The sequence below is a fragment of the Neodiprion lecontei genome, chromosome 4, assembly GCF_021901455.1.
Source record: "Neodiprion lecontei isolate iyNeoLeco1 chromosome 4, iyNeoLeco1.1, whole genome shotgun sequence".
NCBI classification, from domain to species: domain Eukaryota; kingdom Metazoa; phylum Arthropoda; class Insecta; order Hymenoptera; family Diprionidae; genus Neodiprion; species Neodiprion lecontei.
The window spans coordinates 5750459-5820825 of NC_060263.1; the positions used below are offsets into that span (position 1 = coordinate 5750459).

The window sequence follows — 70367 nt, forward strand, 5'->3', positions numbered from 1 at the left end:
CACAGGTTCTCGTTTTTCGGCTGTAACTTTTCATTCGTTGCTTGCAGCGTATTGGGACTGCGCTCAATCGTTTTCTCTGGCAAATTTACGTCGAAATAGTGCCAGATTGAATTTATTCCAGCACTTTTCAAAATCGCGAAAATTTTCGCCAAAAATGCAAAGGGGTTAGCCTTACTTTTTTTTTGGGCAAAAAACTTTTGGTCTCAGATTCGATTCAAAAGTCCCTTACCTGACTAATTGGACACTCAGGAACTCAGAAAACGCAGCGAAAAGGGCGTGCGATCACCAGGAGAAAAGTTACGGAGAAAAAAGCACCTGCTGAAAAATGTCGAAAACACAGGTTCTCGTTTTTTGGCTGTAACTTTTCATTCGTTGCTCGCAGCGTATTAGGACTGCGCTCAATCGTTTTCTCCGGCAAAATTACGTCGAATTAGTGCCAGATAGAATTTATTCCAGCACTTTTTAAAATCGCGAAAATTTTCGCCAAAAATGCAAAGGGGTTAGCCTTACTTTTCCTTTGGGCAAAAAACTTTTGGTCTCAGATTGGATTCAAAAGACCTTTACCTGACTAATTGGAAACTCAGGAACTCAGAAAACGCAGCGAAAAGGGCGTGGGATCACCAGGAGAGAAGTTACGGAGGAAAAAGCACCTGCTGAAAAATGTCGAAAACACAGGTTCTCGTTTTTCGGTTGTAACTTTTCATTCGTTGCTCGCAGCGTATTAGGACTGCGCTCGATCGTTTTCTCCGGCAAAATTACGTCGAATTAGTGCCAGATAGAATTTATTCCAGCACTTTTTAAAATCGCGAAAATTTTCGCCAAAAATGCAAAGGGGTTAGCCTTACTTTTCCTTTGGGCAAAAAACTTTTGGTCTCAGATTGGATTCAAAAGACCTTTACCTGACTAATTGGAAACTCAGGAACTCAGAAAACGCAGCGAAAAGGGCGTGGGATCACCAGGAGAGAAGTTACGGAGGAAAAAGCACCTGCTGAAAAATGTCGAAAACACAGGTTCTCGTTTTTCGGTTGTAACTTTTCATTCGTTGCTCGCAGCGTATTGGGACTGCGCTAAATCGTTTTCTCCAGCAAAATTACGTCGAATTAGTGCCAGATAGAATTCATCCCAGCACTTTTCAAAATCGCGAAAATTTTCGCCTAAAATGCAAAGGGGTTAGCCTTAATTTTTTTTTGGGCAAAAAACTTTTGGTCTCAGATTCGATTCAAAAGACCCTTACCTGACTAATTGGACACTCAGGAACTCAGAAAACGCAGCGAAAAGGGCGTGGGATCACCAGGAGAGAAGATACGGAGGAAAAAGCACCTGCTGAAAAATGTCGAAAACACAGGTTCTCGTTTTTCGGCTGTAACTTTTCATTCGTTGCTCGCAGCGTATTGGGACTGCGCTCAATCGTTTTCTCCGGCAAAATTACGTCGAATTAGTGCCAGATAGAATTTATTCCAGCACTTTTCAAAATCGCGAAAATTTACGCCAAAAATGCAAAGGGGTTAGCCTTACTTTTTTTTTGGGCAAAAAACTTTTGGTCTCAGATTCGATTCAAAAGTCCTTAACCTGACTAATTGGACGCTCAGGAACTCAGAAAACGCAGCGAAAAGGGCGTGGGATCACCAGGAGAGAAGTTACGGAGGAAAAAGCACCTGCTAAAAAATGTCGAAAACACAGGTTCTCGTTTTTCGGCTGTAACTTTTCATTCGTTGCTCGCAGCGTATTGGGACTGCGCTCAATCGTTTTCTCCGGCAAAATTACGTCGAATTAGCGCCAGATGGAATTTATTCCAGCACTTTTCAAAATCGCGAAAATTTTCGCCAAAAATGCAAAGGGGTTAGCCTTACTTTTCCTTTGGGCAAAAAACTTTTGGTCTCAGATTGGATTCAAAAGACCTTTACCTGACTAATTGGAAACTCAGGAACTCAGAAAACGCAGCGAAAAGAGCGTGGGATCACCAGGAGAGGAGTTACGGAGGAAAAAGCACCTGCTGAAAAATGTCGAAAACACAGGTTCTCGTTTTTCGGTTGTAACTTTTCATTCGTTGCTCGCAGCGTATTGGGACTGCGCTAAATCGTTTTCTCCAGCAAAATTACGTCGAATTAGTGCCAGATAGAATTCATCCCAGCACTTTTCAAAATCGCGAAAATTTTCGCCAAAAATGCAAAGGGGTTAGCCTTACTTTTTTTTTGGGCAAAAAACTTTTGGTCTCAGATTCGATTCAAAAGACCCTTACCTGACTAATTGGACACTCAGGAACTCAGAAAACGCAACGAAAAGGGCGTGGGATCACCAGGAGAGAAGATACGGAGGAAAAAGCACCTGCTAAAAAATGTCGAAAACACAGGTTCTCGTTTTTCGGCTGTAACTTTTCATTCGTTGCTCGCAGCGTATTGGGACTGCGCTCAATCGTTTTCTCTGGCAAATTTACGTCGAAATAGTGCCAGATAGAATTTATTCCAGCACTTTTCAAAATCGCGAAAATTTTTGCCAAAAATGCAAAGGGGTTAGCCTTACTTTTTTTTTGGGCAAAAAACTTTTGGTCTCAGATTCGATTCAAAAGTCCCTTACCTGACTAATTGGACACTCAGGAACTCAGAAAACGCAGCGAAAAGGGCGTGCGATCACCAGGAGAAAAGTTACGGAGAAAAAAGCACCTGCTGAAAAATGTCGAACACACATGTTCTCGTTTTTTGGCTGTAACTTTTCATTCGTTGCTCGCAGCGTATTAGGACTGCGCTCAATCGTTTTCTCCGGCAAAATCACGTCGAATTAGTGCCAGATAGAATTCATTCCAGCACTTTTCAAAATCGCGAAAATTTTCGCCAAAAATGCAAAGGGGTTAGCCTTACTTTTTTTTTGGGCAAAAAACTTTTGGTCTCAGATTCCATTCAAAAGACCCTGACCTGACTAATTGGACACTCAGGAACTCAGAAAACGCAGCGAAAAGGGCGTGGGATCACCAGGAGAGAAGTTACAAAGGAAAAAGCACCTGCTGAAAAATGTCGAAAACACAGGTTCTCGTTTTTCGGCTGTAACTTTTCATTCGTTGCTCGCAGCGTATTGGGACTGCGCTAAATCGTTTTCTCCAGCAAAATTACGTCGAATTAGTGCCAGATAGAATTCATCCCAGCACTTTTCAAAATCTCGAAAATTTTCGCCAAAAATGCAAAGGGGTTAGCCTTACTTTTTTTTTGGGCAAAAAACTTTTGGTCTCAGATTCGATTCAAAAGACCCTTACCTTACTAATTGGACACTCAGGAACTCAGAAAACGCAGCGAAAAGGGCGTGGGATCACCAGGAGAGAAGTTACGAAGGAAAAAGCACCTGCTGAAAATTGTCGAAAACACAGGTTCTTGTTTTTCGGCTGTAACTTTTCATTCGTCGCTCGCAGCGTATTGGGACTGCGCTCGATCGTTTTCTCCGGCAAAATTACGTCGAATTAGTGCCAGATAGAATTTATTCCAGCACTTTTTAAAATCGCGAAAATTTTCGACAAAAATGCAAAGGGGTTAGCCTTACTTTTCCTTTGGGCAAAAAACTTTTGGTCTCAGATTGGATTCAAAAGACCTTTACCTGACTAATTGGAAACTCAGGAACTCAGAAAACGCAGCGAAAAAGGGCGTGGGATCACCAGGAGAGAAGTTACGGAGGAAAAAGCACCTGCTGAAAAATGTCGAAAACACAGGTTCTCGTTTTTCGGCTGTAACTTTTCATTCGTTGCTTGCAGCGTATTGGGACTGCGCTCAATCGTTTTCTCTGGCAAATTTACGTCGAAATAGTGCCAGATTGAATTTATTCCAGCACTTTTCAAAATCGCGAAAATTTTCGCCAAAAATGCAAAGGGGTTAGCCTTACTTTTTTTTTGGGCAAAAAACTTTTGGTCTCAGATTCGATTCAAAAGTCCCTTACCTGACTAATTGGACACTCAGGAACTCAGAAAACGCAGCGAAAAGGGCGTGCGATCACCAGGAGAAAAGTTACGGAGAAAAAAGCACCTGCTGAAAAATGTCGAAAACACAGGTTCTCGTTTTTTGGCTGTAACTTTTCATTCGTTGCTCGCAGCGTATTAGGACTGCGCTCAATCGTTTTCTCCGGCAAAATCACGTCGAATTAGTGCCAGATAGAATTCATTCCAGCACTTTTCAAAATCGCGAAAATTTTCGCCAAAAATGCAAAGGGGTTAGCCTTACTTTTTTTTTGGGCAAAAAACTTTTGGTCTCAGATTCGATTCAAAAGACCCTTACCTTACTAATTGGACACTCAGGAACTCAGAAAACGCAGCGAAAAGGGCGTGGGATCACCAGGAGAGAAGTTACGAAGGAAAAAGCACCTGCTGAAAATTGTCGAAAACACAGGTTCTTGTTTTTCGGCTGTAACTTTTCATTCGTCGCTCGCAGCGTAATGGGACTGCGCTCAATCGTTTTCTCCGGCAAAATTACGTCGAATTAGTGCCAGATAGAATTTATTCCAGCACTTTTTAAAATCGCGAAAATTTTCGCCAAAAATGCAAAGGGGTTAGCCTTACTTTTCCTTTGGGCAAAAACCTTTTGTCTCAGATTGGATTCAAAAGACCTTTACCTGACTAATTGGAAACTCAGGAACTCAGAAAACGCAGCGAAAAGGGCGTGGGATCACCAGGAGAGAAGTTACGGAGGAAAAAGCACCTGCTGAAAAATGTCGAAAACACAGGTTCTCGTTTTTCGGCTGTAACTTTTCATTCGTTGCTTGCAGCGTATTGGGACTGCGCTCAATCGTTTTCTCTGGCAAATTTACGTCGAAATAGTGCCAGATAGAATTTATTCCAGCACTTTTCAAAATCGCGAAAATTTTCGCCAAAAATGCAAAGGGGTTAGCCTTACTTTTTTTTTGGGCAAAAAACTTTTGGTCTCAGATTCGATTCAAAAGTCCCTTACCTGACTAATTGGACACTCAGGAACTCAGAAAACGCAGCGAAAAGGGCGTGCGATCACCAGGAGAAAAGTTACGGAGAAAAAAGCACCTGCTGAAAAATGTCGAAAACACAGGTTCTCGTTTTTCGGCTGTAACTTTTCATTCGTTGCTCGCAGCGTATTGGGACTGCGCTCAATCGTTTTCTCTGGCAAATTTACGTCGAAATAGTGCCAGATAGAATTTATTCCAGCACTTTTCAAAATCGCGAAAATTTTCGCCAAAAATGCAAAGGGGTTAGCCTTACTTTTTTTTTGGGCAAAAAACTTTTGGTTTCAGATTCGATTCAAAAGTCCCTTACCTGACTAATTGGACACTCAGGAACTCAGAAAACGCAGCGAAAAGGGCGTGCGATCACCAGGAGAAAAGTTACGGAGAAAAAAGCACCTGCTGAAAAATGTCGAAAACACAGGTTCTCGTTTTTCGGCTGTAACTTTTCATTCGTTGCTCGCAGCGTATTGGGACTGCGCTCAATCGTTTTCTCTGGCAAATTTACGTCGAAATAGTGCCAGATAGAATTTATTCCAGCACTTTTCAAAATCGCGAAAATTTTTGCGAAAAATGCAAAGGGGTTAGCCTGACTTTTTTTTTGGGCAAAAAACTTTTGGTCTCAGATTCGATTCAAAAGACCCTTACCTTACTAATTGGACACTCAGGAACTCAGAAAACGCAGCGAAAAGGGCGTGGGATCACCAGGAGAGAAGTTACAAAGGAAAAAGCACCTGCTGAAAAATGTCGAAAACACAGGTTCTCGTTTTTCGGCTGTAACTTTTCATTCGTTGCTCGCAGCGTATTGGGACTGCGCTCAATCGTTTTCTCCGGCAAAATTACGTCGAATTAGTGCCAGATAGAATTTATTTCAGCACTTTTCAAAATCTCGAAAATTTTCGCCAAAAATGCAAAGGGGTTAGCCTTACTTTTTTTTTGGGCAAAAAACTTTAGGTCTCAGATTCGATTCAAAAGTCCCTCACCTGACTAATTGGACACTCAGGAACTCAGAAAACGCAGCGAAAAGGGCGTGGGATCACCAGGAGAGAAGATACGGAGGAAAAAGCACCTGCTGAAAAATGTCGAAAACACAGGTTCTCGTTTTTCGGCTGTAACTTTTCATTCGTTGCTCGCAGCGTATTGGGACTGCGCTCAATCGTTTCCTCCGGCAAATTTACGTCGAAATAGTGCCAGATAGAATTTATTCCAGCACTTTTCAAAATCGCGAAAATTTTCGCCAAAAATGCAAAGGGGTTAGCCTTACTTTTTTTTTGGGCAAAAAACTTTTGGTCTCAGATTCGATTCAAAAGTCCCTTACCTGACTAATTGGACACTCAGGAACTTAGAAAACGCAGCGAAAAGGGCGTGCGATCACCAGGAGAAAAGTTACGGAGAAAAAAGCACCTGCTGAAAAATGTCGAAAACACAGGTTCTCGTTTTTTGGCTGTAACTTTTCATTCGTTGCTCGCAGCGTATTAGGACTGCGCTCAATCGATTTCTCCGGCAAAATCACGTCGAATTAGTGCCAGATAGAATTCATTCCAGCACTTTTCAAAATCGCGAAAATTTTCGCCAAAAATGCAAAGGGGTTAGCCTTACTTTTTTTTTGGGCAAAAAACTTTTGGTCTCAGATTCGATTCAAAAGACCCTTACCTGACTAATTGGACACTCAGGAACTCAGAAAACGCAGCGAAAAGGGCGTGGGATCACCAGGAGAGAAGTTACAAAGGAAAAAGCACCTGCTGAAAAATGTCGAAAACACAGGTTCTCGTTTTTCGGCTGTAACTTTTCATTCGTTGCTTGCAGCGTATTGGGACTGCGCTCAATCGTTTTCTCTGGCAAATTTACGTCGAAATAGTGCCAGATAGAATTTAATCCAGCACTTTTCAAAATTGCGAAAATTTACGCCAAAAATGCAAAGGGGTTAGCCTTACTTTTTTTTTGGGCAAAAAACTTTTGGTCTCAGATTCGATTCAAAAGTCCCTTACCTGACTAATTGGACACTCAGGAACTCGGAAAACGCAGCGAAAAGGGCGTGCGATCACCAGAAGAGAAGTTACGGAGGAAAAAGCACCTGCTGAAAAATGTCGAAAACACGGGTTCTCGTTTTTTGGCTGTAACTTTTCATTCGTTGCTCGCAGCGTATTAGGACTGCGCTCAATCGTTTTCTCCGGCAAAATTACGTCGAATTAGTGCCAGATAGAATTCATTCCAGCACTTTTCAAAATCGCGAAAATTTTCGCCAAAAATGCAAAGGGGTTAGCCTTACTTTTTTTTTGGGCAAAAAACTTTTGGTCTCAGATTCGATTTCAATGACCCTTACCTGACTAATTGGACACCCAGGACCTCAGAAAGCGCAGCGAAAAGGGCGTGGGATCACCAGGAGAGAAGTTACGAAGGAAAAAGCACCTGCTGAAAAATGTCGAAAACACAGGTTCTCCTTTTTTGGCTGTAACTTTTCATTCGTTGCTCGCAGCGTATTAGGACTGCGCTCAATCGTTTTCTCCGGCAAAATTACGTCGAATTAGTGCCAGATAGAATTCATTCCAGCACTTTTCAAAATCGCGAAAATTTTCGCCAAAAATGCAAAGGGGTTAGCCTTACTTTTTTTTTGGGCAAAAAACTTTTGGTCTCAGATTTGATTCAAAAGACCCTTACCTGACTAATTGGACACTCAGGAACTCAGAAAACGCAGCGAAAAGGGCGTGGGATCACCAGGAGAGAAGATACGGAGGAAAAAGCACCTGCTGAAAAATGTCGAAAACACAGGTTCTCGTTTTTCGGCTGTAACTTTTCATTCGTTGCTCGCAGCGTATTGGGACTGCGCTCAATCGTTTTCTCCGGCAAAATTACGTCGAATTAGTGCCAGATAGAATTTATTTCAGCACTTTTCAAAATCTCGAAAATTTTCGCCAAAAATGCAAAGGGGTTAGCCTTACTTTTTTTTTGGGCAAAAAACTTTTGGTCTCAGATTCGATTCAAAAGACGCTTACCTGACTAATTGGACACTCAGGAACTCAGAAAACGCAGCGAAAAGGGCGTGGGATCACCAGGAGAGAAGTTACGGAGGAAAAAGCACCTGCTGAAAAATGTCGAAAACACAGGTTCTCGTTTTTCGGCTGTAATTTTTCATTCGTTGCTCGCAGCGTATCGGGACTGCGCTCAATCGTTTTCCCCGGCAAAATTACGTCGAATTAGTGCCAGATAGAATTTATTTCAGCACTTTTCAAAATCTCGAAAATTTTCGCCAAAAATGCAAAGGGGTTAGCCTTACTTTTTTTTTGGGCAAAAAACTTTTGGTCTCAGATTCGATTCAAAAGACCCTTACCTTACTAATTGGACACTCAGGAACTCAGAAAACGCAGCGAAAAGGGCGTGGGATCACCAGGAGAGAAGTTACGGAGGAAAAAGCACCTGCTAAAAAATGTCGAAAACACAGGTTCTCGTTTTTCGGCTGTAACTTTTCATTCGTTGCTCGCAGCGTATTGGGACTGCGCTCAATCGTTTTCTCCGGCAAAATTACGTCGAATTGGCGCCAGATGGAATTTATTCCAGCACTTTTCAAAATCGTGAAAATTTTCGCCAAAAATGCAAAGGGGTTAGCCTTACTTTTTTTTTGGGCAAAAAACTTTTGGTCTCAGATTCGATTTCAATGACCCTTACCTGACTAATTGGACACCCAGGACCTCAGAAAGCGCAGCGAAAAGGGCGTGGGATCACCAGGAGAGAAGTTACGAAGGAAAAAGCACCTGCTGAAAAATGTCGAAAACACAGGTTCTTGTTTTTCGGCTGTAACTTTTCATTCGTCGCTCGCAGCGTATTGGGACTGCGCTCAATCGTTTTCTCCGGCCAAATTACGTCGAATTAGTGCCAGATAGAATTTATTCCAGCACTTTTTAAAATCGCGAAAATTTTCGCCAAAAATGCAAAGGGGTTAGCCTTACTTTTTGTTTGGGCAAAAAACTTTTGGTCTCAGATTTGATTCAAAAGACCCTTACCTGACTCATTGGAAACTCAGGAACTCAGAAAACGCAGCGAAAAGGGCGTGGGATCACCAGGAGAGAAGTTACAAAGGAAAAAGCACCTGCTGAAAAATGTCGAAAACACAGGTTCTCGTTTTTCAGCTGTAACTTTTCATTCGTTGCTTGCAGCGTATTGGGACTGCGCTCAATCGTTTTCTCCGGCAAAATTACGTCGAATTAGTGCCAGATAGAATTTATTTCAGCACTTTTCAAAATCTCGAAAATTTTCGCCAAAAATGCAAAGGGGTTAGCCTTACTTTTTTTTTGGGCAAAAAACTTTTGGTCTCAGATTCGATTCAAAAGACGCTTACCTGACTAATTGGACACTCAGGAACTCAGAAAACGCAGCGAAAAGGGCGTGGGATCACCAGGAGAGAAGTTACGGAGGAAAAAGCACCTGCTGAAAAATGTCGAAAACACAGGTTCTCGTTTTTCGGCTGTAACTTTTCATTCGTTGCTCGCAGCGTATCGGGACTGCGCTCAATCGTTTTCCCCGGCAAAATTACGTCGAATTAGTGCCAGATAGAATTTATTTCAGCACTTTTCAAAATCTCGAAAATTTTCGCCAAAAATGCAAAGGGGTTAGCCTTACTTTTTTTTTGGGCAAAAAACTTTTGGTCTCAGATTCGATTCAAAAGACCCTTACCTTACTAATTGGACACTCAGGAACTCAGAAAACGCAGCGAAAAGGGCGTGGGATCACCAGGAGAGAAGTTACGGAGGAAAAAGCACCTGCTAAAAAATGTCGAAAACACAGGTTCTCGTTTTTCGGCTGTAACTTTTCATTCGTTGCTCGCAGCGTATTGGGACTGCGCTCAATCGTTTTCTCCGGCAAAATTACGTCGAATTAGCGCCAGATGGAATTTATTCCAGCACTTTTCAAAATCGCGAAAATTTTCGCCAAAAATGCAAAGGGGTTAGCCTTACTTTTTTTTTGGGCAAAAAACTTTTGGTCTCAGATTCGATTTCAATGACCCTTACCTGACTAATTGGACACCCAGGACCTCAGAAAGCGCAGCGAAAAGGGCGTGGGATCACCAGGAGAGAAGTTACGAAGGAAAAAGCACCTGCTGAAAAATGTCGAAAACACAGGTTCTTGTTTTTCGGCTGTAACTTTTCATTCGTCGCTCGCAGCGTATTGGGACTGCGCTCAATCGTTTTCTCCGGCCAAATTACGTCGAATTAGTGCCAGATAGAATTTATTCCAGCACTTTTCAAAATCGCGAAAATTTTCGCCAAAAATGCAAAGGGGTTAGCCTTACTTTTTTTTTGGGCAAAAAACTTTTGGCCTCAGATTCGATTTCAATGACCCTTACCTGACTAATTGGACACTCAGGAACTCAGAAAACGCAGCGAAAAGGGCGTGGGATCACCAGGAGAGAAGTTACGGAGGAAAAAGCACCTGCTGAAAAATGTCGAAAACACAGGTTCTCGTTTTTCGGCTGTAACTTTTCATTCGTTGCTTGCAGCGTATTGGGACTGCGCTCAATCGTTTTTTCTGGCAAATTTACGTCGAAATAGTGCCAGATAGAATTTATTCCAGCACTTTTCAAAATCGCGAAAATTTTCGCCAAAAATGCAAAGGGGTTAGCCTTACTTTTTTTTTGGGCAAGAAACTTTTGGTCTCAGATTTGATTCAAAAGACCCTTACTTGACTAATTGGACACTCAGGAACTCAGAAAACGCAGCGAAAAGGGCGTGGGATCACCAGGAGAGAAGTTACGGCGGAAAAAGCACCTGCTGAAAAATGTCGAATACACAGGTTCTCGTTTTTCGGCTGTAACTTTTCAATCGTTGCTCGCAGCGTATTGGGACTGCGGTCAATCGTTTTCTCCGGCAAAATTACGTCGAATTAGTGCCAGATAGAATTCATTCCAGCACTTTTCAAAATCGCGAAAATTTTCGCCAAAAATGCAAAGGGGTTAGCCTTACTTTTTTTTTGGGCAAAAAACTTTTGGTCTCAGATTCGATTTCAATGACCCTTACCTGACTAATTGGACACCCAGGAACTCAGATAATGCAGCGAAAAGGGCGTGGGATCACCAGGAGAGAAGTTACGAAGGAAAATGCACCTGCTGAAAAATGTCGAAAACACAGGTTCTCGTTTTTCGGCCGTAATTTTTCATTTGTTGTCCGCAGCGTATTGGGACTACGCTTAATCGTTTTCCCCGGCAAAATTGCGTCGCAACAGTGCCAGATAGAATTTATTCCAGCACTTTTCAAAATCGCGAAAATTTTCGCCAAAAATGCAAAGGGGTTAGCCTTACTTTTTTTTAAGGCAAAAAACTTTTGGTTTCAGATTCGATTTGAATGACCCTTACCTGACTAATTGGACACCCAGGAACTCAGAAAACGCAGCGAAAAGGGCGCGGGATCACCAGGAGAGAAGTTACCAAGGAAAAAGCACCTGCTGAAAAATTTCGAAAACACCGGTTCTCGTTTTTTGGCTGTAACTTTTCATTCGTTGCTCGCAGCGTATTGGGACTGCGCTCAATCGTTTTCTCTGGCAAATGTACGTCGAAATAGTGCCAGATAGAATTTATTCCAGCACTTCTCAAAATCGCGAAAATTATCGCCAAAAATGCAAAGGGGTTAGCCTTACTTTTTTTTTTGGGCAAAAAACTTTTGGTCTCAGATTCGATTTAAATGACCCTCACCTGACTAATTGGACACCCAGGAACTCAGTTAATGCAGCGAAAAGGGCGTGGGATCAACAGGAGAGAAGTTACAAAGGAAAAACCAGCTGCTGAAAAATGTCGAAAACACAGGTTCTCGTTTTCTGGCCGTAACTTTTCATTCGTTGTTCGCAGCGTATTGGGACTACGCTCAATCGTTTTCCCCGGCAAAATTACGTCGCAATAGTGCCAGATAGAATTTATTCCAGCACTTTTCAAAATCGCGAAAATTTTTGCCAAAAATGCAAAGGGGTTAGCCTTACTTTTTTTTTGGGCAAAAAACTTTTGGTCTCGTATTCGATTTGAATGACCCTTACCTGACTAATTGGACCCCCAGGAACTCATAAAACATAGCGAAAGTAGCCCGGGATCAACAGCAAAGAAGTTACGATGGAAAAAGCACCAGCTGAAAAATGCCGAAAATTCAGGTTCTCGTTTTTCGCCTCCAACTCTTTGTACGTTGCTTGCAGCGTATTGGTACTGCGCTTAATCGTTTTTTCTCTCAAAATTACGTCGGAACAGCGCACCAAAGAATTTATTCCCGCACTTTTCAAAATAGCGAAAATTTCCGCCAAAAATGCAAAGGGGTTAGCCTTACTTTTTTGCCAAATGTTTCACTGAAAATGTGTGATTTTAGCTTCGATTTGTACGACTCTTTCCAGACTCATTGTGCCACCAGGAACTCAGAAAACACAGCGATCAGATTGTAGGACCAACAGCAGCGAAATAGCGTAAAAAATCCCTCGCTTTTTGGCTGTATTTCTCGATCCGTTGGCCGTAGTGCATACTGACCGCGGTCAATCTGTCCCTCTTGTACAATCAGGTTCGTATGGTTCATTCTCAAATCATCCTTGCATAGTTCGATGCAGTCAGAAGTTTCACCAAAAACCTCACCATGCCAGCCCTACTCTTTTCAGCACACAATCATTATTTTAGAATCGGTCGACATGATCTGTCACAGACTCACTACGCCCTTCCGAGTGCTAGGAAGAGATTCAACAGAGCATGCGACCCACAGTTGAGGAAATTCAAAAAGAAAATTTTTCTGAATATTCATTCTTTATTTATGTCTGTACATGTCTTCCCCTAATAGCGTTAATACACGACAGGCATATTCAAGACGCATCGTAGCTCGTAGAGGTGTTCTAATCCTGTACGCAAGCCGAAATTCCGGCTTTTCTTACTGGACTATGTGTGTAACTATACGAAAAATTATTGATCTTATCGTGCTCAAAACGTTGTATACCTACTTCACATCTATCTTCACTACTAGTATATAATTACCTAGACTTTTTATTAAATGCTCAACCGAATATCTGTACCCTTTGCCATCCACTCTTATGTTATTTCGTAATTTGTCAAATTACTGCACACTCACACTCAAACACTTGGCCTATAATCGAGTTATATCGTCAAAAATAAAACTGCCGAATTGTAAATTTGTGATTATTTTCCACCTCCTCAAGAATCTGTCCCAAATTTTATGTATTTCAGCCGTACTCTTTGATTATCTAATCGCAGCGTATTCAGACTGAGTGCAATCGATCCTTTTCGCAAAATGATGTCGATACAGAGCATCGGAAATTTTATTCCATCATCTCTCAAAGTCATCGAAATATTGAAAATAATCCAAAGGGGTTCGTCTCTCTTGCTATGTAATTTTGATGCCAATATTTCTTCTGTTCAATATCAAAGCTCAGAGTGTTTGTACTCATCCAATCATGGCACCTCACTCAAGTGAGTTACTAGTTTATGGATGGAGAACTGGGATATTCGAATCGAAGGATTGGTGCGGCTGGGTGTGATCGTTCCAATGTCTCACGTCTTTCATTATTCTGGCTTCATTTTTCTCACATAAGTGAACTGTACCCATAATGGTCCTTGCCATTTCAATTTCTCAGCAATCGCGGTCTTCGCAAACTACACAATAAATTCAACAGGCGGCAGTTTTTCCGGATCACCATACAACTTAAATCCTTTCTACTTTGTATTCGGCCTGATATGCCCATAGTTATGGTAGGATTAAACAAAAATTACGTCGATCCGATCGTCACTTTATTTCATTATATCAAGCTTAATGCAATACACTTTCAATCGCTCCAGTTATATCAATTAATACATAATTTTTATAAATTGCACAAGACAGATTTATTCATTGGTAGCTGTTTTTGCTCGTTTCCGATCAGACCTCAGAGAAAAAAGGGCTATTTCATTTTGTCAACTTCAATCGTCTCCCCATTTCTATGTACTCGTCTATAGGAACGTGTAGAAATTGACATGGTATTTGGAGCACTCAGCCAGGCTCTGACATAAGGATCTTCATTGTTCCGCATGCAACAATCAAACGTTTTTATTTTACAATTAGTCTGAAGAAATTTCCTGCTTCATTTTATTTCTCGATGTACACAACGTGAAATTTTTGTAATTCTGGAAACGATTCTCATTCCATTCTACCATCTTCCAAAGTTAAAATTCAACAGAAGTAATTACTTTAATACCCTCGATTGCAGTGCGAACTGCCAATGTAAATTTCATGGCTAAAGAAAATAGAAAAAAAAATTCCCCTTGACCCCGACGTGATTTGAACACGCAACCTTCTGATCTGGAGTCAGACGCGCTACCGTTGCGCCACGGAGTCTCTTGTGAGGACTGATGTACGTTGATCAAATGAACAAAAGGATTTATTTCAACGGATCGCACATCTGTCCATTTGTTTCAAAATTTGACTATTATCACAGAAATCACGATGCTTCATTGTAATTGATACTGGTCACAGCTACTAAATTTTAATTTTCAACAACGCTGAATGGCTTAACTAATCGAAGCTTCTCGAGAAGATAACGGCCGTTGGACGTTGGCTGATCCTCTGTAGATTGCGGAGTGTCACCGTAGGTAAGATTATTCAACCGACGAAAGCTAGAGAATTGGGCGACATCAGCTGTAAATGAAAAAATAATAATTTAAACCAAAAATATATCGTTTTCATTTTGAAATGAACTCCTCAGCATGAATTTAATGACGGCGTTTCTGTCGTATCTCAGTAACATAATATATGTACCTATACCCCCTATTTATGGTTTTTCCAACAATTACTGCCGTAAGAGCGAACAAATTTTGACATTTCATGTTTATTCTAGCTGGATTACTTGCGGGAACAATTGAATCAACGATATTCATTGAAATTCTGATAGACGTCAATCAATCAATCAATCAATACATGAAATGCGGCGACTCATATCTTTCAGTTTTTTTAATTTTACTAATGATTTGGATTTGTGAACATATTTCATTATAATTAACTCCAAAATTCACTCGGTGCAATTGTTTTCGATTTATTTGAAAGACCGTAATACAGTCTCGGTTACGGACGGTGCGTTACGTTACAGAGAAATATTTGTTCAAAATGGCCACTCTAGACGAAAATGGCCTCTTTTATGAGCAAAGTGGTCCCCTTCACCAAAGCGTGGAAGCACGTGTTACAAGCATAGCCTTCCGTTGCCTAGCAACGCGACGCCATTGGCCAAGATGCCTTGATAGGGATTCAGTTGGTTGTCTAAAACGTTGCTTAACTGTAAGTCCGTTATCGTTGATAACTGACTCGCCGAACAAAGTTTTACAACGCATGGAACTATCTGGCTTCTTCTAAGCTGAAATTGAATTATCATCGAAGAAGATGAAGCCAATCAGCCACTAGGGTTATCCTGCGGTAGCGATAAATCGCAGTAAATCACAAGACAACAAAATTCCAATCACATGCTTCGGCTTAGTACCTTAATTACTGCTCGTATTAAGTCAGCGATACGACCGATCGGCTTAAGGTACTTGTACGGTGTTAATCATGATCCTGGTGTATTCTACGTGAAGCTACACCCAAATGGTATACCTTAGTTTTCAACTAACGAGTGTTCGATTACTGCATTACCAGTTCTCATCTCCAATTAATCATGTTGGTCAGTTGTTTTTTCTTATCAATAAATAACGTACTGCTCACATCACCTTGGATTATAATTTTGTTGGCAGCTACTCGGCACTCAATTCAAATAATCATTCATTAAAAACTCATAACAAAGTATTGCCGACATCAGTAGCTTTCAGCTCAATTTATTTATTCTACTTCATCAGATCGTGCGGTACTTCTTTACAAACAAAATGATCGGGTATTGGACATGTATGCCGTAGAAGTACCAAAAAAACACGAGGGAAAAGGATTGGGAAGGCTATTGGCAGAGGTAATGAAAGATTACCGTGATTACATTCACGAACGATTGAAACGTAATCGCACGACGAACTAAACACGTGAATTAATCATCTTGTTCTTATCTGATTTAATCCTGATTTTGTCCAACGTTTCAGACAGCGTTCATTTACGTAATTGTTCGCAATTATCGCATGCACCTAACTTGTACGTACCTGCAACGCTATTACGAAACAATCAAGACGCAACAACTCAGTGCATATGTGGTTGGACCTCCGCACCTTTTAACTGGTCCTCATCCAGTGGCAATGTTTTCTACTGTAGAGGCCGATAGGCTTGAAGGCATGCCGGATCCTACGGACACGAAGAACAGATTCAATAAGGACTAGTGTCGAATTAAGGACTTGACATTTTTAGAGATGAAATAAGTCAAAAACTTGTTATTAGACCGTTAAAAAAAAAAAAAAAAATGGATGAGACCGAGTATAAAGCACTGATACAGTGGTACTGCCGCAAAAAATATTATAATGGCATGTTAGTCCACGCGAAACAAGCGTGCGATGCTCATCCGGCTAGCGAAAACTTGAAAATTTTACTCGCTTTGGCTTACGCACTGATAGGACAAGGCAGAGACGCTGCTAAGGAAGTTTCAGGATTAATTGGCTATGGAGATACAACGCTGGCTGCTTTATTAGTGCAAAGCTATGCTCACAGATTTGGCAATAGTATTGATAGAGGTGCATTGACTCAGCTAGACGCCCGTATCCGCGAAGATAAAAGAAAAGCTACACCTCAAGCACTAACATTGGCTGGCACCGTGCTGTTTCTACTCGGTAAAGTCGAAAAAGCTAAGGAATATGCTGACCGAGCATATAAGTTAAATCCTACGAATATGGATGCGCTATTGATCAAAGGATGGATTAGTTTGCACCTACCAAAAGAGGGGAGCGCAGGAAAATTCACAGATTACTTCGAGCAGGCTCTGAAACAAGACAGAAAACATCTTAACGCTTTACTTGGCTCTGCAAGCTACAAAGAACAGAATGGAGACCACGAAAGCGCGATATCTATACTTAACTCGATCATAGTTCGATATCCAAAACTGTCCATGCCGTTGATAGAAAAAATGTCCAACCAATTGGCCATGAAAGATTGGGAACAGGGGCTAGAAACTTCTAACAGAATACTATTACTTGATTCAAACAACACAAGCGCCGCAAAACTTAAAGCTATAGCATCGCTGTGCAGGGACGGCGACTACACCGAAGGGTTAAGATACTTGCAAACATTTTTCAGATACTTGTTGCTATCGGAGCCTAAAAATATACACCTTCTCATAGATGGAGTGCAATTATTCTCTCGAGTAACCGGACGGGATCCAGCCATATTAACAGAGCTGACAAAAATCACTGAGAAATGTGTACAGCAAAATCCTCAGAGCGGTGAACTGATGGTTGAATTAGGGAACCTGAATGTATTCATGGGAAAAATCAAGGATGCCGAACACTGGTACCGCAGTACGGTACGAATCGACGAATCTTCGCTGCCAGCATTGATGGGACTGGCGCATTGCCAGCTACTCGACACTTCTTCAGGGGCGACAGATTTGGCCAGACAGCAAATTGACTTTCTCAGAGAGATACAGGTAAATGCCACAAGTCCCAAAATTCTGTACATGTCAGCTAAATTGAGCAATCACGAGCCAAGTATAGCTGTAAATTATCTGGACATGGCAGCCATGATATTGCTGGAAGACTCTAAAGGTATTCCTTACGGATTTGAGTATCTCAAAACTTTGAATCCGGATTTTTGTTTGGAAATTGTAAAAGAGTTCTTGATATATTTACCAAGCACGTCAATTGGCAGTGCTCCGGAAGAGAAGAACTCGTCAAGCGATACGTTGAAAAAGCAGTGCTTGAATATTCTCGAAAAAGTTTGCGACGCTTGTCCTGGCTTAGCGGCAGCTCTGATGTTGTTGGGAAAAGTCAGATTGCAAAATGGGGACTTTGACGGAGCTTTGGAAGCATTGAGAAAACTACTAGATTCGGTTGATCCAACCAGCGCACCAGGTCACTTGTTAATGGCTCAAATTCTAGCTCGCCAAGGAAAGTATCAGCAGGCTTCGCAAAGTTTGGAAGTTGGATTGAGCTACAATTTTAAAGTCAGAGATGATCCCATGTACCATTTGATCATTGGACTGGTCGAGAAAGAAAATGGAGACCTGAATAGCTGTATTCATAGTTTGCGTGTTGCTATGTCGTATGCCGGTCTAATGCCTGGCGAGGGTATATCAACAACCACTTCGATACCCACCGCAGACAAGGCGACGCTTTACCTTGAGCTCATATCTGCTTATAGTAAAGTCAAAAAGTATAATGAAGCAATTTCACTTATGGCGGAGGCTACGGGGGAATTATGTGGCACTGTTGAGGAGAGTCGCATAATAATCGGAAATGCTGAACTCTGTCTGGACATGGGCGATGTAGACCAGGCCATAAGTCATTTATCAAGAGTTCATCCAGGTCAGCCTTACTACTTGCAAGCGCACACAAGACTCGCTGAAATTCACCTCAAGTGGAGAAAGGACAGGAATGCTTTTGCCAAGTGTTTCAGGTGAGATATCGTGCGAACAAAAAACTAATCCGGGGTTGAAGTCGGTAGCGTTAATTTAACGAATGACTGGAAAAAAAAAACACTTTTTTGCAACTTGAGTATTATTCTGAAGTATTCGAGTTTGATAAACATGAGTATACTAATACTGATTGTGAGAAATAATGACATTTCATCAAAATGCATCATTGGATTGGCGTTACTTGCTTCCACTATTAATTTCTCTCATTAATGATACTGTAGTCAGGACGGCTAGGTGGTCTAGTGGAGTAAGTCTCCGGTAAAGCATCTCTAGATACCAGGTTCAATTCCTGGCTTCGTCGTTAATTTTTCAACTCACCTGAAAATTTTCGAAATTGTACTCTTTCTATTATAAATAAACCAGCTTGTACGTAACCCACCATCGTTTTTGCAATCAGAGAACTAGTCGAGCACTCTCCTGGTCCGACAACATACAGCATGCTTGGGGATGCCTATATCGCCATTCAAGAACCGGACCGCGCGATAGAAGCCTATGAACAGTCCCTGAAGAAAAGTCCATCGGACAAAATACTGGCTAGCAAAATGGGAAAGGCACTGGTCAAAACACACCAATACGGAAAGGCAATAAATTACTACAAAGAAGCAACGCGCCAGGAAGGTTGCGGTGATCTGAAATTGGATATGGCAGAATTGTTCATGAAAATGAAACAGTTCGACAAAGCGGAAGCCACTCTTGCTCAAGAGTTGCAAGTTAAGTCCTTTTGACTGAAATGAGTATTGGCTATACACATCAGTTTCTCGTCCAATGCCCAAATTCTCACAGCGATTTGTGATCGTTTACAGATTGTCGCAATGCAAACGACCTACAGAGCTTAGAACTGCGAACAAAACAGCTACTGTTACTGGCCAAGGTTCGCAAAAGAGCAGGCAATACGCAGGCAGCCCTCGCAACTCTGCGTGAAGCCAGAGAAAATCAGAGTAGGGCTGTTCAGAGAGCTGCTGTCACGCCTGGTTCAACAATGCAGAAGGAGTTGCTGGCTCAAATATGCTCGAGTATGGCGGAGCATGCTTCATCTCTGAGAGATTTTGACCAGGCTATCGTCTACTACAAGGAGGCTTTGAGTCACAATTCTAGTGACACTAAGGCTCTGCTTTCGCTCGCCAAGATTTACATGCAGGTATATATGACATGTTCTACTCAAATGCAGCAAGGCTTGCAAAGAAATTTACGCCAGATCACAAGACCATATTTTTTGTAGGTAAACGACCTGGATCGTTGCGCTCAAAACTGTGCAGCCTTACTAACAATGGATCCGAGCAACGAGGCAGCACTGGTGATGATGGCTGATCTGGCCTTTCGCAAAGTGGATTTTGAAACTGCTGCGTTCCATTTTCGTCAGTTATTAATTCGTCAGCCAACTTATTGGACAGCGCTGGCAAGACTGATAGAAGTTTCTCGTCGAACAGGTAGAACAACGAGGATCCAATGTTAATTATTTTTCTGCGAGCGAAGCAAAGTTTTCATTAAATAAACGAAAGTCGTACCCTAGGCAACATGGATGACCTTCACGAGTGGATCTCTAGGGCAGAATCTAGTATGAGTGGTTCAAACCAAGAAGCTGGCTTCTCTTACTGCGCCGGTCTGTTAGATTGGAGACTTGGCAAGCTGAATTCTGCGCTTCGGTACTTTAATGCTGCTCGACGAGATCCGGAGTGGGGTCAGCAGGCCATCTACAACATGATTGATATATGCTTGGACCCTGACGATGACTCTGCGCTAACCAATGATACTTTCAATGACAGTGATTCTGAGTACCAAGATTCAAGATCACTGGCATTGAAAACAGCTCAACGCTTATTGCAGGTACCATATTATCATACATTTGAAAGAGAGTGACGTTTCAAAGAAATTCTATTACATTGGAAAGAAAAGTGCGAGTCATATTCAGGGAGGTGGGAATTAATAAACCTGTAAATATACTGAAAGTTACGGTAACTAGATAGTACCTAATAACTTTTTTAAACTTAGCAGTGTTTTACAGGATAGTGACTATCTATTAATTAGGTAATATCTAGATGAAGATACAAATATGCGTATACAAGTTGTCGATAAAAATGCTTCTAGATAATATACAAGATAGTTTTTCAGGCAATTATCTCCATAAAATGTAAGATTATCTATTTAAGATTAAACTTAAATCTAAAATCATATTTTCGGTACATGATTTGTTATGTATTTTATCTCATAATCTATACTCGCTTTGCTGCACATGATTTGTCATGTGATTTGTTATGTATTAATTCGTATCCAAATGTTAAATTACATGATAAAATACATCGGAATTTCGGTAATAACGCTGTGTGATCCATCACAAAATAATTTTCATTAGGCACATTACCTGATAAATTTCAGGCCTCCAAAAGTAAGTCGAAATAACGTTAATTCCAATAATTTTGTACCCAGGAACTGAACCCAAAGGGAGGCATCCAGGAGATGCTGACCCACCGATTGCTGGGTGATTTCTTCCTCTTGGCGACGAAGCAGAAGGGAAACATTGAGCGTGCCCTACAAGATTGTACAGCTCTGGCGAGCCAGGATGCGCTCAAGGATCACGTCGGTCCAGCGCTGGGCTTGGCTACGGCTCACATCCTGCTTAAGCAAACGCCGCGAGCACGCAACCACCTCAAGAGAGTTTGCAGGAATGTTTGGTCCTTCGAAGATGCCGAGTACTTGGAACGTTGCTGGGTCCTGCTGGCCGACATTTACGTCCAGTCGAGCAAATACGAGCTGGCCAACGAGCTGCTGAAGCGCGTTCTTCAGCACAACGCGACCTGTGTACGAGCTCACGAATTGTCCGGCTACATAGCCGAGAAGGAACAGAATTATCGCGAGGCCGCCGTCCAGTATTCCCAGGCCTGGAAGTACGGAGGAAGGTCGAAACTCTCCGTCGGCTACAAACTCGCCTATTGCCATATGAAGAGTAAGGCTTACGCTGATGCCATTGAAACTTGCAACGAAGTGTTGAAACAAAATCCGGATTATCCACGGATAAAAAAAGACATACTGGAAAAGTCTATGAACAATTTGCGAACTTAGTTTTACAAATATCATTCTACCGAAAGGCAATATTTGCATGCAAATGAGATTGTACCGGGAGAATTCCTGGAAATCGTATGATTTCAAAGACGCTTCGCCGGCAGATAGATCTCCGAAGTTACGTACGAAGTATTTTACTGCGTGTAATATGTAACTACGGCTGCCCATTTGACTCCCAATAACTGCAAAAGAATAGAATTTCTAATATGATCCATTCCGATTTCTTTATCCGAAAATTCGAATAAAAACGAATTTGAAGGAGGACGATCCGAATAGCTGCGAAACGTCCTTCGAAATGTTCGCTTTCAGGGAATCCTCCCGGTATAGTTGATTATTAAATGAATTATTCCGTCCACTGTAATCGTAAGCATTAATCGCTCATAAAACTGAGAAACAAATATTCACTGCAACGACGTTTAAACTTTCACTCCTGACAAATAAAATGCGATCCGATTGAATTTCATTCTTTTTTATTTTCACTCGTCGTTATGAAAATTTCTGCCATTACGAATTTTTATGGAAATTGAAACATTTTGTATTATTTCGTACAAAATTGTAAATATGCATAGTTTTTCGTAAAGAATTTTTAATATTTGTGTTTAAAAATTTTAGTAGCTTGTAGATTTTTTTTTTGTATAAAAATACAAATTTTCATGAAAATCTACAAGTTTTTATGAAAAACTATGCGTATTCACAATTTTGTGAGAGAACAATTTGTTGCACAAAATTGTACGAAGTGTCCCAATTTTCTGAAAAATTCGTAAAAAATCGTAGACATAATTTTCACCACGGATTATACGTCAGCATATTGATGGTTCAAATTTAATCACCACCAGCTGCTGTCACAACAAATTACATGAATCAAAATTATAAAGTATACCTATAAGATAAGGCGAATACTGTCTTGACTATAAATATTTGAGGATACATCTTGATATGACATGTACGATTACACTAGTATCCGCACGTCGGCTGGTGATGAGGAAGCGTGGATAATGCAACAAAATGTATACATGTATAACTAAACGATATATCTACTTATTGAATCGAGCTTGAAGTGTCAATTAGCTGCAAATAGATATGTGAAAGGGCTGCTGCGCAATTCGCGTGATTTTATTCGTTGGGAATTTCGGTGATTGCATTCAATTCGTTTTCCTCCAATATCTATTTACAGTTGAAATATATCAAACTGTTGAATTGCTCCGAGGCATTTTTTTCACACCATATTACCACGGGATTCTTGAAACATTGATTACGATGTTCGTTTAATTTTATTAACTCTATATGCTACTTGATTACAGTAATAAGTAATATTTACACGTTGAAAGTGACAGTTTTACATCATACCTATTACGATTATTACGTTATATTATATACAATGACAATTTTGTTTTAAATAAATCAGATAAGATTAAAATATGTATGTGTATGTATATCATAGATTTAACGCGACGATGTATTTCAATCACTTTACATACCATTATATGTATACACTATTGGCTATTTGTGCATGCTCAAATATTTTGTTTGATTCAAAATTGGTAGTTGACAACTTATTCAGCAAATAGGAGCGAGGAATATTCCCCTTGTATCAATAAAAGTAACTTTTCACTGTGGTTATTACTCTAAAATGACACGATGTAATATGAATAAATGTCCATCAGCTTGCACGAAGTTTCCTGCGCCTTCGATATTAACAAACTTAATATTTAAATCAATCGCAGCTGATGTAATGTTTCCCACATATTTTTTATTTCAATATATAACAACCGAACTTTGAAATTGTCGAAAATTAAACAGACACAAGTCGCTAAGATCGGAAACGAGTTTTTTTCCCGCTTCTGTATCATACCATGATTCAATGCGTTTTCATTTTTCGCACTCCCGAATGTATGGTGTACGTAATTTTTAACACCCAAATTCGCGAATTCGTCAGTGTTGTACGTTGCCTACATAATTTTATCAAAGATAATTATCTTCGATAAATTCACCTCACTTTTCATGTTACATAGAGATAATTTGGATCAAGTTTATCTTTAATTTTCGTTCAGATGAGCCTGCTTTTATCTCACTGATGCGTAACAATCTCCCGTCATTATCGTCATCTTTTCGAATATTCAGAGATAAAAATAAGGATAATCTTGTATCTTTCATGCCGGTTACAGAGACAATTAATTTTTATATGCATAATCTCTTCATATTTTCCTCTAGACAACGAAACTCATTATCTTGCACGACACTGGCAATTGCGTATATCCATCAACCAGTGGCTCTGTGCTCAAATTTGTCTACATAGTACGTGTGCTCTTCAGAGATCCAAGTACATAATTTGGGTAGCTGAAACGGCACCGCAAGCTGCCAGCATGCATGCCACCCATACGACTGCTGTTGTCGTTCCCGAGACGCTGACTATGGTTCCAAGACCACAGGACAGGAGGAATTGCGCCAGGAACACCATCGACGAAACGATCGCAACATCCGTACCCAGGCCTCGGACACCGCCACTTTGAACGGCAATCCCATCTAACCCAACTTCGAACTGTAGAAGATATGAAATGGTGGTTTTATTAGGTTTTTATTTTATTCATTATCTCCACCTAGAGTGGAGAGGATCGATAGAGATCACGGAGTAGTAGGAAATTAGGAAGGAGACAACACTCAGGCAGCTCTCGGCTCAAAAGTTGGTCCAGTTTCTCGGGCAACGGAGGAGGAATTGTCAAGATGCGATTTAAGCGCCTCTTGCGGTCTAAGCCCGCGTAACGCTCTCCCCTCTTCCTTCTATGATCTTACGATTCGGATCTAACGTCGGTTGAGGTTGGAAAAGCAATTGCTCGGTTTTCACTGGTTTTCTCTCACATCAAATGCGTATTTTACGAATATACGGAGTGTACTTGTAGCACGGAGGTTTATAGGTTATGATCGCCGCCCTTCATTTCTTACATTTTATAGCGAAAATTTCAAAATTTTCCGTAAGAGGCGCTTAAATCGCATTCAGACAATTCGTCTCACGTTATCTGAAAACTGGGGTAAAGTTTTAGCGCAGTGCTGTCTCCCTCCTACTACTCCGTGAGCGACGTATTTTTTCCCGATTAATCGAGTATAATCGATTATTTTTCTTCAAAATCGGTTTTTGTTTCCTACTCTCATGAACGCCGCGATACAGTATCAATTTATGTTATTGAAATATCAATTACTATCATTCTCTTATTTACCAAGTACCTATTTGATACAATAAGCGAAAGATGAATGAATATTTTCACCTGAAATTGAAAAATATTTTGAATTAAACTACAAATCATCAACAAACTTTTCCGCCATTCAGTCTACGTATTGAAATAAACGAAATTTTGGTTTTAAGTGCACCGTTTCAAAAAATTACGAAATAATCGTTTACTCGATTAATTTCTATCGATTCAATCGAGTCCTGTTGGATAATTTTTTTTGAATCGATTATTTTTATATTACCAGCCATAGTTACGAGATAGGCTACCGGGGTGAAAATATTCTTTGAAAAATTTTATAAGAATCTTGGTACAAATTTACCAATTACGTCAATCAATAAATTTTCACAATAAAATGTCCCGTATTTATTTTAAAAGTCGGAAAAGGCCTCGCCTTCGATGATAATCATCTCATCGTCAGTCCGCCAAAGAAATATCTTCATTAAATCATCTTTTGCATCTCGCTTTGCAATTCAACACGCTGTAACAGTATGGAATATTTTTTTATAAATCTGTTAACTGACATATCATGTTGAGTAACGTATAGTTCAATTTTCTCTCAAGGTTCACCGATTTCGTTCGATTTACTCCCGAATTCCTCACCGATAAACCGTCGAGCTGTATATTTTGGAGCTTGATTGTCGGAAATTGACTTCTGTTTGATTATTTATTTATTTATTTATTTTTTTTTTGCCCCTTTTTTTCTTTCAGAGAATTATTTTCACCGTAGCTGCGTCTACTGCGTGTGGGCTTATATTACCGTTGACGAAGCGTGATAATGGGCAATCAGCAGATACGGCATTGTGAAGAGTGTCGAATACATAACGCCGGCTGTCCACGAGAAGATAATTACACCCACCGGGTGTTTCGTTAGCGCCATCATCATCATTCCCGTACTGTAGAACAGCAGTCCACATATATACACTTTCTTGGCTCTGTGGATGACCCGAGGAATGAATTAATAATTCTCTTGTTATTTTTTCGAAAATTCTCCTAGAGTAGGAAGATTAGTATGCAGTTAAAAATGAGCTAATAATTTTGGTTTTATACCAATATTCTTTCCTATTCAACTTGCGAAACTCATCAAGCTTATCGGGCAGCCGATCGACTGCTTTACGCTTGACCGAACAGTGAGTTGACAAATTATTTAAAATGATGTGTTCGCTAGATGAAGATTTGGATGTAAGTTATGACACAGATTTAGCAAACGCACGGCCGTGTTTCAGAATGAAAAGCATATCTGCGCTCAATGTAAAGATTGGATTGATTGAATTTAATAACCATTAATCACCTTGTGATGTGGTAAGCGTATATTTGATTCAAACGAATTAGTGTGCCACTTTCCTCACGTCGATACAATACAAATTAGCCGTAACTTGCTGTTATACCAATTAAAACTCACAGGCGTCACACGAACATTGAGCACAGGACACGAAACAAGTAATGATTTAATGACATGGCGAATGACCTCCGTTTCACAATGACGCAGAAAATGTTGAGTACGATAGATTTTATGACTAAGACTAACTTGTAGCGTTTAATGAGTTTCTCAATGACGAGCGAGTAACAGGCACATGATAGGGAGTACATGGACATTCCCCAGCACCCAAATCGAACCCCAGATTCGTAAAGTTGTCGTTCATTAGATCCGTCAGAAGCCTGAAATGAAGATTGCAAAGAATTGGAAAGGAACGGGGTAGAATTCCGGAAACAGCGTCACAAAGCTAAAACTGCTCAAAAAGACGTTCAACGACCCATTTTTTCATCTGGGAAATATGGCTTACGATTATTGTCCAAAATATGTCTTTCGCCACCTTGAGATGCAAAAAATGGGTTATAAAACATCGTTCTGACATCATGTTTCACTCTTGAAAAAGGTAAGGAACTTTGAGTAACTTTGAGTGAAGAAATTAAACTTAGGCAAAACATCAGTTTCGAAAGGTCCGAAACCCGATGCTCAAAGTTAGTTAGGAAGTGCAAAATTTCGAAAGGGCGTAACTCCGAAAAATCAAAGTTCCAAAAGTGCGAAAATGAGAAAATTTAGAATTCCGAATGATCGAAGATTTTCAGTTCTGTGCATTTCTGACTTCGTACAAGTTCACCACTTTGATCGTTCTTCCTTTTGGATTTTCGATATTTTTACGTTCGGAGTCATGTTCATTCCGATTTTCGATTTTTCTGATTTTTTACACCCACTCATTGAATAAACTACGCTGTGTGAGTGTATTTTAATTTTCAGAATTCTACTCTATCGAAACTTAATCTCCCGCAATTTCTCTCTATCGTAACTTTACTTTTCGGAACATTGCTCTATCGTAACTTAAATTTACGAAATCTTGGATTTCGGAACTTTGAGCCGTCGGGTTTCCTGCCATTCAAAACTCTGTCGTTTCCCAAAAGTTTGATTTCTTCCAATCTACTTATTGATTTCCGATTAATCCTGACCTTAGGGTCACCACCGTAAACCGCCTCGCCAACGAAATCGGTGAAGTAGAGAGAGTAGCAGACGTGTGCCATCCAGCAGAATAGATTCGTCAAGCACAGCATCCTCATGCTGTGAGGCATGTAGAGTATCGACAGGAGATACTCTCTCAGAGTTGTTCTGGAATTGGCTTCGGCCCCGTCGTCCAATTCGTTGTTCTCAATCGCCATTGATGCCTCCGGAAGCACGTCGGGAATAATGGGAACAGCGCCAGGTCGCTTCGGACGTTCGTCGTTGGGAAGCTGCCTGAGAATGAACTCCTGAAACCGCGGATACGTTTGATTTTTATGTTTCAACTTTCTCTTTATTTCATCGTCAACTAGCCTCTGCATTGTTTCCAACGTTCGTTGGATCCTCCGTCTGCGTCAGGGTTCCGTAAGACGTGCACTCCTCGGCTGCAATCTTGTCCGACTCTTCCGACTTTCTGCTCTCAGACATCTGCGGAGAGAAGTTTGCGAACGGTTAAAATCAGCGAGAAAATCATCAACGAACAGAATATCATCATTGCGGTACTAGATACTCTTATGACGGAGAAATTATTCGTGTATATACAAATTCATCTAGATAAAATGTATTATCTCCATGATTGACATTAGATTATCCTTATTTCCATCTGTTTAGTGAAAAAAATAAAAATAAAAACGAGAAAAGTGAGAGCGAAAAGAAAGAATTTATTATCGTCGATTCGAAAAAATATTTCTTTCCGATTTGTGTAAAAAAGTATATTATTGCCGTGAATAATTTTTTGCCAAAGCAACGATAGCTCGATTCGGTTATAAGAATAAAGTAAAAACTAGCAAGAAAATGATTTTTTTCGTCAACGTCAAAAGGAAAAAAAAAATGTTTCCTAGTCTCATGGTAAAAAATCCTTTTTCTCTCGGAAAGGTTATTTCCATTCAATTAATTTATAAGAAGACAAAAGGCGAATTTACCTATGACAATAAGACACCTAATTGTTCTGGATAAATTTATCTGACAGAGAACGTATAACAGTACCGTCGGAATATCTTGATCGTTACCTTCTGATCGTGGAATCGTTGGTACTGATCCCGCTCGAGAACCTCGAGTGGAATTTCCTTGAAGCTGGTTATGGTGCAAAGTACGCATATTACGAATATTATCGTGATCAACGTGAAGGTCGCGTGAAGGTGGCCCCCCAACATGACCCCGAGGGTTGTTGCGTCCCAGTTGATGCCCCCCAGTCCGTAGCCCATGAAGCCCCCCAATCCGGCCATGATTGTGAAGGTGCTGAGTCCCCGGGCATGATCCTCTGCGTCGTGGGCACGTGTAAGGTATAATCAGGGTTTTAAAATGGTGCGAGGTTTATAATCAAGTTACAATTAAGCGGTAACTGCCCAATGGAGTTAATTAGCGAACCACCTCAATAATTAAGGGGTTGAGAGAGCAAGTGCAGGGCTGATAGCAGTCTCCTTGGTCGGAAAAAGTGAAAATGGTGACCAGGAATATTTGAAAAGTCACCATACAGTGACCAAAAACTGTTTAAAAAGTTAAGTATTTCGAAAAATTTGTAGATCTAATTTCGGATTAGTAATACTTAGGTACTGAGTAAATCACTAACTCAGTTAGTCAGTGATTAAGTGATAGGAATCTGCTAGAAAAATTCTTGAACTAGCGACTATTCGTCGCTCTCTACGAAGCAGAGCATATTTGAGATTCACCAGTTTCTTGGGAAAAAAAGCCTGAAACGAAAAATAATTATTTCTCAATTCTCTGATCCGTACAAATACTTTCTCGGTAGTTCACAAAAATGGCTCTTCTCTTATTAGAGTGAAAAAAGTATCACGTTGAACTAACCAGGAACAAATAAAAATTAGAACAACGTCCAGAACAAAAAATATTTAAAAAAATGAGCATGCTTTTATTTCTAAGTACTGGGTTATGAATGCGTTTTTCTATACGTTTCTCAATAAGATACGATGAACGAGAATAGCATGAATTTGAGTTCATTTGAAAATAATGCTCGTGCATACGTGTATAAGTGCGGAAAAAGTAAGAATTTTTGGATTCATCGGGAAAACCGAATCTTCAAAGCCTTTTCCTTTTGAGACTTTTGGGGTCCGGTAAAGAATTTTCTGTCCTTACACGCGGAGCTGAAGCTTTTAAATTTTTGAATAATTTTGCATTTCCGGTGCACCCTAATAAACAGGATATAGGCATTGAAAAAAAAATCTCGATCATCGAGATACAGTTGGAAAAAGTGACTTATCGCAGAATAGTGACAAATAAGTGTGTTTTATAAAAAAAAGTGACTAAAAGTGATGAACGTGACGCGCTACGAGCCGCACCAGTGGTGTAGGTTTAAAATTCAAGTTCAAGAAGAATATGCATAAGTAAGCATAAGTAAGAATTTGCATTTGCGATTAAACAAGGTAAAAATTTTTTTTATCCTAAAAATTTAGGCCAAACTCATTTGTACCACTTGCGTTTCCAATCCCTCAACTTCGAGTTGGGTGAAAGTAGCTGACGACGGTGCGGTGAAATTGGACTCGAAATTTGTCTTCATCGAAGAGTAAATTCGATGCCTACCTGGAACCGTGACGTCCAGAAGATAGGCTCTTGCTGGGCTTTGACAGGCGTCAGCGTCAAAGTCAAGGAGAACAGTGCCGAGTATTGTGAAGAATATCCCCCAAGAATGGGACGATGTTGGTGACGAGTGCCGGTTTTCGACGGTAGAATTTGTGCCCGAGGTCCGATGCCCCAGAGGAACGGTGTGATTGGCAAACGTCGGGGTGTCGCCGAAGGCGTATCCCATGTTTTCGCCGTTGGGGACGAGGATCAACCCTGGAAATTGAAGCCCCGAGTCTTACATCGATCGCACCTCAGGCCTCACGGATAGTTTCACTCTCTCTCCCTCTCTCTACTTCAATTTACGTATATTTTCACGTGAATTAATATTTATAATAATTATATAATGTCAATCAAGGTCGCGACCGTAATATTTTCAGGTTCTAATTGGTTCATGATTCATGCTATTCTAATTTTGTTAAATTTTGTTCAACCCCTCGAGAACATATTGGGTTATACTGACCTACACCTTTTTGCTTCTGAAACAAGTAATTCTTTTTTCAATTTGTTTATTTATTTTTTTATTCTTCCAATTTATGAATTATATTTATACTATGCTATAACACTCTAAGATAGTAAAAGTATACCGGTGAATTTTTTCAGGTAGATTGGACTAGTAGATTTGAAATGGCAACGCATGAAAAATGGAACAGGGTCATTTTGACCCAGAGTGTTCTCCATCGTCGAAAAAAATAATTCTCTTCTCGGAGGGTTGATTATATATCTATAATTTTCTTCTTCACATCACCGTTACGGTGATTTCTAGATTTTGCATTATTTTTCCTGTATTTATTTATTTATTTATTTTCATTTGCAAAAGGCTTGCCATGGTTAATAAAACTAATCAACAAATCAATCGATCGATATCTCTCTCTCTCTGTCTCACCTATGAATACACCAATGGCCAAGAGGAGGATGAACGGCCTTCTTCGTCCCTGTCGTATTCTGCAACGGTCACTCACGCTGCCGAGGAACGGGGTGACGAAAAAACCGACCAGAGGACTCAGCGCCCAGACCAAGGTCATGTGCTGGTGGTCGACACCGATCTTGAGGAGCGTCGGTGATACGAACGCGGTTTCGGCCGCGTACGAAAACTCGATTCCCATTACGGCGGCCGAGATCCGGACCAGCTCACCCCGCGTTTTTTTCCTAAATTTTTCGATGCTTGTTTCACGTTCTTGTCACACTCAATTACGGGTGCATCAAATACGAGTAAATTCCCGAAGAATTGCAGCACACTTGACAATCAATTATTCAATGCGATCGGAGTTTGTTTTAAGTGGTTAGGGCTGCTCAGAGGTGTGAAAAAATGGTTATTTTGACAAAAAAAAAAAACAAAACAATGTGTTCATTGTAGACCAAGCTATCGCCATATTTGTTGTAACCCGTCTCACAAGTAGTGCTTTCTGGTGACCATCGTAACTTTTTTTCACAGGTCCATCCAAAATCAATCAAACAAGAAAAAATCATCAGTTCAAGCAGTTAATGCAGCCCGATTAGAGCTTTTTTTTCTGCAGATAAAAAAAAAAAAAACAAAATGGCGGCCTCTGATAATTTACTTGCGAATTTTTGGGGAAAAAAGTAATTGTCTATTGCTTGTAAAAATATAAGTTGGGATTAGAAAAAAAAAATAAAAAATATCAAATTATGACACAATTCTACGATCAGGCACTATTTTTTTTTTATGCCCACAATAAACTGCATAAATTTCATTTATATCCATCGAGTGGTTTTTGAACTACAGTGGTCACCGACTTTGAAAACACAGTATTGAAAAGAAACAGGTTTAACGGAAATCGGTCGCTGAAAGCTGCCATCCAGGGTCATCTAGCCCTTCAGTTATTGCATAATATCTCGGAAACTGTTCGTTAAATTTAATTGAAATTTTCAGAGAATATTTTCGAGGCATCATACTTTAAGAAAGCGCAAAAGAAGAAATCGATATTTTTAAAATCCTAAGCTGCTCCAACTCCTTGATAAAAACTATGTTGATCGAACTTCATTCGTATTTCTTTTAATCTTATTTTTTTCATCCGCTATGATCGATAAATAGAAAGCATTATCATTGACAATATTTAACATCTACCATCTTGCGGTCCTTGTGATACCTCAAATACGGTGAAAATCGATTTATCTATTTGAAATTTTGAAATTTAGAAACGGTTTACAACTTTGTTTATCCTCTTTGCCACGACATAGTTTGTTTTGTTTTTTTTTTTTTTCTGTGAAAAAAATTACAACAGTCTCGCGTTGAATTTCGATTTTTAGTCATTAATTGACAACTTCTTCATTCAATTATCACAAGAAAATTACCTTTGCAAGAGAAGTGGGATTGTGGGATAGGGACCCTAAAACTATCCAAGTATACATTGTCTCGAAATTTGAAATAAATCGATCAAGATTGATTCACATACTTTTGAATAAAACGCGTCCTTATCGAATTGAATAATCAAATGTCGAGATGTATAAAGTCCCGAGACTCAGCCCATTCGTACATGGACTCTATCAAAGCGGTTCTAACGCACCTGTATATGTGCGAGTAGTCGTCGAGGGTCTTTTCCAGCTTCGGAGGGCCTCGGATATGGTTCAAAAAACCTTCGATTCCCTGATCCAAGGGAATACTCTGTTTCCACTCTTTCCAACCGTTCCATTTCTCACCAACTTTATCTCGGACACCGTGAATTCTACCGGCCAATCCCTCGTACTCGTGCAGTTTATCCACCATTATATCCGACTCTCCTTATACGCCCCTGAATAAAACAGTTTCAAACGTCGAGTAACAGCTCCGTATAAAAGCCGAAATTCGATTGACCCCGAGAAAAATTTAATTCAAATGGATGGACGCTGCTGCTCCGTAGTTATAACGGTTCTCATGCTTTCCGTTCACTGTCTCTTTTTCTCCTGACAGTAAAAACGATATTATTCCGTAGAATTGAAAATCTGAATTTGTGAAGCGTAAAATGATACATCGAATAAATCAAAAATGAGGAATTCGAAAACTTTTAATTGGTCGGAAATTCCTTATCTGAGGTTTCTTGGTTTGCTTTAATTGAATCCCCGATTAAAATGAATGGAAAAACTGTAGGGTATACGAATCAAAATGGCTTAACTCCCGAGAGTTTGCTAATCGGATTGAGAATAAAAACGCTCGAAAACCTATCGAAAGTGAAGAATAACATTTTTTTTAGCTTCAGGCTTCTTTGAATCGAGCAAAGTGTTTGCTAAAGTTTCAGGGTAGAAGATATAAGAAAACACTGGCTGTAACTGCGATTAGTGATTCACGTGATCATATTTTTGTGTATTTTATTCGTTTAATAACAATGAAACATTAACGCTAATTCTTTCGATCGGAATAAATTCAATCAATTTTGCTTACGCACCAGACAATCAGATTATTTTTAATCACTTATTGATCTCATTTGTGAGAAGTTAATGTGACCTGAAACACGCTATTTCTTTTACTGATTTTAACACCTAGAGGGTGATTTTCACAGTTCTGTCATATAAGAGTTGAAAATATAATAATGACAATACGCACTTGAAGTAAATAAAACATGAAAAGGTACATTGTTAAGAATATCACGACATGTGAAAGTCCAAAGTTTCCAGCCAGAGACTGATAATTATATTTACTCAACGTTTGTCTCGTCGATGTGTAAATAGCAGTAATTCTCAAAGCGAAATTAACACGGTAAAAAAAAAAACAAAAAGCATTGAAAGTGAATTGGGGCGAATACGGTATACCTGTTGATCCGGATTGCGATAATCCAACGGGATTACGCGGCAAATGAAAGTATCCGCAAGTCTGAATGGCGGGGATTGTGTGAATAAAAAGAGCAGAAGAAGAAAGGAGAAAAGAAAAATAAATAAAAAATATGCCGACAACCAGTTGCTTTTTCATTGATAGTAAGAAAAAAAAGTTTACTACAACTATAATTTTAATGAATAAGGGAGGGGGGGGGGGGGGGGAATAAATGCGCGCAACGTAAAAAATGCAACAACCAACCTGGATTATCGCTCTCTGATATCCCGTGGCTTCAATCCATTTTAAACCGCAACGTTGCAAATCAACCGGCTTCTCCCTCCCGAATATTACAAGATCGCGTCACTCTTCTTCCGCAGCTAACGTCAAGGATTACGTTCAACCCTGTCGACGGACGCTGCTCGACTACCAACCCCGAAGCTCACCCCACCCTCGAATCGAGCCGGTGTTGCGACGTCGCGACGCGCTGCAAGTTTCGCGTTATTCTAACAAGAACCGATGCCTGTGTGAGTCTCTCTACGCGCTTTCGATGTTGGAAAGAACTTGGCTCGATATTTTATACGTGCAATCGTAACACGAACCATAAAGATGGCTTACGTTTTAACAAAAGCTCGTTTGTTTCAGTAATGATGGAAAAGTTTCGTTCAAAGAATGTTTTCTTCCATGGTTCACGATGAAAGTTTGCTCAACATTTGGCAGGGAACAGTCTTCACCTGTTTTGTTCTTGTCATTTTTTACTCATTTTTTTCACTCCCTGGTCCAATGAAGATACCGTATATTAAGTATATTCTACGATAAAAAAAAAAAAAAAAAAAAAAAACAATTTATATTTTAGACAGTCGTTCCAAGCGTTCAATGTTGGACGAAACTTGGCTCGACGTTTTATACGAACGATCATAACACGGTCCATAAAGATGGCTTTCGTTTTAACGAAAGCTCGTTTGTTTCAACAACGGTGAAAAAAACTGCGTTCAAAGACTTGTTTGTTCAATGTTGCACGACTCAAGTTGGCTCAATATTCGGCAGAGATTAATTTTCACCAATTTTTTTATTTTCTTTTTTATTCTCATTCTTTCTTATTCTTTGGTCGAATGTAAATACTCTGCGTACAATACGTATATCGTACAAGAAAAAAACGAATACATGTTTCAAAGATTAAGTTAAATGTTTCCCCGGTGCAGTGAACAAAATTATTAAAAAAAAATAAACAAAAGTACAGACCTTCCTCAGCGGATGCTAGAATTGCGTGAAATTGCAGACGGAATGTCTGCGGCGAACGATTTTGTTATTTGTTTTTCGTTTCGTTAATCCCGTTTCCTCTTCTTCCTCGACTTCTCTCTGCAAATACTCGAACTGGCGGCTGCAGGTTGTGTCGATGCAACAAGTACCTGCAACGTGGACGATTCCATCCTCGGTTGACCTGCTTGCAGTTATAAAGATACCTTCATCACCTCTGAAATACGTTTGCTTTTACGTATAATTCACTCACTAACAGAAAAAAGAATTATTCCGAGTACGTCAGAAAGTATTTCCAACGAATTAGAACATGGAATTTCTTATTGTTAATCGAAATAATCAATTCAACTAATGAGTTAGAAAAAAAAAAACAATAATTCCGCGAAAAATCAATGATCAAATTTTGCAGAAAAAAATCTATGGAACTTTTATTGAAGTCATGAAATATTCTAAATACGTACAGAGTTTATTCTTATGGAGGAGGAGAATTTTTGAAACTTGATTTATCCAACGACTTGTTTTTATCAAACGATTAATTTTTTTTTGTTTTTTTTCTTATTTGAGATTTATAGCATAATTTTTACGGTGTATAAGGAACCGCGCTAAATCTTCAGCTGCGATTTAGCGATGCTGAAAAATTAATTACTGCACAAAATGCCGGCTGGATTTCTTACTTCGTAATTCTCGTTACGAACGAAGGAAGCACAAACGCGGAATGGATCGAACGAGTATTTTCAACTAATAAATGAGCCATCGAGAGTTAGATTTCCAGCAGCAGTAGTCATATACATATACGTACAATTTCCTTCATGGAAATTGCCGCAGCTTTCCTTCCAGCATTATTATTCAATGAGTGAAATTTTTTTTTTTTTCTCATTCGCAGTTTACTTCTTATCGCACGGGTAATGATCATTACAGTGGTACGTATTACGGAGATTTTTTCTGCTTTATAACGTGTAGAAAGTAAATCAATACCTATTCGATTGTCGAGTTGCAACGGTGCTAAATGGGATGATTAAAGTCGGATAAAATGTGTACCTCTCACAATCAGCCGGTGTTTCATCGCCTCAATAATTGTTCCTCTTTCCTCCAGATAGCAATCGCTGTTAAATCTCTGGTGACTTCATTGCCATTTACACTTGGAGCAAACACCTGGGACTCTCGCCCTTCGCCTCGGACTCTTTCGACGTTGTTTCGTTTTTATCCGCGATGAAACCACTGAGAGAAATTTATGTAGGTGATAAACATTCGAGTCGGATGGCAGAGAAAGAATTTATCAGAGGTAACAGGGAAGCTCGGTTTACACAAATCTTTGTTGTACGAATACTAAGAAATGATCTATTGGGTTCGTAAATTTGGATTTTGAATTTTAAAGAGATTAACTGATCCGAAATTCGTTATTTTTATTAACTTTATTATGAAATAGTAAAATTGTCGTATCTCTAAGTTGCGAAGATCTCTTTAATAATTGGAAAATCAAAAATATTGGTGGAATAATACAGAATAGCTCAGACATCGATGTTTCGTTTAAAATTCCTTCAAAATTATTCAACACATCTAGCAGCTTCGTTATATTTCATTCTACGATAGATTATTTCATTCGGAAGACTATTCTCAATAATTTCACTGAAACACTTTACTTTTAGTAATCAATTTAACAATATCGATTATGATCAACAAATCTAGGAGATTAATAATCATTTTAAAGAGTCTTGAAAAGAAACACTGATATCTATAAAACTTCGTCTTTTAATTTTTCATCCCTCACGAATACATCTGATTTGATAAATGCTCAATTCACGAATTTTCCGTGATAAAAATTGTTAAATAGTATAAATTTTTCGGAAGCCAAGTTCCTTAATCGATGAAGATTCGATGATGACGTCGACGCTACTGCAAATTAGCGTATACCTATAACGGTATACGGAAAGCACTTGGAAGAGTCTTAAATTATTAACAGTATAGCCGTCACCCAAATGAAGTCTTACAATCTGGGTCTTGCCTAGAGCAGCCTTGGCTAAGGCTCAGTGTTACATGTTGGAGGTAAGGTAACAGCTGACAGTTTTTCTTTTTCTTTTCATTCCCTGACGCATAGGAAAAATTGACGATGCGTTGTTTCACGATTCTGTACAGCTATACTGATTATTATTTATACGTTAAAATAGTTATTTATGCATGGATTTTTACCGAAAAAAAAACTATTGTGCCATTTCATTCTATCTGTTCGCTTGTTATTTATTAATTTTCCCTGGTAATAAACCGAGGCCCAAAAATTTATCCAGATTATTTATCCTCCAACATTCGACTCGATTAATTGGGTCGGATTTCATTCCGAGGACAAACCGGAGAAACAATAGAAAGAGAAATTTCTCGAAGCATGGCGCAGAAGCATCAAAGCCTAATAACGACGAGGACGACTCCATTCTACCAATCGGATTAAGTTGTATTCTGTAAAGACTGAGACGCAGCGTCGCTGATACTTTTCTCTCCAGATTCCCTCATGAGGCAAATTCCATCTTGGATTTTCCGCGGAAATAAATGAGCAGGAAAAAGGGGAAGCAATTATTTTCAAAGGGGATTGATCGCATGTAAAAAAAAAAGCAAAAACAAAAAAAGATTTTTAAACGCGGAGTAATAACTCTGCCGTAAATAATATAATATTTCGTTAGGTTGAATTTCGTCTCATCAACAAAGTGACAAAACGCTATATAGGCGTTTGAAATTAGACTAATGACTATGTAATAACTCGGAGTTTTGAGAACATCGAAAAGCGTTTCACGATAGTCAAAATTATTCACGATAATGTTAAACGAAAAATTTGTTTTTATCTCAACGAAGGGAGTCCCGGTCTATTTTTGTAATTAGTCGATCCGATGATCGATGTGTCACAGAACAAGTTCGACAATAGTTGAACACCTGCAGATCGTTAATGTATTTAAGGTCAATTTGAAGAATAGTTTTACTAAGAAAAACAACGAGAGCAAATTACTATTGTGTGAGGTGTTCGCTTTATTGTTTACAGCGAAGCTAATCGAATTTGATAGTGAAAATGACCATGGATAAGATTACGACCTCAATTGTCTTCTCCTCCGAAAATTGAGCGAACAATAGTTCGCTGGGTCTGACAAACATTTCTCTGAATAAATCAGTATAATTGTTTTGAACAAATATAATAATCGGACAGATGTACCTTCGATTAAAGTATCGGACGTACAGTCGAGTGAAACAATTTATACCAGAAACGAGGACGTGAACTGAGTTTGAAATAACGATCGTTTCTTATAAGATGTGAGAAAAAATCGAGACTCCGCGAAATCAAACGAACAAATATTGGTCTTAATAACTTGAAAAAGTTCGCATTATTCCTATTTTTTCATATTATTGCGCCAATGAAATCCGTACTACGCGCTCAATCTTATGACTCGTTTCATCACGACTCAATGTTTCTAGTTACTGTAACAAATGAAATTTTTCTCAGTGTAGACGTGTGATTTAGAAACATAAGGCATGCACCCCAAGTTTTATTCCTTCTCTTCAAGCAGCGCACACGTGAATCCGCACGAATGTCACAGTGCAAAACTATCATCGGCTTTCGCCAATCTGGGTTGCCCTCAACGATCGAAGAAGAATCGGACCGCGTCCTGATTAAGGGGTTTGCACCAACTCAAGAGGCCGAAAACAAGCGATTTTTCAAGAATTTTTCACGAAGACATATTTCAATTTATCAATATAAAAATTCATCCACACATTGGGGTAGCATTGAGCTTCATTTTGATAGTTTTTCATTTGTAAAAATAACGATTTTTAAAGTTGCTATAACCGATCTCCGGGAGCACCTAATAAAAAATAACGTTTTGCGGCGAGCAAGATATATCTGGACTGGATTTCATCCGAAATGAAAATGCAGAAAGATTCAGTTAATAGAAGGTATTATCTGGTCTTCGTTCGAAGAAATAAGTAAAATATTAATTTTTAACGAAACAGCGGCTTTTCAAAAAAAAAAAAAAAAAAATTTCAATTTTCCATAAAAATTTTCGCCTTGATTTGTATATAAAATGGAAAATATTTATCTTCGAGAAAATACCTTCTATGAAGGACTGAAAAATATATTCATAAAGCTTGCGTACAAAATTTGAGACTGATCGGTTCGGCCGTGTCCGATAAATCCTGCTCACCAGCTTTGAAAACATAGATTTTAGAAAAACGCGTTGAAAATTTCAAAAGTACTTTATACCCTACAAGGCGTCTTTGCATATATTGGCGTAACTTCGAGAATATTTGTTGGATCGACATGAAAATTTTCGTGCATGTACTTGAATGTATATACGTAAAGAAACAGAAATTAAAAAAAAGAAACTCGATTTAAAAAATTCAGACTGCATATAACCCCTTAAAAGATCCAGAGCGGATGGGTGAAAAATTTATTACTGTACATTTTTGCCAGGTGAAATTAGTAACGTGGTAATGATTTTTTTTTCTATCAGCTGGTACTTTTTACGCGAGATACAGATGCATCGATTCTGTTTTTAGCAAACCAGCCGATCAGCGTCAGCCCGAAGCCATCAATTTTCTCCAGTGATTCCAAGGCTGGGCAGCTGCTGTTACGCAGCGGGAAGAAATCCCTATTGGACGATATTGAGTCAATTTATTTGCAATTTAAAGGCTACAACCCCTGGTTCACTTTGAGCTGCTGCACGAACGATCACCCGGAATCGTAATATTATACGCAGTACGTTCGTTCCGTGTGTTTATAAATTGGATCGGGGAGACAGAAATCCCTTCATTTGTTATTGCACAACCCGTCGGCGAAAGCGTCATCCCAATCGCATCACACCCACTGGCACACTCTGTCTTCAGAAATAAGATACCGTTCGGGTCATCAATGATTTCTTAATAAGTCGTTGATGAGTTGCCGTAAAGAATCCCCTTCTAGACCTAGAGTTGATCGAAATAAATAAGGAAAGAATAATAAAAGAGGAGGAAGAGGAATTGGAAGAAAAGAGCGGTCGCAACGGAGCGCAATAGTCTTTCCATCCGAGTATCGATCGAGCTGCGGCTCGGATCATTTACTCTGATTCGGTAAGCTCCGTGCATACGCAGAGATTGCATTCGCGACTTTTATATTTACCGAGTATGCTTGAAAAAATTCATCATCGACGTTACAAGAACAACAGCGACCTGGATAAATAAAAATAAGAGAGAATAAAAAATTCAAGATAAACTGCTAGTGACGTGATTTAAACAAATACCAATTTACGACGTGTCACGTCATTATTCCAGTGAATATTGTGTGAAATTATCTGGTATAGTCAAGCGTAAGGAAACCGATCGAATGTAAATTGGGATCCTTCATGTTCTCCAGTTTTTATCAGAGAACAAAGTGTTCGACAGACTACACAAGAATAAATCTAAAGTAAGTGATTTACGCTCGTCTGAAACTTGGTCAAATGATACTTTCGTAATTATAATTATCTTAGTTTTGTGAGCGTGCATCAGCGGCGAATGATACGTAGAGTGTGAAGAAATTAACTCTCTGGTAATAATTTGTGTACGGATAACAAACTGTTTAACATGATACGGTCCATTTGACCTTTTGAAATTGACCCAAATAAAATTCAATTGTAGGTAATCATTAAAAATATTCATCTTCTTCTTCTCCTCCTTCATCCTGATCTTCTTATTCTTTTCACACGTGTATAACTACTTAAGGGCATCAACGTCTCTCGCTGCGTTATAGCTTCCTCCTTCTATTTGGATATTATTTTTCGACTGACGAGAGCGTCGGACGGAGGTGAATTCTCTTCGGCGTCGATTTTGCATCTACGTTTTTACAACGTACAATTATTAACGTTAACAAAGCTGTTATGGAAGTCGAAAATCAACAACCAACGAAAGGTCTGTAAAACAATAACGTAATTTCAGAAAACTATACACACCCTCCGAGAAATATCGGATTTCAATTTTAACGTACCATTTTAACGTAGCAAAATTTAAACTGTCGTAAAATCTGACGGGAGCCGCTTTGTGGTTTACAAAACTGACAGGTCACTCCAAATTTTTACCGACGAATCCTTTTTCGGAAAAAAATCCTCCTTTGTTACGCATTAACTTCCATCTGCTTGAAACAGCGGTCAAAATCGTGGTGTTTCAGTTTATTCTTCGGCTCCATGAATCGGGGTTTTCTTTAATTGCGAGTCGAAAATTCAAAGAGGTCGCGACATTGGTTCAGAAGGTTACAGTACTGTATAATACTGATGAGTTTTTTTTGTTTGTACAGGTGTAAAGCCGCCGTTAGAGAGTGAAGTCCAAGATGCAGTTGATCAAACAGGTAAATCGAGGAAAGGTTTGAACGTCAAACGCAGCTGTAAGCAATTGGCAGTTGGCTTATTCTTCGGCACAACAACATTCGGCGGAATGTAGACGCCAATAATTTAGTCCTCTTTGTGTTATTCAAAGACCCTCATCCGCACCTGACGGCCATTCAACCCTAAAAAGTCCAATACGATCGTTATCTTTATCACAGGTTTCGGAAAATTTCACTACAAACTCTTCGTCATCTGTTCAATGGTGTTCATGAACACCGGACTCGGAGCCAGCAGCTCGGGTTTGATCGTACCTGCGGCTTCATGCGACTTCAAAATGAGGACCGAGGACAAGGGTCGGTTGACCGCCGCACCGATGCTCGGTAATCCAACGCCCTCTCAGTTTCCTTCTTCGTCCGAATTCACCTTATCGTTGAGAAAGGTTCTTCATGGTCATATCTCTCAGTTTTTTCCCGACATTCCCACCTCCCCCGTCCCACCCCTTCCTTTTCTGTCCGCAAGTGCAACTGACGAAAAAAGCTCAACCTCATTTCGAACGACGAATTAACTGCACGGCCACTCACGTGATGCATAAAGTGCCCCGAAGCTTTGATCGATATGTCCGACACTCGGGACGGTCAAGTGTCTAATTTCCATTAGTGAGACCACGTGACAAACCGACTCACAGACGCACCGCGTGATACGGTATCACTTTTAACTAAACGATGTCGTACGACGCGTCTCCCGGTACGACGGTTATTAATTTTCAATTGATAAAAAGTCGGTGATGAAAACTGGATACGATCATCGACGTTTGCGCGCTGTGGAAACATGTTAAAAATCCATAAGCATCGGTGGAACCATTCTTCGATAATCCCAACTCACTGACATCTCGGTTGGAATCGCTATCGTCGTCGTCATTTGCTACGAGCTACACATCCGATCTATCCATTGTCTGAACAAATCACTCAACATCTTGCGGTTCATCGTTATCTTCATTTTTCAGGCATGGTCTGCGGCTCGTACTTCTGGGGATGTTTGGCGGACATTAAAGGTCGGCGAACAGCGCTGCTGGCAGCACTTTTCCTCGACGGATGTGCCGGTCTTACTTCAGCTTTCGTTCCGAATTATTGGGTCTTCGCTTTCCTCAGGTTCCTAAATGGATTCGCGTGAGTGAAACCCGCGAGCACTAGATATTGGGTGCAATTTTCAGCCTCGAAATGTAATATATATGTATATATATATACGTATAAAAGCATTCGTTTTCCAGCATCACCGGACAGAGTGCCATGATATTTCCATACCTCGGTGAATTTCAACCCAAGAGATTGAGGGAGACCATTCTCTGCTGGCTGGAGATGGCTTGGACTGCTGGGATCATCATGCTCCCTTGTACGTCCGCTAATACATATAACCCACTTCGCCATCATAATTCTTTTAAAGGATTAATAATCTTATAGTACATGATCCTTGTACTATCGATTTGAGATTTATCATCGTCAGAATATATCCGGAAGGACAAAATGTCCTTCGTAAAGATGAACGTGTGCAGCGTCTGGCTGATAAACGGTTCCTTAAGCCTCTCTCGTTTCATGCATCTGAAAAGTGACAGTGACAGACGTCAACGCACGTACCTACACGCCACTTTTGTAATTCACCGTCACAATGAATCTTCCTATCACAGTGCTGGGTTGGCTGATAATCCCAATGACGTTCCGCTACACCTCGGAGAACTTCTCCTTCGCCTCGTGGAACCTCTTCGTCCTGATCTGCTCGCTGCCGGCTCTCTCGTTCAGCGCGGTGCTCCTTTTCTTTCCAGAATCACCAAAGTACCTGTTTGAGGACAGTCAGGATCACCGAGCGATGCAGATTCTGGCTCGGATGTACGCTGAGAACTCGGGAAAGCCGGCCGAAAATTATCCCGTAAGTAGTGGCTGATGTGCTGGAGACAGTACAATTCAAGGGTAATTATTTGCCGGATGAATAATCGGCACCGATTCATAGTTGTACACTGAGAAAAATTTCATTTGTTACAGTAACTAGAAAAATTGAGTAAAACAGGTATCGTTAAAAAAACTGTTTGAATATTGTGTAACCGTAACTAAAAATTTCTCTCAGTGTAGAGTTTTATAAACGAGATTCACTCCGTTTGGGTGCAGGTGAAGTTCGTCAGGAGCGGCGGCGATCCTTTGGAAGCTAAATTGGCGGTAGTTTCAAACGACGGTCTAATTTCACCGGTGAAAATAAAGCGCCGTAAGAAGCTGCTAGGGAAAATGTTGGGCGACATCGTCAAGCACACGATGACGATACTGCGGCCACCGTACCTTACGATAACGCTTCTCACCTCGACGATACAGTTTGCAATGACCGCCGCTTATTACACCCTGATGAGCTGGTTTCCGGAACTCTTTCGAAGGTTCGCCGAGTTCGAGAAGGAAAATCCGGATAGCTCTGCCGGCATTTGTTCCCTTTCCTTCGTAATGCCAGTCGCCAACTCTACCACGGTAGGTTTCGTTTCAAGGGTAGTTAGGGCAAAACGGTACAAGAGTCCCAAAATTTGGTGCTTCGATTGAAAAAAAAAAAACCAAAAATTACTTTCCAGAGTTTTTCAAGCTCTGTAAAATAGCCCAACTCCCATTTTTATGATCAAACAATAGAATAGTATGGTAAATCAATTTTATTGACACAAATCGAGGCATGTAGCTAAGCATTTCGATGAGGCCCATTTTTTTCTTCTCAGTCGTGACATTAAGCGATTTTTCGAACTTTGAACTGACTAGGACACACGGAAGATCAAGGCTGATCGTTGAGAAAGACCGATTAAAATCTGTTTCGTAAGTTTAATATTGTAACTATGTTTTTAATCAGCATCCAAACTAGAAAAAAAAAATTAGGACGAACTGCTTTGGAAGGATTTGGGCCATTTGAAAGAGCATGAAAAAATCTAAAAAGTACTTTTTGATTTTGTGTTTTAAATTAATAAATCAAATTTTGTGACAGTTTTTTTACCTTCTGAAAAATAATAATGATGGCACTTGTACCGTTTTACCGTACCAACTTTTATGACGAATAAATCTTTGCCAGTCATGCCGATCGAGTTTCACTTGCACATTTTGTTTTATTGGAATCAATGACAATGCGAAGTATTGTTATTGACAATGTAACCTTAACGCGAGGTTAGCTGGTCGAAAATCGATGTTAAGTTTAACATTTATCAAATTGTCATTCTCATAAGCTCTGAAAATCTTTTTAATATTGAAATAATATAAAATGGTGGAATAACAAATAAAAGTTGAAATATCGATACTTCGTTTCAAAACCCTTTGAAACGTTCATAAATATAGTATATCTGTTCAGTTCTAGAAGTTCACTGAAAAATTTGCTTATTATTCTCACGATTGAAAATTTAATCTTGCAACATCGCACCGACATTGATTACGATCAGCAAATGTCGATATGGAATTGACAGCTGAAAAAAAAGTAATCTTCTTTGCTGCAAACTTTTTAAAAAACAGTCTTCCGAATAAAACGAGCCATCGTAAAGAAAAATCGGACGAATCTGCTAGATTTACAATAATTTTCAAGCGATTTTAGACGAAGCATCAACATCCAAGCTTTCGTTTTTAACTCCAGTATTTATGTATTTTTGCACAGATTTTGGCGATTTAGAAATACAATAATATGACAAACACCTCAAGCGCGGCTACATGTTAATAAAATGACTAAAAAATCATCGATTTTCACCCAACCCACGGCTCTGTTAAATCGCGCCTGACCAATTTCAATGTACAGAATTACCTTAAAACAATCTTCAGCAGGTAGACGTCGTAGATGAATTTGGGTGTGAGACCAAACTCCAGGGTTCCGTCTTCCTTTACACAATTTTTCTGGGTCTGGCCTGCATTCCCACCAGCGTCTGGCTTCCCTTATGCATCGGACGTCTGGGGTACAGATTTTTTTTGGGTAAGGCTCTCAGTTTCACAAGTATCAAAGCTAAATTGAAAATGTGCTTTTATATAACTCGTGAATTTTTTACGCGTTTTTTTCATGACGGTTGAGCGAGTCTGTGAATGGGCATGCGCGAAGTACAGAAAAGTGCTTTTTTCCGTACTGCGCGCATGCGCCGTAGCAAAAAATCTGACATTACGCGACCCTAACCTCAATTTCGGGCTTTGTGAAAAAACGCTCAACGCTGCTACGCAATATACGATTTTTACTATCACTGCTAATTTTTGCGACAGAGACTTGAAAATACAAACTCAGTTGTTAAACTATTACATTCTTACCAACTTTCATTTTTCAGTCGTCAGCACTGTGTTTCCGGGCGCTGCTGCCGTTGGTCTCTTCTTCGTAACGTCATCGACACAGAATCTGATAGTTTCTTGTATATTCGAAGCCCTGACATCGATGGGAGTTAGTGTGGTTTACTGTGTGCTGGTCACTTTTTATCCCACACATTTGAGGTAATACGATCGATATCTGTACGTTTCATTTTCCCCAAGGAGCAGTTCACTTTTCGAACCTTCGTAATTGCTTCGAATAACTTCGGAAGTATCTCTGTAACAATACAATTATCCAGTAATTTTTTTTACGATCAATTAAAACAATATCACAATTCATCAGAATTTGATTTTTCTCTGTACATCGTCTAAAGAAAAAAAAAAAAAAAAAATTAATCGGAAACACTAGTTATCTCGTCGTTATGTCTTCTGCAAATTTTAACGAATCATTTCGTCCCAATTACCTTAAATTTTCACCTTCCTTAACTTGGAATTTGTTTTTCGAAAAGTTTTCACTCCGCACTGAAGAAAATCCCCGGAAATTCGAAGATTTAAAATAAATTAGGAGAAAAATGGAAAAGGATCAAGAATATTTGGCTGATAAATATATTCGAAAACAAAGTTTACACTCGCGTGTTGTTTTCAGGGTAATCGCAGCGTCCTTTTCTGCATTGTGCGGTCGTTCCGGTGCGCTAATTGGGAACCTGATGTTCGGCTACCTGTTGGACCTTCATTGCATTGTTCCGATTGCGGTGGTCGCTGGCCTACTGTTCTGTGAGTTTCATTCTAAATATATCCCAACCTTCCGCTTTCCTATTCTCGACGTAAATTAGGGGTCCAATAATAGCACGCACTGTACATACATCTCTGTATACTAAGGTGGTCGTTAATTTTCAACGGATACTTTTCGTTCCTGGAATCGATAGATAACGACGAACAAACCGTGAGTGAATTATTTCAGATTTTTAGCTTCATTGGGATAGGTGGCGAAATCTATTTGAAATTTGTAAAAAAAAAGAAAAAAAAAAAAAAAAACGAACACACATTTTCGAGTAAAATGAAAGTAACCTGTTCTTTGATTCATTTTATACGATCGGAAGAGAGGAAAAAATCGAAAATTACAAGAAAGAAAAAAAAAAAATATAAAAACCAAATAATTTCGACAGAAAAATGTATTTGACGGTGTTTTTATCACATTGCAACGTTGTCCGGACTATATTTATTTAACATAAAACACCCATCTACGGTATAAACGTTAAAACATATCATACATCGTTCATAGGTTTGAATATATGGTCATGGTAAAATAAATAAATAAATATATAAAAATGCAGCTGCGGTCGGCTTTGAAATGCTTTTCATTTGTGAAATTTATTTCGACACCTTTTTCAATTTCGTGACTCGAGAATTTCTTCTTTTCTCCCAAGTTTCGAGCAACAAAGAGAAAAATGAAGTGAGAAATAGTTTTCTACTTTTTGTGCTTGAAGAATGACATCTTTTTCCACTTGAAAAAATTTACAAATCAAATAAAACGAACTGTTCGATGGTTTTTTTTTTTATTCTTTTCTTTTCAACTCGAATACTGAGATTCTTGTTTTGTTTATTTTTTTTCTATCCTTTAATTTCAAACCGATACCGGCACTCCTTCCAATCGAGCTAGAAATCTGAAAGAATTCACACACTATCATTTCGTCATTATCTGTCGATTCCAGGGTGAGAAGTATATACGTTGAAGATTAAAAAAACACTCTGGCGTATAAGTTATATACACGTACAGACTTATCAGCCAGCATTTGGTAATTAATAAAGTTGATAGGTCAAGATCTTAGAACAACAATTATCCCTATTATTAGCGTGATTTCCGTTTCAAAATACGACCAACCGAAGCTTTATATTCTTCTCAAAATAACCGTAGCCTATTCACATAACATCAGACCTTACACCAATTCACTCACGTAATGTAATTAATTACACTGCACAGTTGGCGCAGCTCTGACCTTCTTTTTGCCAAGGAAAGCTAAACTTGAGAAAACCGATTCTACGCCTGTGATGAACTAGAACACGATGCCAACATGTTCCGTTAAAGTAGGTATTAGAAAAAGTAGAATAAAAAAAAAAAAAACACAAATAAACAATCATGTCTCACACGTTTTCCATCTCTTTCGTAAATTTTCATACTTTTTAGAATCAATAATCGTTGTAAAATAATAACCATCCTCATGTTGTGAATAAATAATGCGTCAAAATTGTTTGCACCCTTCTTCGCGCACATCGAAATATCAGCTTGTACAGAAAGCAAACGACAATATTGACAATAATAACGAAATAAGGACGCAACGTTTCGCGATGGAATTACACAGGTGTACAAACATTCTTTTCAACAATTGGACAAACTTGTGTTTTTCATCGCTTAAAAGTTAACGAGACTGGAAAAATACCGCAATTATCACAGCTTAATAATTAATATATCGCAAAATGGACGATCTCATTAACTTCGAATGAGGAAAAAGTGTGTCAAAATTTATCGAACGCCTGGCAGCGAATATAAAATATTTTGATTTCAAAATTTAATTTGATGCCTTAATGCCTTAATTTGATATTCATTGTCAGTTATTTACCTATTAATTTATTCCGGCAGACGCTGACCATCTTCGCCTTGCAAGGAATCGCATTTCTGCTCTACGTTGCGACGAAATTTCCTGGGATCGCATGGACGGTGAATTTTGGTAAATGGAAAAGCGCGCAAGAATCATACTGCGACATAATTAATCATTCGCAGTAACTGTAATATCGCATTATACCTACTTTGCGCAAGTGAGCCATGACGTACCAATAATTATTACCTTCTATAGATAAATAAATAAACGTATAGTTAAAACAAATGCGTGCGTGACCGCTTACGCCGCGTGTGCGTGTGTATTTTTATGTCAACTTACAATATCGATAAATATGTAAAAATAATTTTCACATCGTGCGGACGTGTGTATATTGCAATAAAAATTCACACTCTTCAATTTCACCGCGTACCTAATTACATTATTTCTCCAAATGAAAATACAGGAATAAATCATTCGTGTGATCGTTTAACTTTTGCTTTGTTTATTTTTTATTTTTTTTTATTCGTTTCACCTACGGAGGAAAGATATCCAATGCAATAGACACGATTCCAGGTATAATGAGCGGCGTATCTAGTTCAACAAAATTGATATCAGTGGCCGATGATGATCGGAACCCAACCTCAAGGCAAGTATATGGTCTAAACGAGCAAATCTATTTCCGTACACGGATCCATTAATCTAATCTTCGAATGGATCGATATAGAAGTCTTCCGACAATTACTGCCTCCCTGTTATTATTACATTCCACGGTATAATGACGTGGTTTTTTTTTTCTTTTTTTTTTTTCTTTTTTTTTAAATTTTTTCTACGTCACAACTCGTACAAATCTCCGACGATGCTGGTAGAAATTCAAACGGTTTGTTATTAAAAAATAACCGGAAATTAACGATCAGCTACTGAATCACACCTGCTATCGGAAAATACCTGGTATAATCGCGTATGCGTCTAAAAGACTTGTTGTCAACTATTCCCAAGTACTAAAAATGTGTCACCTTGTTTTCACGTTGATCTCTTCTCTCTCTATCTCTCTCTCTCTCTCTCTCTCTCTCTCTCTCTCTCTCTCTGTTCGTCTATCTTTTTTTTTTCTTCTTATTCTTTTGCTCTAGGTATAAATTTTTGTTTACTTCACACCGATTTCTCGTCACTGTTTCAGTAGTCTATCGAAGCCATGCGAGAGATAAGATCGTGAAATCACCATTCGTAGAAAATGGATTAGAAAAAGAAAAAAAATAAAAAAAAAAGAAATTAAAATTAACAAATAAAAAACGTTATCAGATCTTACCGCGACGCGGCGTTATCTACAGCTATAATATAACGCGGTACTTCAGGAAGCGCTTTAATAAGATTCGATATCGCGATATCAAAAACCTGCTACTACAACGACAGGGGATAAAATAACATATATATATTATATATATGTGTATATACATATATATATATATAAATATATATATATATATATATAGAGGTCGGTCACTCGATCGTCGTAATCAATTTTATGAATTGAACACCGTTATTATTTGAATCAATGAAAACAGTGTCACGTGTATGAATGAACAGCTCGCGTTTTAGAATCTTGGTTAAGATCGTGTTTGAGCTGGTGATAAAAAAAAAAAAAAAAAAAAAAAAAAACAACTACACCGTCAATTATTATCAATTATTATGGTACCAAGAAAATGCATACACTTTTGAAATTTATGCCTGAGTTACAATAAAAAATAATATTTAATTATTGAGCTTTGAATATTTCATAGAATTTTCGTGAAGACGAATTTTTCACATTGCGAATTTCCTGCGTGTAAAAATCGTCCCTCGAATGATCGCGTTTTATTAAAGATCCATTATACGGAGCGTGTCATACTCGCGTGTTTTTTACCCAACTATGACAGTCACATATATAAACGTCTTCAACTGTGTAAATAAACGATTTCTAATAACAAGATGCGAGTATAATCGAAGGAAAATTGGAGCCACTAAGATCTGCAATATTATAATCAACACGTCTTTTATTAGACATTATAGATCGAAAATTGCAGATAGCACGCGGGGACATTTCGGCGTAAACAAGTTTACAATTATTAGCCTGCTAAGGATTTTGCCTGAAAAGAAAATTACGTCCAACTATGCTGGCCAATTATCATCGCAGGCTTGGAAACATGAGATGTTAATATAATTGGTCGCTTCGAATCGGGTTTTTAGCTATGCAAATTTGAATGAGCGAGAAGTCTCGACGCGTGATAGGAAAATTTGAAAAATCAATCAATCTTATCCCAGAACTATTTCTAAAAAATGAATAATTCATTAGCTATAATTTAAACGAATAATTATCGCACAAAGCTTCAAGCCGAACAACTGCCGTGCGAATGAAAGCTCAAATGATCTGAAATTTCATTCTTATCATTACTGAAATCAATATTAATTTTAATTTTTTTTCAACGTCAAAATTTTATCAAAATCGTATCAATTTACTCTGTATGAATCGATTATACATTACGAGGTTAAAAATACTGCGACCAATGTGAAATTTTTACAATAAACGACCACCGTTGGTCAAGATTTGCAGCAAAAATTTTTCTCACGATTACTTGTGAAAGATATTGTTTTCGTCAAAATTCGCTGTCATTAATTGTCGATCAATTTCACCATTATCGATTTCAAACTGACACCTAATTCGTAACTTTCGTTTGAGAAAAGTTTCTCAACTTCACGAGCATGAGTTTCCACAATATTTATTAATTCTTACGGTTCCTGTTTAGCACTAAAAATCTCGATTAACGAGTTCAATTTTAAACTTGACATACATCTTATTACATGTATATAACACACACACACACACCTGACAGACGACAGTACGAAGTTTGTTCGTAAGAAAATTTTATTGCTCATTCATCCGCATCAATTGAAACAATATTTAACCATTGATATATATACAACTTCAACAATATACAATACATACCCGTAATAATTCAAGGAACACGCACAGATGTATAAACTTCTTCGTTGAAAAGAAGAAAAGCTCATCGACGATTCTTATCGTCGTCGGCAATAACAATCCCGGTCTTATTTTGACAACTAATTCTCCTTCTCTCTCTGTTTCTAAGAAACCGAAGCCTTGCCGCAGTCTCAGTGTCGCATTCTCGTCGCGATCATTTCCGCGATTAGCGAAAAACACTGTAATTATTCCACTTTGTTCTCTACGGCAAAAATAAAAAAGTAAAAAAAAAGAAAATAAAAAAATAAATAAATAAAAAAAAAAAAAGAAGAAGAAGAAAACAAAATTAACAAAAATAAAAGAAAAACGTGTATACTCCTACGATATATATGTCATGTGTATATATATATATACCGTATATGTAGATATGTGTATTATTTTTGCGACATTGTTTACGGCAATTAGTGATGTCTACAGAGCGAAAACATGTACTGTTCATCGATGACAAAGCGTCAATGGAACGACGTATATGTACATGTGTGTATGCACATATGTGCATATATACATATATATATATATATATATATATATAAGCTAAACAAGAAGAACCGTTGACTCACAGAGTCGTGTCGGCGACGAGTATTCGCGACGGTTGAATTGTTAAGAAAAATGCGTGTGTAAGAGGTGAAGCTAGAAGTAAAATAAAAATAAATCGGCGGAAGTGATAGACAATGAAGGTGAATTGCCGCGGCAAGTATTTGGACGAAGTAATACCTGAGTATCGGAATAATTGAGATATACATCGAAGTGGAATAAGACGTGTCAGTCGTTGTGAAGTCGTCGGTTGCAATCGGTTGTAAGTTCTGGGAAATGATCTGTCCGAGGAGAATATATCGACGATCCGAATCGCGGATAGTTCTTCTGGTGTAAAACGAAAGCTGGGCGACCACACGTATCGGGAGATAGAGAGATAGAGAGACTCACGGACGGACACGATGCGTGTTTGATACGTTAGCGAAGACGTCGATTAATACAAAGCTGATCGAGGAGAGATCGAAGCAACGCGGGTGTCTGCGGAACGATCGTCGTCAGTGTTTGTCGGAACTTGACGGTATCGAATCGCGGAGACTTGAAACGTCGATCGGCTCTTTCACTGCAACGGTAGTTGGAAACGATCTCGGAAATATAACGGGGAAGAGATAAAGTTATTCGGCCGATATATCAGACGCGCGTAACGCGCTGCAAGCTCGGCGAAAGCTCGCTCGCCGATCGGCTCTTTCACTGCAACGGTAGTTGGAAACGATCTCGGAAATATAACGGGGAAGAGATAAAGTTATTCGGCCGATATATCAGACGCGCGTAACGCGCTGCAAGCTCGGCGAAAGCTCGCTCGCCGATGATCTTCGAGATTTCGCCACGTAACGCATCCGACGCGATACGCCTCGCGCAATTATAGCCCTCTGACAAAACCGAGTCTTCTAAGCTGTGCACCGCTAAGTTCTAATTAGGGATACCAAGCCGAACGAGCTGCATGCGCCGCTGATCAACGACCGCCTTTTCTGACATTGAGCCATTTTTCTCAAAGCCAAATTCCCTTCCCGATAGACGGACGGCAATAAAGCTCTACAGATTTTCAAACATACACGGAACGGGTCCGAAAGTCAAGTGCGCTTTGATTTGTCGTGCAAATTTTGTTATTTTATTTATTTATTTATTTATTTTTTTTTTTTTATTAGTAGTTGCCTTCTACTCGTTCAGTTGTACGGAAATTAATTTCACCGTCCGGTCGGGTGCGTAAATTTAAATACACACACACGCACGCAATTTTTATACCGTTTAATTCGATCGTTTTTCACGCATTATTTTTCACTCTACGTTATGTTTATAGAAATAAATCTACGACGATAAAGATCTCCGATAAAAAATGGTATCATCGTAGTTTGTATTTTTTTTTTTTTTCTTTTACGATATTCCACGGAACAATTGAATAACGTAACGCTATTTGAGGCAGCGACGTGTTTTAAACAATCGTCACAATTCTTAGGTACGCGAAACGGTTTCCGTCAACCCTGCAAGTGTCTGCTCTAAAAACAATCTCGATTGCTTGAAACTATAGATACTTAAACCGACCAAGAATATATAATTAAATGTAAAACGTACCTGCGAGTCTCCACGCCGATTTCGCAATCGTTAAACTAACTGCAGCATTGAGCGAAGCCATTCATCGTAGACGAGATTTTGACGGAAGTTGGATGCGTTCCTACTCGTCCATAATTCGTTTCGGATTTCGGTGAAACTTTTGTCGAAGTTCTCATCACGCCGCGATCTATGATCTGCACCTTTCAACGATAGCAAAAATCAATTTGGTAAGATATTTTTCGAACACGATCAACGAATCTATCCGATTCGTTCTTAGACAGTACGTAATTTAATTAACACACGCGTGTAACAAATTTTTTTCTTTCCAAATATAGTTCGTTTCATAGACTTTTTTTCAAATCGTAATCTATGAGAACATGCGATTCGAGTTTAAAAATAACCACCGATATCTTTAATTGCCTGTTAATTTCCTGTTTTCATAGATAAATTTTTTAACTTTTCATCGTATAATCTTACAAATATTTTTAACCTTTCAGAAGTTTACGGTGAATTTTTTTTTTTTTTCTTTTGTCTACTTGACTTTTGTTTTCTTTTTATTCTTCTACCTTGCAATCATCGTAAATAAAAATTTATAACTGTTCGATTATTTCGTCTCGTAGAGATTGGCATCGAAACGTTTGAAAATCAAACTGAAGAAAACAGAGAAGATAAAAAAAGAAGAAACAGAGTTCCGGTGATTAAACGCTACAGAAATGTACAAAGTAATCCAAAAGCGTGCTTGTAATTCTCTAATAATTCCAAACAAAATGCCTGCACTGAGGGAAATTTTTAATTCCGGTTACCGCTCAGTCCTTGACTATTTTCATTTTTATCACAATCGAAAAATATAGTTCTAGGTGGAAAATGAAAATTACTTTTCTACCTGTTACCAGAAAATCTAGTATTCGTTGCTACTCTTTCTCATTACGATCAATGTTGCTATATTTTCTTGCAACTGTTGCGAAAATTTAACGCTCGTGCAACGATAAATTGACGTTAAAGCCTTGTTTAACTAAAAAAGTAGGTTCGAATCGTCGGTGATAACTAATTCGATCCATCCGTATTATAAATTATACAAGTTCAGCGTATTTAAAGGTATGCATGCGTACGAGTGTCGGAAATCACGACTCTGTTATAATATTTATTGAGAGGGCTGTCAATTGTAGACTGTCAGGCTACTACTCGAAAGTGTCGATTGATATCGGCGATTGAATTGATTGTCCGTATCTTTCAATAACTCACGCTGCCGACAAAGATCACCGATGGATCAAACAACGCGTTTATATTCTTGAATGATACACGCACTCGAACTGCTACTTACACGAGTACATTTGACTGGTAAATTTTTCTGTCTCGTTTCCTGATTGTTCTGACGCGTTCAATCTATCTGTCAAATAGTACGATCGTGTCATGTTATGCAGTGTCACTCGTCACCGTTGAGTAACACTTCAACCTACAAGTAGCCAAAATAAAAAATCTGACAATGTTAATCGTTAAACTGTACAACACGTCTAAGAATTGTACAAAATTTCACTTTTTTTTTATTCAACTTGTCAGGTTGAAAAATTTCGCCTCTGAAATTCGAAATAATTGGTAAAAATTTGAATCGATTTCAATTCGGCTGTCCTACGCGTCCATGATTTTATTTACTCATCCATGTATTTCTATGTTTGAAAATTTCCTGTCCACAATTCGTTGAACATCGTGCAGTTTTCAATCAAATTTGAAAGCGAAGTCTGTTTTTTTTTTTTTTTTTTTGCCATCTTCCTTCGTTCGTGTCAAATTTTACAGATAAAAAAACCTTGACTCGCTGTCTGATTTTCATCACGTTCTTTCGTTCAATTTGACAGTAAGATTTCTTCAATTTTCTCAATCAAGTTCAATCTCGCTGTTGCCTATTGCAATTCAAATCTAAATTAGTTTTGAAGGACGAACATAAATGATATTACATACCGATCCAATATTCAACTGTACGGAATATCATAGCGAATTTCAGACTAATAAGACTGTTCCATTCCGTAAGCTTTGTTTGAAATTTGAAATTCATATTTATAACAAAAATTTATTATAACACGACGCCTTCACAAAATTTCCGACGAAACATTTCTCTCGTTGCGTAAAAGGATGTCTATTCTCAAAATTTGCGCGTCATCTTTCGCGTACGAGTAAAAATTACCTGTAAAAAGCCAGGATTGTACAATTTTCGCGATATCGTGATCGACGAAATTATCGAAAAATCCTTTGAAGTATGTGACGTTAAATAAACAGTATTTAGCTTTGAATGAAGGGAAATAATTGCAATAAGATATTTTATCGAAATTTGTTTCAGTTTGAGTTTCAGCGATTTCCTAGCTGAAGAAATTTTCAATTGATTGTTGAATTATAAGTCGAACTTTACGAATTCAGTCTCGTATCTAAAATCGCGAATAAAATTCTCAATGCCACTGGCATAAATTATATCAAATGTAAAATTCAATGTGGTAGCGTAAAAAAAATTTCACGTAGCGTCTTTATTTTGGTTTATTTCACGGTGATCTTAAAAGGTGATCCGTAATTAACTGTTCACCCAAATTTTTGGTACAAATTAGTTCGGACGGTTTTAGGCTATCGCGTTTGAATTCGGTGATTTTAATCTTCTAGAGCTGTCATAAATTGTAAGAAACAGCTGTATTCTTATACAGATCTTTTCATTCGGATAAGACAACGCCTTAAATGCAATTTCGCAAACAATACACATGTTTTCAAAAGATATTGATTCATTTTTCGTTAGTTGGTAAATGAATATCGCTTATTTTTCACCTTTCGTTTCGTACTCTTATTATTTTGTCGTAAACAGGTATGATTCACTCAGTGACACGCATGACCACGACATGTTCTAAAATAAATTTTAACGTTACTGAAAATCATACGTATCCATAAAAATATATATCCAGTGGAGATGAGATTGAGGATACGATTTTTTCCGCAGCAAATTTCACCTTTTACAATAGCAGGTGTGTTCAAAAAGTTGGCAATAATTTTCAAAATATTACCATTGAAACTTATATTTTGTACGGTAATTATTACAGGAACTGATAAATGTATATTTAAAATTTTATCCAACTTTGCATTTGTCAGTTTGAGAAATTTCAACCGTCCGTCTGATAATTTATCGATATCTTCACATCGGCAATTGAGAATAAAAATCATTCGATACGATCAATTTCTCCTTCTGTACTTTCGTCGCTGTTCTATCGATAAAAGATTACTTATTTTCAATCGTCAAATCAAGCATTATATATACTGTTGACCAAAAATAGATATGAATCCTTTTGCAGAAAATCCAGCTATAACTTTCGGCGAAATCAAACAAATCGGAAGAAGGTAATTAACATAGATTGATTGAAACAAATAATAATCGGTGAAAATTCTGTTCGCAATAAAATTTCGCTTTCCGACACATGAGACGTATACGCAAAAATTTTTCACATAAAAATGACAGTGTCGAAAGTTGTGAACCGTTCCGGAATGGAAAACAAAGCTGGATCATGTTTGGTATCTTGAAGTAAGGAGTGAAATAAGAAAAACCGAAACAGAAAATAAAAAAAAAAAAAAAAAAAAAAAAAAAACGGCAACGACCAAAAAACTATAAAGAGAGGAAGAAACTGAACGGAAACTAAAAAATAAAAAAAATAAAAATAAATAAAAAAAATCATTCCTGTTACGTATCTGCTGAGCGAGATACCAGGTTGACAGGCGATTAGCCGGCGCTCCTTGGCTTCGTAATTCATAAATAAAAACAATAATTTTGCGGAGCGATAACCGCGATCGGCAGATATCGGGGTGCGAACCAATGAGCGAGGGGAGCCGGGGTTCAGAAAGACAAAACCCGCGGACCCGACGAAAAGTTCGACATTCTTTCATTTCACACGCGGGGATTCTTCGCCGGCGATTTAACCAGGGCCGATTCTCCACGGAGGAGTACCGATTTTCATCGTCAACGTTAAAGATCGCCAAGACTGAACATGGGTACGTTTTTACTTTCGTAACAACGCGTTCGTCGATATCATCTCACCATATTTTTTCTCCGAAATTAAGTTGCCGAGGATATCAAAGCTGGACCGTTAAACGTGTTTAAAAAAAAATCGGCAGGTTGTTTTCATACGTTTTTATTGTTTTTGTTTATTTTTTTTTCGTTTTTACTTTTTCCAACATTCAACTTCAACAGTCACTCAAGACGTACAGTATTGTTCATTTATAGTTTCGCAGTGACTGAGTATTTTTTTTTTTTTTTTTTTCGTTTTTAATCACAACTGAAACGAGTTTTATGTATACAGAAATTTTTTACGCGTCTAATCCACATGACGTGAGTGAACTTATTATTGAATATTACCGTACTTTATGGTGTCACTTATTTACGGTGAAACGAATTTTTTCCAGTTCACCCTCAAAATCAGCTTCAAATAATACGAAAACAATTGCAATACTTTTTCAGATTCTTACCTCAACTCTAACCCGTGTCACTAATAGGATGGATTGCTCCATTTAAAATGAGCGTGTTTCGCATACATTCTCGGTATATATATGAACATATATATTTTATTACGAGAGCAATAATGTTAGAATAAAAAAAAAAATTCTGTAACTGCGAGGTTTTAGTGGGCATTAGTGCTACTATCTGATAAAAAATTTATATCACCATACTAAGCAATCTAAACGAATTGCACTCCCTTAGAATAGAAAAAGAAAAAAAAATGAGTTTTCGAAGGTATGCAATTCGTCTTAATTGCCTGTTATGACGATGTAGATTTTTTTACACGTAGTATCACTAATGCCCAGTAAAACCTCGCGGTTTTAGATTTTTTTAAACGTTATTACTCTTGCGATAAAATATATACTAAGAATGTGAGCGAAACTCGTGTATTTTAGGTAATAATCTGTAAAAGTTAGGCAATTGGTTTTGAATTATTTGAAGTTGATTTTGGGAGTGATCCGGAAAAAAATTCGTCAACACCCTAAATAAGGGACACCCTACTGTACCTACATTTTTATACCTGCACTTTTTATATTGTTCATTATATACGATTTTCTATATTTTTCCAGGCTTCGATTTCTTGGCAGATGGAGGCGCCGACTTCGAACATGCCATCACCGTCACAGGTACGAGAGAGATCATGATTTTTTCTTTACTTATCGTTCACTCAAACCATTTTTTGCACCTTTTAAACGTTTAATTAACGTTCGGTGATTCTTTCGCCGTATTCGGGGTTTCAACGAGACTTCGACATTGTTTGATTAAAGAGATACGCTTTGCCTGAAGCTTTTTATGCTTATCGTTAAACAAATTGTGAATCGGCACTATTTTCGCTACTATAATTCAATCGAATATACTTATCAGATTTAATTTTTACAAGCACTCACCGAGTACATACTCAACGTTGTTAAAATGATGAATTTTACTGCGGTAATTACGTAAAGATAAGCGATATCCTGAGGGTGTTGTAAAATACCAGAAGGTGCAATCGAATATTCATATCCTGTTATATTGACGTTAGTTTACCGCACGGTGTTTGCCTGGAATGGAGCGTTGCGTAATACGTAATTCGTTCAAGAACTGAAATTTATTGCGGTGATATGATATAACTGCGAGAAATTGAGCAACCTACAACGAAACGACCATAAATCCGCATTCCTCTCTTTCCCTCACGTGTGAAACATGAACGTGGTGGTCAATCGAATATATCCTTCTCAATAAAAAATAACACGTGAATGTCATACGAATCTGCGATGAAACGGATACCGACTATGCATCTATACATTGTTCACAAAGGCGCCACAATTAACGTATCAGATTATTAACGTTATGATTTACGACGTGTGACGGTCAGCGGGTGTAATCAATTGACTTAGCGGATTAGAATAATCGTAGCTTGTTGACGGATTATCTCTGTAATCTAATACAGCCTCTTCACTTTAAGCTCTTCCCCCGAAAAAATAAAACGACAGCGTTAAACGTACGCACTGGTCTGATATATCGCTCGATTTACCGGCGATCTAGTGATTCATTGCCGATTTAAAAACGGATCGCGATCTATAGGCGGATACGAGCGAACTAGACGACCGGCCTTTAAAAGCTCCCGATCGTGGCGGGGTTGAAATTCCGAATTTGAAGAGTAGCGAATGCATCAAATTTCGAATTCTTTGCTGGCGAAACTTAAAGTAAGGAAATCAAACTTTGACGAAACATCAAAGTTTCGAAAGGACAAAATTCCAAAAGGGCGTAACTCCGACGAGTCAAAGTTCCGAAAGTGCAAAAATGAGAACCTTAAAAAATCGGAAACGTCAAAATTCCGAATGATTGAAGATTTGTGGTTTTGTGAATTTCTGGCTTGGTGAAATTTCACCACTTTGATCTTTCCTTGTTTTGAATTTTCGATATTTTCACGTTCGGAATTCTAGTAATTTTGATTTTCGGTGTTTCTCATTTTTTAAACCCACTCTTCGATTAAATTACTCGATATTTTTCGAAATTCCGCTCTATCGCAACTTTACTTTTCGGAACTTTGCTCACCGTAACCTGAATTTTCGAAATCTTGCATTTCGGAACGTTGATCCGTCGGAACTTCAACCATTCGAAACTTTGTCGTTTCTTCAAAGTTTCATTTCTTCATTTCAAGTTTCGGCGCGAGATAATTCGGAATTAGGCGCTTTCGGAACTTCTCAAATTTGGAACTTCAATCCCGCCCCCTCGGATCCTCGCAACCCGAGGTCGCATTACGAAAAATATTGCTTCTTCTTTTCCAGGTTTCGGAAAATTTCATTTCTCGCTGCTCGCCGTCAGCGGGCTGATCTACATGAACACTGCGATCGGCATAACGATATTGTCCTTCGTTTTGCCGGCGGCAAGTTGCGACTTGGAGATGGACTCGACGGCGAAGGGATATTTGACCGCGGCTCCTATGCTGGGTTAGTATTTTTCATTGTTTAAAAAACGGGGCTTCGAAATATACGGGTGAAAACGGATTTTGACAGCGCAGTGAAAAAAGTGCTCGACGCAAACCTTCGCTCGTTTTTTTTTCTAACAACATCAATCTGTAGACATGTTTTGTTAAAATTTTATTTAACGCGACACAACGTTTCGTCGCAAATGAAAAAATCGATCGAACAATTCCTTTATGGTTACTAAAAAATTCCATTTAATTCGATATACTTGTAAATAAAAAAACTCGATTTTTATATGGTTAAATCAATGAAATAATTCTTGCATAAGGTAGAAACTCGATTTTATCAAATCATCAGTGATATTAATTTGCTCTCGCAGCTAATTAATCTTGATGTTGCATTTAATTAACGATGTTCAGATATTAGAGCAATTGAAGATAAAATACTGAATTGTTGAGATGTTATTAATTGCTAATAAATGCATGTAAAATAATTTTTTGAGAAAATGTGTGTGATTAATTATTAATTATTAAAAATTTGATAATTAACATGTAGTTAATAGTGAATCTCGTGTAAAACGCACATTTTTTATACAATTCAACCACAACTCTTAGAGATAAAAAGACAAAAATGCAAAAATGATTTTAAGAAAACGTATTCTGACGAGCAGTTTTATAAATATTTCATTCTAAACGATCAAAAATTCACGAAAATATCAGTCAGCCATACTTAAAAATAAATAACATATCCGACTAAAACGTCAAATGTAAAAACTTTTTTCCATTTTATATTTTTTGTCTACGCAAATCCTCCGTTGGATGCGCTGCTGCCAGATCTATTTTATGCAGAAAAATGCTTGAGTCAGAAGAAATTTATTTGTTATTGATGGTAAATAAGTAACGAAGTCAATCCGATTAGAAGTGATCTTAGGTGACATCTAAATTTAAGTTATTAATTCGCATGTTCACATTTCTTATTTTAGTAAAACAAAACAATCTAGATTCTATTATGATTTATGTGGAATAAATAGTACAAATCACACAGAGACGATAATTTTTTCAACAGCAGTTGAACCGAACAATCATTGTTTTATAGAATGAATTTTTATAGAATAATTTTACCGCGCAGTAAATCTGATTTTTGAAAATCGTTTCTATTGTGAAACCAAAGATTTTCGTATAACGGAATGAGGAATGTTTTCTTCGTGTAGAAAACTAATTCGAGTGTATTGTTTGATTGCTCAGACATAATTTTGGCCGTCAAAAGACCGGAAGTTTTTACCGAGTGCATTTTCACATCGACACTCGGTATGTGCGAAGAGAATGATATTGATTTGCAACGTCCGAGAGCAGCGAAGCCTTAGATCACGCTTATTACGGGATTCCCTGGCTTCGACAATACGGGACATTCTAAAGTGACAAGATCAAATCGCTCAGTCGGATTGTATTTCTGTAATTCAACGCTGTATTGATTCTATCTGTGGAGGAAACCGCTCGGTATTGATATTGATGAGTTGGGAAAATACGGACTCGCTCATGTCAATGCGTAATCATTTTTACTGACGAACATCAAACCAATTCTAGGTCAATGACCAACAACGACTCTAGACAACAGCTGTAAGATAAAGAATATAAACGAACAGGTCGTAATTTGTAAAATAAAATATCTACTATATTTCGTATTGATTGCCGTACAATTTCGGTCAAATTCAAAAACGATTTCGATATTTCAACGAAAATACAAAAAATAAATAAATAAGAAGCTAGCAGTTAGTGTGTCACGAAACAATTGTAAATGCCAATTTAGTAAACATTTTGAAATTCTTCAAGAATATCCGAAGCAAATTAACTTTTCCATAAAATTTTTAAAAAATCTACAAACCTCTTCCGATTTCCATCTCTGAAGTTGGAATTACTCAGCCACTGATGACTTGTGTACACTTTTTCAGAATCGTATGAATTTTTTCAAACAGTTTTTTCGAATAGGGGCGAATTAAATATTTTTTATACCAGGTTCAACACGGAACGAAATAATCAACCATAATCTTGAACCTTTCAACAGGTATGGTGATCGGTTCCTACATTTGGGGCTGCTTGGCTGACACTAAGGGTCGGAAAGTGGTGTTGATAGCAACGTTGCTGATGGACGGTATCGTCGGTGTGATTTCGTCCTTCGTCCAGTATTATTGGGTGTTTCTGGTTTTCCGATTCTTCAACGGATTCGCGTGAGTGTTACTTTCATCTTTGGCCTGCCATCTGAGAAGTTTAAAGACTTCGTCGACATCTCAACGATTTGTCAACATTTCAAAAATCCATCATCAATTCAAAAAAAAAAAAAAAAATCATCAACATACGAAAAATTTATCAGCATTATAAGAATTTCTCAACGTTCTAGAATTTCATCAAAATGTAAAAAAATTTTCTCAGCATTACCGGTGCCATGGGAATCTGCTTCCCTTACCTTGGAGAATTTCAACCAACGAAATACCGAGAGAAGATCCTTTGCTGGATGGAGATGTTCTGGACGGTTGGAGTGATAGTCCTGCCTCGTAAGCAATTATTGTTACATATTGGTTGCCTAATCGGTATAAGCGTTTGGTACATAAGGACGTAAGATCAGTGGAAAGAAATGACTAGTTGCGAATTACCTACTCTCAAAATCCGCAGTTATCGCATGGCTGATCATCCCGTTAAACGTAACGTACGAGTCGGACACGTTCTACTTCAAGTCATGGAACCTATTCGTCAGCATTTGCGCGCTTCCATCGTTGATGATCGGTCTCTGGCTTTTCGCCTTCCCGGAGAGCCCGAAGTTTCTGCTGGAGTGCGGAGAATACGACAAGGCTCTGGACGTTCTCAGGTACATATACGCCCAGAACACCGGAAACGATCCCGCCGACTATCCGGTGAAGAGTCTCCGCGAGAAGCCCAACGCCCCAGAGAGGAGCCCCCGGAAACTGAAGCTTCACAAACGGAAGGAACTCTCCCAGCTGATGGCCGAGGTCTGGGACATGACCAAGGCTCTTTGCAAGCCTCCGTACCTTCGCAACACCTGGATCACATGCGTTATCCAGTTCGGTCTTACTAGCAGCTACTACACACTGATGGTCTGGTTCCCAGAGCTGTTCACCAGGTGCGCTGTTGTTGTCGTTGTTCGAGGAGGGTTTAATTTTTTGAAAACTGAAACTGAACTAGGTCAAGTTGAATATCGTCGAAAGGAAGAAAAGCCGATTCTTTAGTCAAGGCTCGCGAGTTTTGAATTGATTTTATTTGTATGCTCGACTAGATCGAACTTCGTTTTCAAGAGAGAGGTTTTCAAACCTTTACCGCCTCATCCGAGGGTCCGTTTAATCAAGGATGTCATACATTTACTTACTGAAATCGTAAAACCACTTTCGATTACGATCGTTCAGAGGTTGCATAAAATTGAATTCGTTTTGAATCAGTCGGAAATCGCTTCATACCAGTTTGAAACTTCTTGCAATTAGTTTGGAACCGTTTGGAGTCATTTGGGGACTGTTTAAAACCACTTTGGAATCGTTTGAAACTCTCTGAAATTAAATTGAAACAGCTTGGAATCGTTACCGAACCGCTTGAAACCGTTCGAATCGTTCGTCACTTTATCTGTAACTGAATAGACCATTGATAAAATAATTCGAAATCGTAGAGAATCACTCGAAATCACATGACATCGTTGATGAAGCGAACCTTGAAAATCCTTGTAAATTCTGCGATGAGTAGCAAATTGTTACGATTCGTCAACATTACTGTAACTTTCATCTTATCATGTGCTTTGATTCATCAATCCAGTTTACCAAATGATTACCATTGATTTCCAAGGATTACCTCACATTCTAGGTGATTTCCATTAATTTTCAATGCCTTACTGCAATTTCCTGTGATTCTATCAAATCCAGAAATTATTGAGAATCGCACGATAAGGTAGAAACCAACAGAAATCACTGGAATACATTGTCCATTAATTGGAATCATTCATCTGATTTCCAAATGAATGACCATCTGCTCGGCTCCATTTTCTTCTCGGACAAACCTTACCCATTATCTAGATCTTTTATTCACTCCTCTTTCCAGGTTCGAAGAGTTCGAGCTGAATTATCCGGGAGAGACGACTTCGGTCTGCATAGTTTCATCGTTGGAGGACAACTCGACATCGAGTGATCCTTACGGTTGCCAAGAGGAGATAGCGAGCTCGGTGTACCTGCACACTGTCTACATCGGTCTAGCCTGCATCCCTGGTTCCATAATCCTTCCGCTTTTCGTTCACAAGCTCGGAGCAAAGTTCTTCCTGAGTGAGTGTTAATTGATTGGGTTGTAAGATGTGCGATCATCGCTGATAAGATGAGGCAACACGAGGTGTGAGATCCCTCAATGATATCATCTTAATCTCTCTGTCTCTCAATTCCAGTTGCTTCACTACTGATATCGGGTGCCGTTACGATCGGCTTCTACTTCGTCATAAACGCTGATCAGAACCTGATACTTTCCTGCATTTTCGAAGCTCTCACTTCCCTCGGCATCTCCTTACTCTATTGCATAATCGTTGATCTGTTTCCAACAAATCTCAGGTGAGAAGAAATTTTCCCCTACGAAATGACGATTCGTAACTGGATGAACGTATTTTTTTTTTGTTTTTTTTGTTTTTTTCTCACGTCATGATTATCGCCATACAATTTTTCAGGGTGATGGCAGCAGCTCTTTCACTGACCATGGGTCGACTGGGTGCATTGATAGGTAATCTCGTCTTCGGATACCTGATCGATCTTGCCTGCGTCGTGCCGATCGTCCTCTTCGCAGCCTTCTTGTTCAGTAAGTTCAGTGATAGAAGCGAAAAACCGACCGGTCGATCAATCCCAGCTGATTCCTAAGCTTCGGCCACTTTTATGTGTATTTTTGTGTTACAGTTACCGGATTCCTGTCGTTCATGCTCCCAAAAACCGGAAAAGAGACTCTGGAATGACGAAACCAATGGTTATAAACAAGACGTACGAGTTCATCAGTCAAAAACCAAAGGATCGATCGTAACTTCTTTCATTCGTCAAACATGCATGATCCAGTAATTGGAAGCTGCGATTCCTCTTCATTTTTCATTTTCAAAATCGCATACATACAACACGCACTCGATGCGTTTTAAATTATGATTCATTTCCATCGTCGTTTCTTCTCAACCATTTTTTCTAGCATCGTAGTCATTTTCACACGAAAAAAATTCAGCTGCCTCTTAATATGTATATATATATGTATATATATATATATATATCCAAATACTCGCAGGTTATTAGTGTATGTGAGTTCATTTGCGATGCCAAAGTATATAAGCTACCTCGCCACATTCATATACGTATATAATAGTATATATATATATATATATATATATATATATATATATATATATATATATATATATATGTATACACACATATATTTATGCAATCATGCACAGTGTTCAGTGCATTAGTGAAGTGTATCGTAAACCTGTATACATATATTAGAACTCGACTTTCATATATCGGATCTTAATGTTTGTGCATTACGTAGTAAAATCCGTCAATATAATTATGTCAATTGGAAATAAATATTATATATGATATGGATTATGGTGAAATATACATCTATATATATATATATATATATATATATATATATATATGTATATATATATATACGTACGATATTCAATAAACGGGAACAGCGCTGTAAAAAAAAAAAATATATCGCAGTTCCAACCGTTATCATAGTTGAGATAATTATCTAAACAGTATTACGGCTCAATCCTTAAATAATATTATATGATTTTCTTGATAAGCTATACTTATATACATACATGTATATACAATATACATCCATAGTGTACATATTTTACAAACATACGAGATGAATTCTGTCGCAAGTCAACTACATTCGACGATCTGTAAATATTAAATTCAACTACCGTAATTATTAATATGATGATAATGTTAATATGTAATTGTGATATTTATCAATTTAAATACGACTAAGCTGTATATATATATATATATATATATATACATACACACAAACATATGTGCAATGTAATCGTTCGAAGAGTTTCACTCTGTGCATAAGTTACTGAAGGAAACATGTTGAAATCAATATAAAATTATACAAACGGATGATATTCTTACTGTATAATTATTTCATAAATGGTCATGATTTTTTGCAGAATTACCCGTTATAACTTGTAATATTATTTACATGTACAGTGTATGGTTTATTATTTGTTAAATTTTGTTAACAAGAATTCTATGCGGGAAAACGTGGAAATGGGTTGACGTTGTGAAACCCGTTTGAAACAAAAGCAGGTACGTGTGAAAAACGTTTTTTCTTCCATTTTATATATATGCATGTATATCTTGATTTTTGGAGTTATTCTTTTTCTCTGCTTTTTTTTACTAAACATTTTACGTGTACGATAACCTGACAGAAAAATCAAATGGTACTCATGAAGGGAATGCTAAGATAATGCGGTGGATTGATTCCCATATTATATGATCTAAATCGTTTACATAATAATATACATTTACAATATACATAATAATATATACAGAATGATATAATTCTACTCATTATAGTTATAAAATATATACCTTACAAATATAATAAATGATTCTTGACAGGTCGTTGAGACAAAAAAAAAAAAAAATAAATAAATAAAACTGAGACTGCATACCCAAAATTGATATTATGCAAAAATGTAGATAACGCGCTGGGAAAAATAAAAATACACTCGCTGTCGAACAGAATTGATTTCGAGAGTCCATCGCCCTCTGTGAATTTGATCGCGAAACGTCGTATAAAACGTCCACGTTTGAGGTTTCTTTAAATATTGCACTCCCCCAGTAAATCTTCGACGCTGCTGCAACCGACAGCACAGATTTAATAAAACAGTGAACCGAACAACCGTTTCAACGATATTCCAGTTGTCTGCAGTACCGACCGGGCATCATTCCGGATTCAAACCGAGTTACCGGCCGAGGAGACGACGGGACACGGCGAGAGCGTTGCGACACCGACACCGGTGGCGTCATCTGGTGTCAGGGCGCTGAACATCAGCGGCGCCGCGTAGTACGGAAGCAGAGGATATTGCGCAGGCGGGAAATACGTCGGGGGTAAAAGTCCCTGGCGTTGGGCGATCTTCATACGCGACGTGAGCTGCTTTTTCCACTTTGTTCGTCGATTCTGGAACCACGTTTTTATCTGGACTTCCGTCAGGTTCAACGATTTTGACAACTCCATTCGCTTGCTCACGCTCAGATATTTGTCAACCTGTCGACAAGATTTTTTTTTTTTCTCATTTCTTTCCGAGGATAGTTCGAGTTTACAGACGGCTCGGGACACGTTTCGAGTCTAAGACGACAAGAGAAAGAAAGAAAAACAAAAAACGACAAACGACAAAGAAAGCTTTCGAAAAAAGATTTCGGTACACCGAAAAATTGATACGGTTCATCCGGTTCTGTAGTCAGCAGTAGCTTGTTCTATTCACAAATGAAATCCATACAAATTATCTCAGACTATTTTGTTTTCTTTCCAATTTGTCAGTTGGAAGAAAAAATTGGATAATTACAATCGGTATAATTTAAAGATGATTAAAAGCAGTTATTTAGGAAGAATTGTAAAGAGGTACTTCAATCCTTTGTATGATACATTTTTGTTTCGACAATTCTTTTACACGCCTCTGCATCCCCATACATGCACTATTCGATCCAATCGTACAAAAATAAATAGCTGACGACTTTACTGCAGCAAAGTTCCTCAAATTCCAATTTTCAACGTCTCGAAACCTTCGGAATGTAAGCAAATTCTACCCTGCGAAGAGTCGACACTTTGCCGCAACTGCAGTCTCGACAGATTTTCTTTATTCTCGAATAACCGCGATATTTGTGTTTTTCGTTTTGTAACCATCGTTAAACTAGGTCTGAAATTTTGCCAGTCAAAGGACGGAGATTTTCGTTTCCAAAGAATTATGAGAGGCGGTAAAAATCTTCATCGAAACTAAAAAATTCTCGATCTCCGTGACCGTTCTAAACGCGAATGACTTCGCTGATAAATGTTTCGATGACTTGGAAGAGAAGACAAGATTAGAAAAAAAAAAAAAAAAGAACAATGGTTGCACTTCCATAGAATCTTATTGCTAGCAAGTAGGTAGACACATGTCGTTGACTTACTTTGAATTCAGCCTCCAGTCGTTCCAGCTGCTTAGCACTGTACGCCTGTCGTGGTTTCCTATCTATTCCAGGCTTCCGAGATCGTCTACCGCTTGGTTTTGGAGCTGAGCATAAAGATGAAGAAAAAAAAAAAAGAAAAGAAACGAACGTGATTTCGTTGCGAACATTTTCAATAAATAATATTATTCTCCAAGCTTTCACCCTTTGTCTTACTCTAATAGATTTAATTGACTGACTTTATTCAAGAAATCGATAAGACTGTACAAGTCAAGTTACCGATGGTCAGATTTTCTGCATGTAAAAATGACCATTTCAACAAACTTGACAGATATAATGACAGTGTTTTAAATTTCGACGATTTCTCGACCATCTTTCACCCGTCACGTATTTCATTCCGCTATTCGATCTAAAAGTGTAATTTGCGAAAGCGGTAATGAAATTTCAGTGTTGCGAGTGAACCGAGGATTCTCTTACACTATTGATGCGTTCCTTTCATGATTTTTTTTTTTTTTTTTGTTTTCTTTTCACTCCAATGGTTTTGAAAACGAGGACACAGCGCGATACGAATTGCAGACACGCGCTTAGAACGGTCGTATTAAAAATCGTCGCTTGGCAAACACGGGAAAAATGAAATTACCAAATATCTAAAATATGTGGGATTGTTTGAGTAACGTGTGACATCTTAGAGTCAATAATGGACCCGCGTGGTGGCAACAAGATGGGCAAACAATTTATCCTCTCGAACGTTTGGGTGCGATTATCGTCGAGGTGTAAAAAAGTTTTACACATTTCCGTTAGTAAGTGAATTTTATACATACATTATCAAATGATTATTGTCACTTTTGAAACAATGGCGTATGGATATGCCGTTGCACGTTGTGGCAAAAAATATATCACGTGTAAAACTTGTGTTTCGCTGAAGTAACTTACGCGTACCAATTTCCAGTGATTAGAAACTTTTGGTTACAATTCGACACAACGATTACACACACGTCAAAGATTTACTGCTATTTACCAAGAGTTTGCTCAATCATTATCACCGAAAAATATGCGATTGGAATAAATCACTGCTCTCTGGTTACTTCGTACGATGTTTTTCATCTACGGCTAATGATTATTTTTTTTTTTTTTTGTTTCATTACGAATTCGATAGTTTAACGGATTGAAAATTCATTACACTAATAGTAGAAGCAAAGATTTGTTTCTTGTTAAAACGAATCATTAGCATATGCGATGATTTGAAGATTGAATTATTACTTGGACTAATGTTTCAGCTATCATGTTTCTTATTGCTCAATCGACTTTACGACAAAGAAAGCTTGTAAAAACTCAATCAGTCATAAGCAAAATCAGTGTAAAAATCCTGGGGACTCCGAATAACAAAAAATTATTCCAAGTATATTGAGTAAACAAGAGTCGTTCTGCTGGAAAATTATTTTGTGCATTGTGTTAAATCGACACAAAAACTGATGTAGGATTAAGCGGGTATAATAATGAAATTTGACAATCCAAGGTATTTTGTTTCACAGTTTAAAACCACCGGATACGCGACGATGAGTATTGATTATGAGAATCGTCGTGTAACAACAAAAAAAAAAATTGCCAACGACTCGGTGTGTGAATATATATATATGAATATATATATATATATATATATATATATATATATATATATGTATAAATATATACCCATATACGTGCATGGAAACGGAGGGCCATTAAAAGCTCGTAAAAAAATTCTACTTCACGATTTCACAAGTCTCCTCGGCAGGCACAACGAAAGTTTCCAACGTCGATCTCTGCAGTATAACAAACGGTGAAGAAGTTTTCGTCTTGTTTGTTTATCTAATAGATTTTTTCTAAAAATTGCATCGCCTTTAGGGAAGAGCCCAGGTATTTTGCCCTTTTACCATACCCATAATGTACCCGTCTGGTATTTACCAAATGATTAGTCGTGCCGAGAGAGAAAACTAGAGAGAGAGGGAGAGAGAGAGAGAGAGAGAGAGTGAGAGAGAAAAGGACTCCGAGGTTTCCCTCCGTTCTCTGTAGTTGACCAATATAGTGTCACGTGTTTGAACAACAGTTTAGAGTTTTTACAAGGGTTTTTCAACCCGCCTAATGTATCGCTTGCCACAATGTTATACGAAGAACTCTCAGACCCT

The 70367-nt window shown here is 38.4% G+C and overlaps 6 protein-coding genes, 2 long non-coding RNA genes and 1 other non-coding gene across 17 annotated transcripts in view; 4 read left to right on the forward strand and 5 right to left on the reverse strand.

Annotated features, from left to right (window-relative positions):
- Positions 1–14204: 14204 nt before the first annotated feature.
- Trnaw-cca lies at positions 14205–14276 on the reverse strand. The gene has a single exon. It is a non-coding gene; the product is annotated as a tRNA-Trp (tRNA).
- A 900-nt stretch (positions 14277–15176) lies between these two features.
- On the forward strand, positions 15177–16222 carry LOC107225324 (protein NATD1). Its single transcript, XM_015665751.2, has 3 exons — positions 15177–15515; positions 15761–15867; positions 15992–16222. The coding sequence occupies exons 1-3, from the start codon at positions 15392–15394 to the stop codon at positions 16220–16222; spliced, it is 462 nt and encodes a 153-aa protein (XP_015521237.2). The 5' UTR covers positions 15177–15391.
- LOC107225329 (tetratricopeptide repeat protein 21B-like) lies at positions 16171–22092 on the forward strand. Its single transcript, XM_046736365.1, has 6 exons — positions 16171–18446; positions 18863–19176; positions 19269–19603; positions 19685–19892; positions 19976–20289; positions 20890–22092. The coding sequence occupies exons 1-6, from the start codon at positions 16303–16305 to the stop codon at positions 21520–21522; spliced, it is 3948 nt and encodes a 1315-aa protein (XP_046592321.1). The 5' UTR covers positions 16171–16302; the 3' UTR covers positions 21523–22092.
- Positions 22093–22774: 682 nt separating this feature from the next.
- LOC107225328 (proton-associated sugar transporter A) lies at positions 22775–33979 on the reverse strand. Its single transcript, XM_015665754.2, has 10 exons — positions 33818–33979; positions 32337–32561; positions 30698–30960; positions 29773–30027; positions 28245–28495; positions 27550–27663; positions 27189–27485; positions 26272–26402; positions 25504–25678; positions 22775–24061 (listed from the first exon to the last, which is right to left on the reverse strand). Exons 2-10 carry the CDS (start codon positions 32534–32536, stop codon positions 23831–23833), a joined length of 1917 nt encoding a protein of 638 aa, XP_015521240.1. The 5' UTR covers positions 32537–32561; positions 33818–33979; the 3' UTR covers positions 22775–23830.
- A 6111-nt stretch (positions 33980–40090) lies between these two features.
- Positions 40091–48406, forward strand: LOC107225326 (synaptic vesicle glycoprotein 2C). 4 transcript variants are annotated; one of them, XM_046736367.1, is made up of 12 exons: positions 40092–40223; positions 41088–41138; positions 41334–41495; positions 42119–42281; positions 42383–42504; positions 42797–43035; positions 43272–43616; positions 44928–45075; positions 45416–45575; positions 46039–46166; positions 47374–47477; positions 48031–48406. In XM_046736367.1, the coding sequence occupies exons 3-11, from the start codon at positions 41375–41377 to the stop codon at positions 47448–47450; spliced, it is 1503 nt and encodes a 500-aa protein (XP_046592323.1). In that variant the 5' UTR covers positions 40092–40223; positions 41088–41138; positions 41334–41374; the 3' UTR covers positions 47451–47477; positions 48031–48406. The 4 variants fall into 4 exon arrangements, with proteins under 4 accessions (XP_046592324.1, XP_046592323.1, XP_046592322.1 ...); XM_046736366.1 differs by lacking the exon at positions 40092–40223 and adding an exon at positions 40568–40705; XM_015665753.2 differs by lacking the exon at positions 40092–40223 and adding an exon at positions 40568–40705 and having other exon boundaries at positions 44931–45075.
- LOC124293836 lies at positions 40588–42124 on the reverse strand. The gene is made up of 3 exons (XR_006903706.1): positions 41427–42124; positions 40782–41297; positions 40588–40707 (listed from the first exon to the last, which is right to left on the reverse strand). It is a non-coding gene; the product is annotated as an uncharacterized LOC124293836 (long non-coding RNA).
- Positions 42928–53241, reverse strand: LOC124293837. Of its 4 annotated transcripts, none has more exons than XR_006903707.1 (5): positions 53103–53241; positions 50967–51204; positions 45399–45669; positions 44911–45053; positions 42928–43054 (listed from the first exon to the last, which is right to left on the reverse strand). It is a non-coding gene; the product is annotated as an uncharacterized LOC124293837 (long non-coding RNA). The 4 variants fall into 4 exon arrangements; XR_006903710.1 differs by having other exon boundaries at positions 44911–45105; XR_006903708.1 differs by lacking the exon at positions 53103–53241 and adding an exon at positions 51717–52203.
- Positions 53173–65366, forward strand: LOC107225325 (synaptic vesicle glycoprotein 2B). Of its 3 annotated transcripts, none has more exons than XM_046736369.1 (12): positions 53173–53308; positions 55918–56074; positions 56399–57089; positions 58164–58220; positions 59865–60026; positions 62064–62226; positions 62429–62550; positions 62669–63134; positions 64094–64311; positions 64428–64587; positions 64701–64828; positions 64924–65366. In XM_046736369.1, the coding sequence occupies exons 3-12, from the start codon at positions 57086–57088 to the stop codon at positions 64977–64979; spliced, it is 1536 nt and encodes a 511-aa protein (XP_046592325.1). In that variant the 5' UTR covers positions 53173–53308; positions 55918–56074; positions 56399–57085; the 3' UTR covers positions 64980–65366. The 3 variants fall into 3 exon arrangements, with proteins under 3 accessions (XP_046592325.1, XP_015521238.1, XP_046592326.1); XM_046736370.1 differs by lacking the exon at positions 55918–56074 and adding an exon at positions 53702–53803 and having other exon boundaries at positions 53183–53308; XM_015665752.2 differs by lacking the exon at positions 55918–56074 and having other exon boundaries at positions 53174–53308.
- Positions 65367–66738: 1372 nt separating this feature from the next.
- The window catches only part of LOC124294019 (NK1 transcription factor-related protein 1), a 10831-nt gene continuing 7202 nt past the window's right edge, over positions 66739–70367 (reverse strand). The window contains exons 3-4 of the mRNA XM_046737488.1: positions 68206–68309; positions 66739–67306 (exon numbers count right to left, since the gene is read on the reverse strand). Of these exons, the coding sequence (XP_046593444.1) occupies positions 66995–67306; positions 68206–68309 (416 nt within the window). The 3' untranslated portion in view covers positions 66739–66994. The remainder of the gene's footprint in view (positions 67307–68205; positions 68310–70367) is intronic.

Coding starts and splice junctions, on each gene's coding strand:
- LOC107225324 (XM_015665751.2), top strand. CDS start 15,392: ATGCTTCGGCTTAGTACCTTAATTACTGCTCGTATTAAGTCAGCGATA. Junction 15,516..15,760: donor CGTGAAGCTACACCCAAATG/GTATACCTTAGT, acceptor CTACTTCATCAG/ATCGTGCGGTACTTCTTTAC. Junction 15,868..15,991: donor TGGGAAGGCTATTGGCAGAG/GTAATGAAAGAT, acceptor CCAACGTTTCAG/ACAGCGTTCATTTACGTAAT.
- LOC107225329 (XM_046736365.1), top strand. CDS start 16,303: ATGGATGAGACCGAGTATAAAGCACTGATACAGTGGTACTGCCGCAAA. Junction 18,447..18,862: donor GCTTTTGCCAAGTGTTTCAG/GTGAGATATCGT, acceptor TTTTGCAATCAG/AGAACTAGTCGAGCACTCTC. Junction 20,290..20,889: donor CAGCTCAACGCTTATTGCAG/GTACCATATTAT, acceptor TTTTGTACCCAG/GAACTGAACCCAAAGGGAGG.
- LOC107225328 (XM_015665754.2), bottom strand. CDS start 32,536: ATGGTGGATAAACTGCACGAGTACGAGGGATTGGCCGGTAGAATTCAC. Junction 30,961..32,336: donor GACTACTCGCACATATACAG/GTGCGTTAGAAC, acceptor CGAAAAATTTAG/GAAAAAAACGCGGGGTGAGC. Junction 27,486..27,549: donor ACGTTGGAAACAATGCAGAG/GCTAGTTGACGA, acceptor CCGCGGTTTCAG/GAGTTCATTCTCAGGCAGCT.
- LOC107225326 (XM_046736366.1), top strand. CDS start 40,675: ATGGAAGTCGAAAATCAACAACCAACGAAAG. Junction 45,076..45,415: donor GGGGTACAGATTTTTTTTGG/GTAAGGCTCTCA, acceptor TTCATTTTTCAG/TCGTCAGCACTGTGTTTCCG. Junction 45,576..46,038: donor TTTTATCCCACACATTTGAG/GTAATACGATCG, acceptor TGTTGTTTTCAG/GGTAATCGCAGCGTCCTTTT.
- LOC107225325 (XM_046736369.1), top strand. Junction 58,221..59,864: donor ACATGCCATCACCGTCACAG/GTACGAGAGAGA, acceptor CTTCTTTTCCAG/GTTTCGGAAAATTTCATTTC. Junction 60,027..62,063: donor GACCGCGGCTCCTATGCTGG/GTTAGTATTTTT, acceptor ACCTTTCAACAG/GTATGGTGATCGGTTCCTAC.